Source organism: Typha angustifolia, chromosome 12 (assembly GCF_048772165.1).
Source record: "Typha angustifolia cultivar Huaian chromosome 12, ASM4877216v1, whole genome shotgun sequence".
Taxonomy (NCBI): domain Eukaryota; kingdom Viridiplantae; phylum Streptophyta; class Magnoliopsida; order Poales; family Typhaceae; genus Typha; species Typha angustifolia.
Window position 1 is genome coordinate 7,430,302 of NC_133250.1, and position 70,589 is coordinate 7,500,890.

At 35.4% G+C, this 70,589-nt stretch overlaps 7 protein-coding genes across 12 annotated transcripts in view; 4 read left to right on the top strand and 3 right to left on the bottom strand.

Annotated features, from left to right (window-relative positions):
- Positions 1-1,158: 1,158 nt before the first annotated feature.
- Positions 1,159-2,567, bottom strand: LOC140772435 (galactolipase DONGLE, chloroplastic-like). The gene is made up of 2 exons (XM_073114505.1): positions 2,470-2,567; positions 1,159-2,403 (listed from the first exon to the last, which is right to left on the bottom strand). The coding sequence occupies exons 1-2, from the start codon at positions 2,493-2,495 to the stop codon at positions 1,254-1,256; spliced, it is 1,176 nt and encodes a 391-aa protein (XP_072970606.1). The 5' UTR covers positions 2,496-2,567; the 3' UTR covers positions 1,159-1,253.
- A 6,035-nt stretch (positions 2,568-8,602) lies between these two features.
- LOC140772601 (DNA repair protein recA homolog 3, mitochondrial) lies at positions 8,603-18,092 on the bottom strand. Its single transcript, XM_073114748.1, has 8 exons — positions 17,835-18,092; positions 15,792-15,849; positions 13,704-13,921; positions 13,175-13,262; positions 11,962-12,134; positions 11,276-11,422; positions 10,063-10,197; positions 8,603-9,481 (listed from the first exon to the last, which is right to left on the bottom strand). The coding sequence occupies exons 1-8, from the start codon at positions 17,886-17,888 to the stop codon at positions 9,092-9,094; spliced, it is 1,263 nt and encodes a 420-aa protein (XP_072970849.1). The 5' UTR covers positions 17,889-18,092; the 3' UTR covers positions 8,603-9,091.
- A 3,485-nt stretch (positions 18,093-21,577) lies between these two features.
- LOC140772700 (probable adenylate kinase 7, mitochondrial) lies at positions 21,578-25,674 on the top strand. Its single transcript, XM_073114896.1, has 4 exons — positions 21,578-22,048; positions 22,871-23,011; positions 23,250-23,501; positions 25,234-25,674. Exons 1-4 carry the CDS (start codon positions 21,698-21,700, stop codon positions 25,384-25,386), a joined length of 897 nt encoding a protein of 298 aa, XP_072970997.1. The 5' UTR covers positions 21,578-21,697; the 3' UTR covers positions 25,387-25,674.
- Positions 25,675-27,661: 1,987 nt separating this feature from the next.
- On the top strand, positions 27,662-31,810 carry LOC140772728 (uncharacterized). Of its 2 annotated transcripts, none has more exons than XM_073114935.1 (4): positions 27,662-28,225; positions 28,984-29,421; positions 29,506-29,806; positions 31,105-31,810. In XM_073114935.1, exons 1-4 carry the CDS (start codon positions 27,782-27,784, stop codon positions 31,242-31,244), a joined length of 1,323 nt encoding a protein of 440 aa, XP_072971036.1. In that variant the 5' UTR covers positions 27,662-27,781; the 3' UTR covers positions 31,245-31,810. The 2 variants fall into 2 exon arrangements, with proteins under 2 accessions (XP_072971036.1, XP_072971037.1); XM_073114936.1 differs by having other exon boundaries at positions 28,984-29,412.
- Positions 31,811-33,606: 1,796 nt separating this feature from the next.
- On the top strand, positions 33,607-43,488 carry LOC140771834 (uncharacterized). The gene is made up of 11 exons (XM_073113593.1): positions 33,607-33,985; positions 36,966-37,048; positions 37,174-37,309; positions 37,421-37,914; positions 38,083-38,130; positions 38,661-38,835; positions 41,616-41,728; positions 41,825-41,921; positions 42,008-42,227; positions 42,463-42,625; positions 42,732-43,488. Exons 1-11 carry the CDS (start codon positions 33,784-33,786, stop codon positions 43,137-43,139), a joined length of 2,139 nt encoding a protein of 712 aa, XP_072969694.1. The 5' UTR covers positions 33,607-33,783; the 3' UTR covers positions 43,140-43,488.
- A 584-nt stretch (positions 43,489-44,072) lies between these two features.
- Positions 44,073-55,968, bottom strand: LOC140771887 (uncharacterized). Of its 3 annotated transcripts, none has more exons than XM_073113681.1 (8): positions 55,869-55,968; positions 55,533-55,801; positions 53,933-54,286; positions 53,700-53,805; positions 53,337-53,460; positions 52,477-53,220; positions 48,584-50,465; positions 44,073-44,830 (listed from the first exon to the last, which is right to left on the bottom strand). In XM_073113681.1, the coding sequence occupies exons 3-8, from the start codon at positions 54,129-54,131 to the stop codon at positions 44,361-44,363; spliced, it is 3,525 nt and encodes a 1,174-aa protein (XP_072969782.1). In that variant the 5' UTR covers positions 54,132-54,286; positions 55,533-55,801; positions 55,869-55,968; the 3' UTR covers positions 44,073-44,360. The 3 variants fall into 3 exon arrangements, with proteins under 3 accessions (XP_072969782.1, XP_072969783.1, XP_072969784.1); XM_073113682.1 differs by having other exon boundaries at positions 55,533-55,770; positions 55,869-55,946; XM_073113683.1 differs by having other exon boundaries at positions 44,073-44,827; positions 55,533-55,940.
- A 10,373-nt stretch (positions 55,969-66,341) lies between these two features.
- Positions 66,342-70,589, top strand: part of LOC140771698 (serine/threonine protein phosphatase 2A 57 kDa regulatory subunit B' theta isoform-like) — an 8,519-nt gene continuing 4,271 nt past the window's right edge. For 2 of the 3 annotated variants that reach the window (XM_073113308.1, XM_073113309.1), the window contains exons 1-2: positions 66,342-66,475; positions 66,688-68,339. In XM_073113308.1, the coding sequence (XP_072969409.1) occupies positions 67,137-68,339 (1,203 nt within the window). In that variant the 5' untranslated portion in view covers positions 66,342-66,475; positions 66,688-67,136. Of the gene's footprint in view, positions 66,590-66,687; positions 68,340-70,589 lie in introns of all 3 variants that reach the window. The other variant, XM_073113310.1, reaches the window with a different exon arrangement.

Sequence of the window (70,589 nt, forward strand, 5' to 3'; positions counted from 1 at the left end):
CTACATGCCCACTAGCTTACAAACTTTGTGATCATATTCTACATATTTTTCTACTACCTCACGTTCCAGTTAAGCCATATCAAGCATCGTATCTTCAAGGGCGGGGGCCACGTATTCAGACCTAATCTCCAGAAGACACGTGTCGCGACGAGCGCCAGTGCCGACCACCGTCACACGAATCGTACGGATGGCATTTAATCCCGCTCGCATCGACGGCCGACGCGAGCCCTTTAGCCCGCGTATGAAAACGATATTAACTGACTCAATTTCCGAGGAACAGAGGAAGTATGGCGCGAAAGGATGAGGAATTTTTGCAAATATACCCATTCAAAATCCCTTATTTGTTTTCACCTGTCGGTGTGTGTTTATATATATATATATTTATATTCCTCTAGCAACTATAAATTAAAATCTGAACCATATAACAGTTAAAAAATCAATATGCAAATAAGGGATTTTAGAAGAATATACAATCAACCCAAAAAGAAGAAGAAGAAGAAGAAGTTGTAGAGATTAGTTTAATTTCTATTGCTTTCTGGTTGATTTTATTTATTCTTCACACTTTTATGGTCCTTGAAACTTAGCAGCAAAATAAATTGCAAGCAGCCAAAAAAGTGGGATGGAACCCAACCAACCCATTAATTTATAGCCCAAAAGCTATAATCTTTGGTCAATCTTTGGCCAACCGTTGCCATCTTATAAGCCACATAAAAATGTTGCAATATTAGTCTCCATCAAACGTATGTCTTTGTGTTGACTTCAAATTAATGTCTCCCACCAACCTTTCCACCCTACTTACATGTCCATATTTTTCCATACACACTTCCTTTCTCTATCCACTCCACCTCCCTTTTTGCCTCTTAATTCCTCCTACCATCTCATTCTTAAATCACCCCTGTATTTTCTTGCTACAGATAACATATATAATTCATTTAAAATCAATGATAATTAGACAAAGATCACTGTTTTCTGTTGCTATATATTTGTTTTCTTTGTCTTTTCTTTTCTTTTCGGAGAACTATATTTTACACTACTCTCTTCTTTTGTTTTTGTTGTTATTTACACCTTTTCCATTCAGACAATAGAGTTCTCCAAATAAGAATAAGAATAAGAATTGTTCTTCTACATATATATATATATATCAGTGAAGAAAGAAAGAATAATTCAATTAATCTCGTGTATCTGTCTACAATTACAAAACCGTTAAGCCTCAAGAAATATACAATGATTGATGGTTCATCTTCTATGTATCATCAAAATCCAAGAGACTGCACCATGCTACCAACTTGCATTGCAGCATCCTGCCATGGCCATGCATCAAACTTATTCTTGCCAAGAAACCCTCTTCTATCCTTTTGATGAGGGCATTTAAGTAGTCTTATATAAGTCTCCAAGTCATGAACACAAGCAGGATCTTTCATGTTGAAGAAGTCCAGAGGCAGCTCCACCCCAACATGAGCATACCCGTACCTCCCTCCCAGAACCCTAAAGCTCTCGTTCAGCAAAACCCCGGGGAGCTTCGTCACCGGATCCCGGGCGTTGGCGACTCGCAGGACCTTCACGCCGAGCTCCTCGCACCGCGCCTTGAACCCAGCGTTCCCGACCCTCGGGCCACCGAACGAGTACACCGTCACCGGGGTCTTCCCGGAATTCCGGCGCCGGGAGACGTTGAGCCCGAGTTCGGCGACGTCGTATGCAAGTAAGAGGGCAAGAGCACTCCCCATGCTGTGTCCGGCCAAGGTGATGCTCATCTCTTCGTTCGTGTACTTCTTTATAATCCTCGACAGCTCCTTGAGCAGTTGATCTCGGCAACTCCTTTGGCTAAATTTAGAGGTGGTATCGTAGGAGGTGTAGAGGTTTAGGAATCCGGACTCGACCTTCACGTCGGGGCGGGGATCGCTCGGGTCGAGCCTCGCCGGGGTTAGCGAGCTCATGAGGTTTGCGATCCACTCGGCGGCCGTCGCCGTCCCACGGAACGTGACGACGACGTCCCGCCGCCCGAGACGCCGGGCCTCCTCGTCGGACGCCACCGCCACATAGCCGATCCACCGTGGCCCTGCAATGCCCGCCGGGAAGGGGACGTCCGGCGTCGCGTAGATGTACTTGGTCACGTCGTAGCCGCAGCTGCCGATGCCGGCCGCCGTTAGGATCGTCGCCTTGCCATACTTGCAGCTCAGGTGGCGCTTCGAGGTCACGTCGAGGTCGAAAGCGTCGTAGCAGGCGGCGACGAACTCGCCGTATCGGACGAGCTCCGACCGGAGGAGAGGGTTTAACGGGTCGATCAGGCCGCGCCAGTCATCCGAGCCTTGGATTTCCCGCCACGTGGAAGGTAGAGAAGAAGAAGAAGTAGTAGTAGCTGCCACCGCCGCCCGACGAGCAAATGGCAGCGGACGGCGAAGCCGCCTTTTCGTTAAGAGAGGTTGGTTTAGTAGTGAAATGGAAGAAGCCATTAAATCTCAAAAATCTTACCAAGTTGATAGAGAGGGAGAGTGCATGCATGAAGAATATATAGAGAGAGGCAGTGAGTAAGTTTGGCGAGGGATTGACCAAAGACCCTTACTCTTTTGGAAGATTGATTAATGCGTAATTCTGGTTGGTTTCATCCCACTTCCAAGGCTGCTACTTAGTTAATTGCAATTATAAGATTATCCAATCCATAAGGAGAAAAGACCAAGAGGAAAGAGATGTAATTAGGAGAAGGAGATCGTTACGAACGCCGACATTTCCCTCTTTCCTCGTGATGGAGTTCGGAGTTCGTAGTTCGTTAGATTTGTTATCTGACGTCAACGCGCCTGACGATGGCTTCGTATAGGCCGTCGATTGTACCGGTATTCAATAACGACCGTCCGATTTAGGTGACGGTGGCGTCGAACCCCAAAAGGCGCGCGTTGCTATCGATCCAACTGGATTTTGGTACGGATGTCAAATCTCCGACAGGGGGGAGCGGGACAAGTGCGGCTCCCGGAGGTCGACACGTGTGCCTTTTGGTGCGTGTATATGTGGCTCGGTGATGCACCACATAGATATTAGGTGTAACATAGAAAGGATTAGTATCAGCAGGCCAGTGATATGTGTTAGTTCTCCGTTGGCTGAGTTCACACAAGTGTTAAATTATTTTATAAAAAGAATTTGTATCCATAGGTGTTCAAATCTACCTATGACCTCCTCTTGTACTACTATAATGTACTGTAGTGGTGGTCATAGCTAGCTTGATAGTACTGTTTGAGTTTGCTTTTTGGCCGAGTGCTCCGTCTTTCAAAACTCATGATGTTTTTTTACGTAGAGCTTGTCCCGTTTACTCGATCTCCTCTGTATTATTATACTTGAGTGTTTGTTTCGATATACAATTTAACTATTATTCGGTCTGTAATACAGTTAAGTTTAAGGCTTCTTCCGAGGGCTCTTGTTATATTCTTTTTATCTTTTCTTATCTTACTTTATAATTAATTATTTAAAATGAATAATATGTCCGTTCTCAAACCTTTTTTGTTTCTTACAACGCCATCCTAATAGGTTTAATAGGTTTCAAGTGAAAGTTATAACAACATTGAAGAAAAAGTCATAGTTACTACTATTTGCCACCTCATTATGTTCTAGAATGAGTTGATGGAAAATATAAAACTGGCACGGAGGAAGACATATAAAAGAAGTTAACGTGGGAATGTGAGATTTGAGTAAGGGCATAATCCATTTATTGATATGACATAATTTTTATAGGTTGTAGGAATATTTTACAAGCTGGAATGTATAGAATCCTGTAGTTTTTTGACCTTGGAAGGGAGATGCATGGGCTCCAGTGGTATTTGAGACAGGAAGCAATCATGTCCCCCAGATTGGCCCACTGTTTCCTCTATATAATATGTATTAATCCTAAAGCTTCTCTCCCTCCTGTACTACTTTGAAGGTTCTAAGCTTATAAAGTATGTTAAATATATATACGATTACAAAAAGGAAGAGCATTAACTGGCTTCCATATTATTCAAGATTCAGATTGTTTTCCAGTGTATTTTATTCAGAAAATAGATAAAGAGTAGATCAAGTTCTTCATGAGGTACCACTGAATTGAATGAACAGATTAACATCTAACACCGTTTAGCAGATTACAATGACTGAAATGCTCTTATCTTCCTCTTCCGACTTATTGAAAGCAATCTTGTTGGCAAGAACGGCAATTACTAATTTAATTTTGATTGCTTTGCCGTGAAAGATGGCAAGGTTTTCCCATAGGTCTCTTATTCCTATTCTACTCAATTGTGTTGTCATGTATTGCCACTGGAGATCTAATTCAATGTTATCTATCAATCTATCTACTTGTGGATATATGGCTGCAGTTATCCATCATACAAGTAAGGATGTCAATGCTTACTCTTCTTAGGTACATAAAATTATCCAATTTCGGCTACTTTACCAATTAAATAATATGCTTCCATGCTACTGATGAGTAATATTGATAACAACCAAGCTCGATCAGGCTCTCTATTTCTCAGCACCCATAAAAATAATCAATCACTTCCTGCAGTGAAAGACAAGGAAAGACAGCTTGAAGTTGCTATGTAACATTATTTTAATCGCTGTTTGTTACTGCTATCATGAATAGAGAGCCGATATTTTGGGCTTTTTTTATCTCTCTCTCTTTCTCTTATGCTCTCTTGTTTTGAGGCTGAGTTTGTGCATGAGCAACGTGTGAAGAGATATCTTATTGCATGATATTTAGTGTTGGTTTATTGTTTAAAAGCTTAAGCAGTTGGTGAGTCGATATATTTTGATCTATGTTAATATTATTTATAAATGTAGACTTATATCCCTAGATCTGATACAATTTAGTCTTTCTAAGCAATGATCTGATACATACTAGAATTGCTAAAATAAAACGTATATCCCTACATCTATTAGGAGATAAAACTGTCATTCAATTTTGTATATATATCACTTGTAATTTAGTCCCAAAACTTGAGCGACCATCATTTCATTGGATATCTTGAAGATAAAGAAGTTTGCTTAATTCTGGAGTGAAAAGGTTGTTTTAATCTATGAACCAGGTAAGAGATAAGAAAAGAGAATAAAGAGACTAATTCACTCTTAAAAAGTGGAAGCCATTCTTCCAGTCAATTTTCTAGAATATCATATAATATCAACCATTAGATGAACACAGAGAAATTAGAAGTCAAATCAGACCCTTTTTTTTTTTAAATATAATAATAATAATAAATTATAGTTTTACTAGTGGGTCTAAATAATTAGTATATTTTGGTTTCTTTCTACCCAGGTCTGAGAGACAACAAAGCATCGTGGCAATTCTGATTATAAAAGCTGAAACTTTTAGCATCTTTATAGATGTTGAATGTTGAAACTTTTTATAGTTTCTTTAAGTATCTATACCATATAAAAATGCTCCAACTTTATAAGTACTTCGAAAACAAACGCACTAAAAGAAACATTAACATTAAACTCACTTTTAGAAATATATTCTTCTATGAAAATAATATTAAATCCAAAAACAAAAACAAAAAAAACATCAAAGCGTTTGTCTTTCTACAAATGCAAGCAAACAAATAGGGCTGTAATACTCGTAAATAGAAAAAGAAAAAGAGAAAGAAAAATGAATGCCTGAAACCCACCAAAAAGCTGCTAATAAAACTACAAATGCTGTCTTCCATGATCTCTCTCTCTCTCTCTCTCTTATTCCAAGCAGCCCCTTGTCTAACTTCTACCTTTAATTTACTCTAATATTTTGCCGTCCTCTTTCTCCATTAAGAGCAGTCAAGCAGCCATGAATTAGGCCAGTTTGAGTCTTCCACTGCATCTAGTCTAGGATTCAACTGCTCTGGTCTTCAACTAGACTGCTTTAATTACTGACCTATGAATGACTCATTATCCAAGCGTGCAATATAAATTCTTTTGAACCCCACTAACTAAACCCTTTTTAATTAAGTCATGGCCCCACATTAGGTCATCCAACCAAATTAGAAACATCTTTCTAGATATAATCACTTTACAATACCCCCATTAAAGGGTAATTATATTTAGTATTCTAACTAAATACTCCTTGTTTGATACTCTTTCATTCGAAAATGATTGAATTAATTAAGTCAGGGTGTCATATGAAAATTAAAGAGCAAAAAGAGAGGTCGGATTATACTCCTCAAACAATAGTGTTAATAAAAGAATATATAGAATGTTGTTTAAGAATTTCTTTATATTTATTTATTTATTTATTTCAGTGAATGCAATAATGGATTAGATTAGAAGGGCAGTCGAGAGTGTTATTTAACTCATCTTTTGTCTATTGACTGCTTTTCTCTTGTTGTTGTAACTGGTTATTCCTTATTACTACGAAATAATTGTTCAGATATATTTGATGAATCCCTATTTATTGACTTTTTTTGGTAGAAACTTTTAAAGTTACACGAGGATGACTTTGTTGTACCAAAGAGGTCGTGACTCATGAGTCATCAACTCTTGTCGTGGAAATGAGATCTTTTATAAGGCTCTTCTATAGATGAGTTTTGACCAATCTACCAGTCTTTTATATTTTATTTATTCAAATAAATTATACATCAAATTTAATATTAAAATAAGCCTATTTTTACTATACTTTTAAATAAGATGCTGATAAATTTAATATTTTACTTTAGATAAAAATACTAAAAAATTTATTTTTATAAAGCACTCAACTTTTACGTTTTGGAAACACTATAAAATTAGGCATTTTATCATTTTCTAAAATAAAAATATTTTTTATAATTCTGACAAAATAATTATATTATTTTTTTTAATATCTTCACATCGATATATTTTATGACTAAAATAGATAGCTGATACAAAATTATGACGCTATAAACTTTTTTTCTATATTTTTATTTATATAATTCTCATTTGAGGTCTAATAAGCTTCGATCAATGATATTATATTTATTTATTTATTTCATCTTCATAATGATATATCATATGCGCAAATGAGTAGTTCAGCTTCTTAGTTTAGTATTTTTAACAATAAAACGTTTAACTATTTAATATGTTATGTGTATCATCTTACATTAGTAAAGTGCTAAATTTTTTAATGTTTTTTTTTCTTTTAATGAAAATGCTGATTATATCACTGTTTTATTTTTAATCAAGTAAAATGCTTAACAGTTTAGCGTTTTACTTAAAGTAACAATAAAATAGACACATTTTGGTATTTAAGTGTTGTGTGTAACCTATTTCAACAAATGAAGTTTAAAAAAGGGCTAGTTTGGTCAAAAACTCCTCTATTGATTGCCCTTTCTTTTCATAACCCTAATTGTTTCCCTATAGTCTAGAAGATGAGGCTGATACTTAGGTTTGATAACTAAGCAAAACATCCTGTAACTCCAATCACAACTGAATCAAAGCAAGAAAAAAAAAATTTCATGTCATTTCAGATATTTGAAATTCTTTCTAGCAAGAAAATTCTTCTCACGATCATTTTCGATATTTAAAATTCTATCTCTTATGATAGTGGTTGAGCCTAAACTCTGCATTGGTATAAACAAATGCAAACATATTTTGGCTAATTAGGTCCATTTTCCAAATCCATTGGCAAAATTTTGATGGTAAATATGATATTTTAAAGAATACAACATTTGAGCTAAGCTCAAGCTTAAGCTCAAGCTTCAATTCGAGCTAGAAAGGTTAAGCTCAGCTTGGCTCGGCTCCGATTCGATAAGGCTCGAGTTCTATGGCTCGTGGGCTTAATACGCTCACATGGGCTGGCCTATAAATCGATCAAAAAATCAGTCTTATATGGGAAAAATAGCAACTAAATAGTGAAGGATAAGATTCAAACCTAGGTTGTTTAGATTAATAGAAGCTGTTTTAACTAACTATACTATATAACATCTATATATTTATTTTGTATGTCTATATATATAATATCATCTGACATATTATATATTGAGCCTATTCAAACTGAGCTAATTAACATTTCGAGCTTAAAAATTCAATTCAGCTCTGCTCGTTTAGAGCTCGGGCCAAGCTCGAATCAAGCTCACAGGCCAGCTTTTGATAAATTTTAGATTTCTTCGGCCGATTTCGTAAAAGTTTGTTCATCTCATCTCTAGTCCAGCTAGCGTAGAACTCCTTTGAGTTCGTATACCCAGTTGGATATTCTTAATTTTCAGTGCCAATTATATAAAAAAAAAATCAAAACTTCAAATAATGTTGAATGTCTGATAGGCAAATATGATTGACAATCTAATTCTTCAATTGGTGTGCAGTTTTTCTATCTATCACAAGGCCAGACAAAGTGCTAGACAAAGTGATTAACTATATAGATTGGACAATTGAATCAACCCTCCAAATCCCAACCATGTATAGACACTCTAATAAAAAAAATCTATCAAAATTTCAACCTCTATATCCACAGAGGGAATCCAACTCATAATCTCAATAAGGTTGATAATACCTAATCACTAAGATACAGTGATAACTTAAATTAGTGTACATTACCGGCTTATCACAAAGAAGCTATAAAAGTAGTCCAGTACAATAACTACAGAAGCACTGGCTTTGCATATAAGCCAATAAGGATCACCTGCATAACTGCTTGGTATTTGGTCAAAGTGAAGGAAAACTGCAGATAGAAAGCTTCTTTAAAGACTTTCTTGTATTTGTCATCAAGTAGCAGATTTCAGTGGAAACACAAAGTATAGATCATAAGCAGACTGATGTTGAGGTTTATCAGTTTATGCAATAAATATATAACTATTGAGAATTATAACTTGAATAGTGCTGCATTATATTGTCAGAATTTAAAACAGCTGACTGACCTATTAAGGATTCTCATTTCCCAAATCACTCAGGTAAAAGCCGATCAAAGTCATCACTGATCATATGTCGTCGACTATAGACACAATGTACATGCACCAAAAAGGATTGCTGAAAAGTAAATAATCCAAGATCAGCCAGCCACCACTGGTATTGCCACCAGGTTGAATACTGTTGTTGCAATCCTCTACCCAAAATCTTCGAACTGGAAGGCCACATTTTGGAATTGAATTTCCTGAAGCCCTAATTAGTGTGACCTGTAACTTCTTCAAAGAGTTATATCACAGAAGCACTTGATGATGCATCATGCCTCAACTGCAGCAACCATCTCCTCATCCGTTGCATCAGATGTGATGATCTCTTCAGGATCATCCGGTGTTTCTCTTTCTTGTTGATGTTTTTTATCCATATCATTGTGCATCAATTTTTCCTTCAGCTTCATCATCAGTTCTTCCCTGATACCTTCATTCTCAGCAAAATAGCGTTTAATGGCATCTTTGCCACGAAAGCTCTGACCATTCAAACTGTAAAAAGCACCTCCCCCTTTTGTAATGAACTTGTGTTTACATCCTAGGTCTATTATCTCTGAATCACGGCATATTCCCTTGCCAAACTCAAGCTCAAATTGTGCAGTCTTGAATGGTGGGGCATGCTTATTCTTTACTATCTTCACTAGAACTTGGCTACCTACAGTCTGCAACCAAAAATAAATAAAAAATGTTATGGTTACCGTTATGGTTATCAAGAACAAGTAAAGAATTAGCTGAGCGTGGATCAACTGACACTCCCATCAGGTGATTCACTGAGATAGCAGATTGTTCCTAGCATGCAAAGGAAAAGAGCTATACAAACATTTAATTTCTGGCACATGACTAGAAAATTACTGATATAAGCATAAGTGAGCATTCATTATTAATCTCATGATGCCTCATAGAAAATTTAAATAGTATGGGGATTAACTTTAGCAGCGTCTAGTCATAGTTCACGTATATGGATTACTTTTCTATGGTCTTCAAACAGGAACATGCAAAATGATACATAAACAAGTGTTTTTCTTTAGGGGAACACAAAAAATAAGTGGTTTCTTTAGGGGGACACACCAATAAGTAAACATGCTCTAAATGTTACTAGATGCTTATGTTTCTATACTTTTCAGCACATTGCACTTGGCATATACTTCATTCTACGAGGTTCATCGGTAATTTTCATGCACCACTTACATCTCAAAGAGGCTTCGTTAAAGAAACAATAAACACATAGATAATTTTTATTTACCTCTTCACCCTTTTTTACCAATCCAATTCGTTTGATATTCAAGCGGACAGAGGAATAAAACTTCAAGGCATTACCCCCAGAGGTAACTTCAGTTGGTCCCCCAAATCCTCCAAATGTGCTTAGCTTTGATCTCACCTACAAACACGTGCATACCAGATGCTTCATTAGGATTTAGGACAAATTAATTTGATGAATTCTATTGCCAACTATTAAAAAATTGCCATAGGAATGGTCTGGCAAGATATCAGGTAGATGCAGCATAAAAATGGATTTCCGCATATACAAGAAATTTTAGATGTTCATGTCCCCAAAACCAATTGTTAGTATTCCTTTATCTTACTAGCATTAATTAATATGTAGAAATCTGAAAGCAGCATTCTCATTCAAGCACAAACAAGTGTGTGTATGTATAACAAATATGCATGACAGCATGACATAATGCATCATTCCGTAGAAATAGTATTAATATTCAGAAAGGAAAATGCTAGAAGAACTGAGGAAAAGATCAAGAGGCTCATCAATAGGCTCTAATAAGTGTAAAATATATAAGTTAGGGATTTTACATAATTGCCACAAAAAAAAACTTCTAAATTATCATATTTACCACATTCTTCAAAATATCATAATTGCCACTGAAATCATTGCGCTCTTTCAAAAATGCTATTCTGTTAGCTAAATCCAACTAATCACCATTAGAACCAAGCTTAGATTCAAAAAGACCATTTTGCCCTTGTATAAATTGTTTAAGATGGTTCAAAAACTATCCAATGTTAACCAAATATCATAGTACAAGAAAAAAGAAATTTCATGGTCCTGTAACAGCAGCAAAACTAAAATATATAAGAAATATCCATCTGGATTAGTACAGTACAGTGGACTGTGGGGAAGGATAAGGTGTGAAAATATAAAGAAATGAAACAATGACACAATGTGAGATATTTGTATCTAAAAGAGTGCAGCATTCTAGACAAGAAATCCTTCATGAGATCTCAAAGAAACAAAATTATTTCTTTACAGAAGACCAAGAAAATAGTTGGGAAAAATCATTTGTGCAGATGTTGATATGTTTGTCTAATTTCAATATTTCAGATACATCAACATGATAAGATGAGATGATCTAATGGAATTCATAAAGCACCATAAACTAGGTTAAGGTTTATATAATCCAGAACTCTGTAAATTGTATCTCAAAAAGATGCTAAATCTTCAATACCTGATTAATGAATAGCAAAATAGTCTGGGAAAGAGAGAGAGAATGGCTCAGCTTGCGAAGAGCCTGGCTCATCAACCTTGCCTGGAGGGCCATATGTGCATCTCCCATTTCACCATCCAGTTCACTTTTAGGGACAAGTGCTGCAACCTGCATTTCAGAATTCACAATAAAGAAGCATTTTGAATTGTGCATAAAAGTGAGATGCAGACACATATTACAAAGCAGAAAAAATAAATAGTAGGAAGCAAAGTTATTCATCATGGAAGAGAACATTCCCAACTTTACTACAAAGCACATACTAGAAAAAGGAAAGTAAGAAGAGTAACAGAAGGATGATATGTCAAATTCTTCTCAGATCTGTTTAATCCACTATAGTTGAGATTTGATGATTTTGCAATTATGTGGTTGCTATTTAATATGTACAAATTGCCAATATGATCAGTTCTACTTCTATCATAAAATAATTGAACATAAATGAGGCCAGGTACTTGTATGCTTGCCGCAATTGTTTGACAGAGCAGTTTATAATAACCTAAATGGTACATTACATATAATCTAAAGTGAATACAGAAACATTGAAAAGGATAACACATATACACACACACACATACATATATATATATAATATGCAGCATGTGTGTGTGTCAGGTGCACAGGGAAAAAGAGATAAGGTATAAGGGATTTACGCTGTCTACAACCACAACATCAATAGAACCACTTCGAATCAGGGTGTCAACAAGGCTAAGTGCCTGCTCACCACAATCTGGCTGAGAAAGAAGCAAATTATCAGTTTTTACACCAATAGACTCCGCCAGTGCTGGATCCAGAGCATGCTCAGCATCTACAAAGGCACAGTAACCTAGGAAAATAAGAGGAAAAAAATGTTAACAAGTTAAGAATGAAATTATGAAAATTTTGTGAAAATATAGAAGAAAAAAGTCTCCCAAAGGACAATTAGAAAGTAAAATGAGGTATACTTTCTGTTTCTCAAGAAAAGTTTAAAGGATTACTACTACTGACCAACATTTTAAGGGTTGTGGGCAATAGACGGGCAGCCAAGAGGCCCACCTAATACCTAGGTGTTAAGCAGGTACATACCCAGACTCCTAAAATCCAAGGCGGTTTATAAATAAACATATGATGAACTAATAGTAGAACAAAAGATTAACTCATAAAATTAAGAAAATAAATTATTGCCCTTCTATTGAGATCCATAATGAGCCATTCGAATCAACAAACCTAATGATATCTACTATGTTTTTGAATTTCAAGGTCAACCTACATACTAAGACACTGTAAAAAAAAACTAACACGGCACCTAGACAGACCTAAGGTAGAGCCTAGGCATACTCCATCTGTGGCAGGTGCCTAAGTAATTTTTAAATAGTGCTAGTGACATGAGCTGAAATTGCACTAACAAGATATACTACCCTAACTGCCAACAAGTTTCATGTGAAGTTCTGTCTTGCTAAACTTTTCCCTATCAAAGACTTACCTAAGTTGACGTTAAATAGAAACATTGTAATAACTAGTTAGAGTTTTGTCTTCTTCTGTGGAGCATTCTCAGCTACGAGTGTAATCTAGTTGACCAAGTATGAAAACCATGGGAGGACTACAAGCATCACAAATTTAGAAGAGAACACTAAATAATTTTACGAAAAAAAGGTCACCTGGTTCCTGTATCACATTGGAAAGCTGTTACAGAGTACATAACATCATCATTCATATGCATCTCATTTCTTTTTTATCATGTCATCAATTTCTCTGCTCTTAGTTTCTAAAATGAATTATTCTCCAAATATGTAACTTTCATCTGGATCATCTTGTTCCTACTTATTAATTTAGAGGATGGAATGGATGTAGGGAAATGGAAATGAACAAAAAAATCCTCAATATTACCTCCACTTTTTTGTGCTTCAGCAATAACATGAAGAGCAAGTGTAGTTTTTCCTGAAGCCTCTGGTCCATATATCTCCACAACACGTCCCTGGCAAAGTCATAACCTCATTTATATAACAATTCCAAATTAAGTAGATAAAGTCTCAAAATATAGAGTAATTATCTATGAAAATCACCAAAATAGGTAATTGAGGACAAGGAGATGCAATAGTACATGAGTTCCTAACTCAGAGGTGAACTAAACTAGGGTGGAGGATACAAAGAATTTAAGGACATAATTTGCAATAAGAAGCATTTGGTTCCAGTTCATTAAATCTCGTTCAAAAGAAACACAGTTTACAAATGCAGCATGTAGTAAGATGGTAATAGAGAATTCACGCATCTCTGATGGCTTAAAGTTTCAAGATGTCACAATTCATTACTCTAGAACACAATGTATTACGTAAAAGAATGTCTTAGCATCAAGGGGAATTCAAGGGAGAAGAATGCCATGTCCAAAACGCAATTAAAGATCAACATAATCAGTTACCTTTGGTAGTCCACCAATTCCAAGTGCCAAGTCTAAAGAGAACGAACCCGTTGACACAACAGGAACTTCTCTAGGCCCATTAGAGCGACCAAGCCACATTATTGCCCCCTTTCCAAATGACGCTGTAATTTGTTCCAGGGCTTGGTGTAGAGCCAAGTCTTTCTTAGAGAGGTTCTCCTCACTAGAGTCGGTTTCATCTGACCTTGACTTTCTTCTTCCTAACATGACCAGATTCGCAAGTTAGTTCACTCAGCCATATGTAATATTTTTGTACTTATGCATAAAAAGAAATCATGCATCCAGAGAGGTCTTGCTGATTATTATTCATCTAACTTGTAAAAAAGATGGGTACCCCTTGTCACATAAAGAGGAAGAACAAAACCTCAAAATAAGCTCCGCCTATATCTGAGGTGGTGCATCTAAATAGAAGCTAATGAAGTCAATAAAGATCACCTCTTAAATTTCTGTCTCATAAGGAATTATGAAAACCCTGCTATCAAAAGGAAGGCTCGTTGTACATAATATAAGTTAGAATGTTGCAGATAACTTTTACAACTGAAAGAAAATAATATGTGATGAGTGGTTTAAATTAAGGAAGCTCAAAATTACCAAAAGCAAAAGATATCCAGCAGTTTTTTTGAGTAAACTGATTAAAAGGTTTCCTCACATAAGATGAAACCTTGGATTTCAGAAACACAGAAAAGAGTAAGATCAAAGTAAAAAAGGGAATTGAAGAAAAATTACGATGAAGGATGTGGGACTTGCAACAACCAGTGTGATCACTTCTATACCCAGATCATGATGAAGGATCTGGGTCTTCCCCAGTTTTCTTGGTTTGGCTATAAATCTGATCCAACTAATGGCTCATATCTCATCCCATTAGTAGTTAGATACTGGGATCATATTTCAGAGAGAGAGAGATCCACCTACTATGGGTGGTAGAGAGAGAGAGAGGTTAAATGAAAGATTGACGGAGAGAAGAAAGGAATATGATTCAGGATTTAGAATTTTTTTTCCTTAGTGGATATGGGTACCTAACTTAAGGAATCATAAAGGGATGCATGATTTGATCAAATCTAATATGCAATAAATCCTGGATAAATGCATAAATGAACATGTAGCAAACTGCAAATTGCCAAAACCAAGCCATGAATGGAGAGTAGCTAAGATGTATCTCTTTTGGTAATCTAAAGACTGTATATTGACATGCAATCTGTCTAAGTAGCATCAGCACCTATGCAACCATATACTCCACTTTTTCAGAACACTGATCATGATGCATTTGTCGGCACACATAACATGAGTATGATATATACTAGATCAAGAGTCATATTTATAGTATGATATACTAGTTAAGAACCTTCTTTAGAAGGGAAGAAGGGTGCCTTGCCCCTTACCCTACCTTGTAGGAGTCTTATTTCATTCTCCAGTTCGTTTTTATCATGCTCCAGTTCATTTTTATCATGAGCAAAGAGCCATAAGTAAGATCATGCCTACATCCTCCACTAGTTTAAGATTATATTAAGTGAGGACAACTCTTATCCTCAAGTAGCATGCCCTCTTGGTGTTTTCTGCAACTGAAAATCAACTATGTCTACTTATATTTGATTACATGTATAAGACTTTATGGCATATATAAGTAAGAATTTGTATATCAGCATCCGCATCATAGCATAAAGTCAAGCTTAGGTAAATCAACATTGTGAGACAAATAGATGCACAACAATCCTCAACTCAACAAACAGGTGTGCCTATGAGTCTATAGATATAGATGTATAGGATCCTTGATCTGTAGAACTACCAGACAACTAGCCATGAACGGAAAAGGATAACAAAAACGCAAAGTAACTCAACCACTTATCTTCGGAGAAATTATTGAAATCCGTTAGGGTCACTCCAACTGCTGATGTTTCAAAATGCAAATTGTGTTCCATGACATTCTAGCATGACATAGATTGCAAAATCTTGCTAAAGTCTAAAAACGTATAGTTCAAACTTATTAATGACTGGAGAAATTAGTTTACTTAACCAACTTCTAATATTTTCAAGTTAAAAGATCAGGAGTATTGGAGAAAGAAATTTAATCACCTTTAGCTGAGAAGGTACGAAAATGAAAAGCAGAACCACCAATCCCATGCCTACAACCCTGCAAATAAAAGCATTTGTATGGACATGTCATTCAGATAAAGACAAATGTTCTATCTTTCAGAAGTTGTTATTTATCAGTGTGATAGTGTAAAGGGATTATATGTAAAAGGTGCTTCTATAAGAGTATGAAATGTATTAGGATTCAGGATTTTTGCATAAAAGTCTATCAGTGCAATCTTTCTTAATAATATTGATCATGACTTTTTTTGCAATATTATATTAGAGAATCCAAATTCACACCTAATCCCCTAAAGATTACAAAAACATGCCAAACCAAGAAAATTATTTTGCTAAAAAAAATTCGGCTTCTCTCCAAATAAGAGAGCTCCAATCAAGTCAATAAGATTTTCCTATTGACATTAATAACATCAGGCACCTAAGATTTGCACCACATGATAAGAGTTAGTTATCAAATAGAAATGAGGGATATGGAGATTGGTTCTCTATCAAGTATCCTCATGCAGTGGCGAGGTCCTTATTGTCGATGATTGACACAAGCGACACTAATCCAATAATGTTGAGGATGTCCATTAACCTCCCCTATGCTCCTCTGGATCAACTACCTCCTTATTCTCCTGACAAAAAGCATTGGAAACAACACTAAGCTTGATGCAAGGCATAACCAACCTTAAGTACCGTTTTTCTTGCTTCAAGGCCTTGCCTAGGAAACAATTAGTAAGAGCAAATGAGTCCCTTTGCAGTTTCAACAACTCCACACTCTGTCAAGCAAGTTTTCTACTGACCTTGGTGTCATTGCGGCCTCCCTCTAGAACAATTCCTCAACCTTCTTTAGTGCTCTCTAATCTCGAGAAGTTACCACCTAGAGTCCCTCCAGTCCAAGTTTGCTAGCACATCATATATGCCCAACTCTATAACCTAGCTACCCTTGATGAAAGGCAGCAAGTACAAACCCAAATCCCAAAAGATAAATGGTACCTTCACATAATCATGTCGCTATCTCAGGTATATTCTAAAACTAGGATGACTATGCTGCCTTGCAGCTCAATTAAAATTAGGTAATGGGGAGGATAAGGTACACATTGTCAGAAGGTCAACAGAGAATCGGCTAGTTCAAGGAGTTAGGCTATCTCATACTCTTGATTCCTTACCTTATCTCATGATCTCATAACATGAACAAATTCCAACAGCATGATCTAATTAACAATACTCGGAAGCATCCTATTATAGTTGATTGGAGACTCTGAAGCTTCTTATTAGCCTTTCACTAGACTAATCTACTGACAAGTCAAAGTGGTACTTTGCCCCACAGATAGCCATATTTTACTAAATGTAAAACATGTTCAAATTTTTTTTTAATTGCAGCTTTCTCAATCATCATATCCAGCTAGCGTTATTTTCCTATGAAAACATGATATAAGGAAAGGTGGTAGATTAATTACATCATTAGCACTAATTCATGGAATATTTCTCCATTAGCACGGTATATTTAAATCTAGTGTTGAACTTGCATAAACACATCAATATCAAGTTTGGCATGCAATTATATAGAAGAAAAGCAACCAAATAATGGAAAAGTTTAAGAGTCTACGCAAATTCCGATCGCAAGATTACCAAGATTAAGATTACTATAATAAACGAGGACGTAAATCTGATATACCCATAAGGAAGCATAAAGAAACAGTAAACAAATCACCAAGCGGACGGTCTAACTTAAGACCATGTCTAGCTAAACCTTTTAAACCATCTATACCATATCGCGTAAAGCTTGTTTTAACAAAATCAAAACATTTACAACACAAACGAATGGTTAATTCAGAAAGTGATTTTGGTCTCATCAGCATCTATTTATTCCTTGGTATTAATCACTCGTACGCTATAAAAACCCTCAACTTGGTCAATCAACAAAGCAGCCTTTTTAACCAAGACACCATTTTTACAATCCTACTGCAGAAATCGGGTCTTCCGAGCTAAGATATAGACATGGAGAAGGTCAAGAAGTATAAAGAGAGCTCGGTCAAGGACCTCGTGCAAGAAAAGAGCTCGCTTCAGAGACGCGCTCCGGAGGAGCCTCGCCATGGCTTCCGAGGTCGAAGCAGCCTCCTCCTCTGGGAAGCCTCGTCGCTGATGGAGAAGAGAAGAGAAGATAAAAGGGAGGAAGAGAAGGCGGGCTCAAAGGAGGAGCTTCAGATCACCGCATGTCTCTGGTTCTAGGGTTTAGGGATTTGGGAGGTTTGTCCCGCCTTTTCCTCGGGCTTCCTCCTCGCGTCGGAAAGGGGGTGGCAATCGGTCGGATTAGCCGGATCGGGTCGGGTCGGGCAAGGTAATAGAACACCGATCCGATCCTTTTATTAAATCGGTCGAAATTAAATATGAATTATTAAACGGCTGACACAAATTATTTAAATCTTTAGATATAAATTAATTCATTTAGGTTATAAATATATTTTTTGTATTATAATAAGATTATTTTAGAGATAAAAAATAAATATCACATTATAAACAAATTAGCATGGTCGAGTAAAAGATTATAGCAATAAATATGAACACAATCCATTTGATAATTAAATTAGATGGGTCAATCTATTTAGATAAATACAAATATTATTTAATCCTACCATTAAATTAACCTAATTAGAATCAAATTATTTACCTAAGAGATCTTAGAGAAAACCCAAAATAGGATCAATAAAGCATCCAAAGCACTATAAAATCACATCTAAAATTGAATTCTCTAGAATTAGTGGATTCAAAGCTAATATTTTTTTATTTCAAATATCATATTAGATAATTAATATTAATAGTTTTTTTATGAAAAGTGATATATTTTACAGCTATTTTATTATTTAATTGCATATTAATCTAAATTTAACTCTAAGAGTTCACGGGGACATTTGCATAAAAAGTCGTTTACTTTTTAAACTAGTAAAATTAGGCTCTATATTTATGTGTATTATTTTGTGTAAATTATACGCATTTTATTATAAAATACATTTAGTATAAGAAAATAAATACGTTCAGTTTCAAGAGCCTATTCTTATTATTACTAAAACTTATAAACTATTCTAGTATTTATGTTGTTCGATATTCTTTAGGTTTATTTATAAAGAATAAAATATAGAATTTTATTTATAATGTAGTCAAAATATACAATATTATTTATATTTTATTTTACAAATTTCACCTGCAATATAATTGGACTCTGTATTCACATTATAGAACATATAATTATAGATTAAAAGTATAAGAATAATTATACTAAGACTTCGTGAAATCTCTTGATAGTGTTAACAAAAAGTTTCAAATTATTATTTTATCCTCAACTTCTTTTTCCTTTTTTTTTAATCTAAAATAAGGGTAAAATAATTCCGAGATAACCTAACATTAATTGATCACATAATGCATGTTTTTTAACAGAAATAAAGGAGAAAAATATACTTATAAAAGAACAAAAATTCATAAGGGTGTAGATATAATTATTTTTAAAATAAATAGTATTATATAAAATCTAAGGCTAATTTGGCTTCACACACCACACTTGTTTTTTTTTACTAGCTTGTTTGTGTAAATAATACATTTTATTTTTTATGATTTAGTGCAAGCCTAAGTGTGTGTTTACTTTAATTGTCTTTAAAAAAGGACATATGGTCTATAAAATTTGAACAAGTGCAATTTGAGTCATCAGATACATATTATCAATACGTCGACATATATTTGAGGGTGTACTTCGATCAACCCGTATAGGGTCAGCATTATTGAATCCAACCCAATTTTTTATGCATAGTATACATTTTTTATGCATAGTATACTAATGTGTCAATCATTATACCGAGTGCACACTTTTTATTTATATATTTACATATTTTTTTAAAATGATATTTTAGTGGCGTCCTAATTTAATCGATATTATTAGAATTTGAACCCTAAAAACATTCATTACAATTTGAATCATTTTAAACAAACTAAGCCTTGGAATAGAAGTAACATGAGTTCATAACTTCCTATACATATTTATTCATATAATTATAAAATAGAATTAATCTAAAATCTATCTACAACCCAATATATAATCTTTCTAAAACAGTAATTCTCTTTTGAAATGTATAAAAGATAATTTAAGTTCTATTACATAACTGAAATTATTATAATGTGAATGGTAAATACTATTGATTTGTAACTATCTCTATTCTTAACGGTGAATTATATATATTTCTATCGGTAACATTAAATTATGTGTATTTTATTATAACAAAATATGTAGCGACTACAATTGAATCATTGAATCACAAAACTCTTTCTCTTGTAAATTAAAAGTCTAGATCTCTTCCTTCACCAGGCTTTCAAAAGAAAGGAAAAAAAAACTTAATATTATGTGATTACCCTATGTGTGACCAAAAGCATATAAACCTTTCCATCCACACCACTCAAACCAACAGCCTAGCAATTGATATGCCAACCTACCATGCAAGATGCAACCCACCATGCAAGATGCAACCCATCCATACTCCATCCATATCTCAATCTATAACCACAAGTTCTTCCCCTCTCATCTAATTTCTTTTCTGAAGGAAAACAAAAATTTTGGATTAGTTAATTCCCATGAACATTAAAAAATCAAAGAAAAAAAAACCTCTTCATTAGGAGCTCAAAAACTGTATATATATATATATATATATATATATATATATATATATATATATATATATATTCCAATAGAAGGCAATTTTAGGTATAAACCAAAACTCAAAGTAACTTTTGAATTAGCAAGTCAATCTACAACTCAATTAGCTTTCTTAAATACATGAAAATCAAAGAGACCCAAGGTAATAATATGCATCTTATTCGCTTGTCATATATTTTATATTTGCCATCTTTTTGTTTCTTATTCAGCATGTAATGCATAACAAATGTTTAAGAAGATTATATACCTCCAAACTATTTGTTACACAATAATATTATTTACGCATAAGAAAAAAAAAGAAAAAAAACTCATACATATACATACATATATATAAAAAATAAAACTCATAAATTGTCAATCACTCCTAATCATCCATCTACTGCACCACTGTAGAATATCTAATCCTTTACATCAAAAGAATCATCCACTATTTATTATTCCAACTAGCATTTGAAATAAATTTACAAAAGCCTAGGGAGGTTCAAGTACTACTTTCAGAGCTCAAACCTTAGTTGATTTCTTCTATTTCTACTTAAAATCCATCATTCTTTGATATCCATTTCCACCCACAACTATAACCAAGTTTTTTTGTTTTTGTTTTTCTCATTACATTCCATTTTTATAGAATTGGTAGAGAATCAGATGTTTCAACTAATAAATTAATTTTTATAGCATAGATACATTGGACATGATATGAATGATTTATATTATAGTTAATAAGAATAATTTTAGTTTGATCGGTAACTATTCGATTCAATCATATGACGTATCATCTAATGTGCATTAACGCATAGATCGTAGCCCACAAGATTTAAAATTAATAAGTTTTACCATCCAATACCTGCACGTGTCACCAATTTCGCACGTGCGGTGAATAACGATGTAGGATTAAAATGGAGATTTCCGAATAGTGACCGTTATAACGGTAGTTTTAACGGTCAGTCAGACTCTCGAGCCCTTCTTTTAACGGTCCCAACCGTAAAACCCTATAAAAACCACTGCATCTCACCCAGTCCTATCCTCGTAATTACTTCAAAGACTAGGGGTATTTGCAGAATTTTCCAACCCAACCCCAGAACCCTTCTTCCCCTTTTTGGCAGCTGCCTCCCTTCGAATAGTGGAAGAGCAGAGAAACCAAAACCAAACCCCCTTCTCGATCGCCGCAATATTCGAATCCGAAACTCGAAACCCTGCCTTTCTCGGCGCCATGGCAGGACTTTTCCGGAGCTCCGTCGCCCGATCCCTAGCTCGCCGGATCTCCGGCGCGCCGCGGAGCCGGCACTTCGCCGCCGCCGCGGCTGCCGTTGAGGAGGAGGTGGAGTACTGGACCGAGTGGGAGGAGGATGAGGCGGCGGGGCGCCGCCAAGTAGGATCGGCGGCGGAGGATACGTGGGAGAAGAGGGAGGGGAGGGGTCCGCAGTGGGTGTTCATGGGGAGCCCCGGGGCGCAGAAGCACGTGTATGCCACGCGCGTCGCGGAGCTACTCGAGGTCCCTTACATCTCCATGGGGACGCTAGTTCGTCAGGAGCTTAATCCTAGATCATCTCTCTACAAGAAGGTTACTCTCTCTTTCTCTCTCCCCTCTTCTTCTTCTCTCTTTGTTGCTCTGATCTTGAGCCGTTTTCCTTTTGTTTGAATTCTCGGGAGGTTTAATCGATTACAATGGCACTAAAATGGACGAATTCTTATTAATTTTAAGCGGATCGAGCTTTTTCTGTATTTCGGTGTATTTTTCGCCAAAATTTGTTTCTAGGATGCCTTTTTCTGGTTAAAAGTTTCCTTTTTTCTTTCCTAATCGTTTTTCTAGCTTCATTGGAGTATAAAAGTTTTGATAAGTTTTGATTTTTAGCAGTTCCACTCGTTAATTTATGGCATCTCCCGAATATTGAACGGTGGCTATGGCTGTGGCTGTGGCTGTGGCTGGGTTGGTTGTTCTTAGAAATGGGGCACATTTGAATGTGGCTATCACGAGTCCTGGGGTATTTCAGGAAATTCCCTGATGCTAGGGTTTGTGATTGTGGAACTTTCCATCACAAGCATCCTACTCTGGAATCACGTGGGGTCCGTGGCGGCTTTGTCTCGTTGTTTCCGTTTTTGCCCCTGAAGTTTCCTGCAATATCGGATTTATTCTTTTTGTATTCGAGAGCTGACTCCAGAGAATATGACCAGCCAGTCACTGGTTAATTCATAAGTATAGAAAAATGAGAGATTTTATTTTGTTATTGCCAAACACACCATGTAATTTTGCAGAAATGGTCATTGTGCAGTCTGTAGAATATGTTTTATTCTCAGACTTGAGAGCCTAGCTCCACTTGTGGAGATGCATCGTGTAGATTTGTTTGTTCTACTAAATTTTTTCTTGGTTTTGATGTTATAAAAGATTTCGAATGCTGTGAATGATGGGAAGCTTGTTCCGGAAGATATCATATTTGGTCTGTTGTCAAAACGGTTGGAGGAGGGATATCATAGGGGTGAAACTGGCTTTATTCTCGATGGAATCCCACGAACTCGGATTCAAGCTGTAAGTCTAAGCTGTAACTTCATTCTCTGAGATATGGTTGTTTCTAATGCACTTCATATTGTAATGCTAGGAAGTTAGGAAAGTGATACTTTAAACTGGTTTGCTCTAGTAATGTACCCAATTTTCTAGTAGAACTACCATAGCAGCTGGGATTGTATCTGATTATTCATTGAGAAGTATGCCATTGGGATTGCATTGGTGCTGCGGTCTGTCTAATTTCTTCTTTGGTTTATTTCAGGAAATTCTTGATCAGATAGCGGAGATTGACTTGGTAGTGAATTTCAAGTGCATGGATGATTGTTTGGTGAACCCAAGGTTTAAAACTGATATATGTTCCCACTGCGGAAGGACCTTCAATGCAACCAGTTCAGAGTCTACTAGCCTCAATCCATGTTTAGCTACACGAACTCGGCATGCTTTGCTAAAACCTTCTGCTGCAGTGGATTTGGATGATGGTCATGTTGAGAAATTACGAGCTTATTCTGAGCAGGTACATTTTAGAAAATATTATCGATAAAGTTCTAGAAGATCCTTGAGCTTTTTATGCACTGATGTTAGCATGGTTTAGCAGTCTGATAGGTTTGTATTCCTTTATCAACCAAATGACAATGAAGATAAAGAAAGATAACCAATAGAGGGATATTAAGATAGAGGAGAGGGAGAGCGTTTTTAACAGAGGAAGACCCTCTGGCTCTAAGGAGGTGTGTAGGTATGTGCTTTGGCTACCTCTAGTGGTTTCCAAGGTCATAGGGTGTATCCTGGGCCAGAATCAGCTTTAGTTCTTACTGCATTAGACTTTGACAGGTTGCTGTCATATGCTTTTGTGGGTCTTTTTTTCATAGGTTGGTGTTTCTTCTCTCGTGCTATCTAGATAATGTTATTTTTAATACATGAAATTTACTTTATGATTATACTTTGTCGGCTGAGGGATTAACGATTATACTTTCACAATATATGATGTTTAGTAATTTAAGTTAAAATAGATTTTAAAAACTTGATTTAGTCTCATGGCACCAGCTCCCACAGAGAACTATAACTGTCATACACCTGCCAAACACATTTTGTAATATTGGTGCTTGCTAAATGATAGATGGGAAAGTGTAGAGAAAAGAAAAGATTAACATACGATACTTACTGACTTAAAAAAATCACACGGCAGTTATTTTTGAATGAATTTGTTGGATTTAGAGAAGATTGGGGAGCCATTAAAACATTGATATCATTAGCATGGGGTAATGGATGGAGAGAGTGCTCTACAAGAAGTATCTAAGAGGGTTATTTTAGTATCTTGAGTTTATAGTTCAATAAGAAAAGATTGATGAGGGTATTGCACATAGAGTTAGGGAGGAATGCATCTAATGTGTTGTGATATCAGCATATACACCTCAATCTAAATGGAACTTTTTACAACAAGTCTCAGATTAAAATTGAATTATGAATCAGAATGATCTGTAATAGGAAATACTATATGCATAAGTTGAGTATTGCCAAGATGAGTAACTCCTTTCACCCATAGAGGATAAATTATGTGAGTTCACACTTCACTCATGTTCAAGTATGGAGGAGTGAATTTATTAATGTTGAAGGTTTATTTCTTTAAGAGAGAGGGACCCAAAGTGGCATGAGAGGGAATAGTAAGAAAGGGCAAGTAGGATTTGATTTGACGGCCTCTTTGCATGGAGACATGAGTTCATTCAACTAGAAGGTTTTCAGAGAGAGAGAGAGATACCAAAACTGTCGTAGGAGAGCATAGTAAGGAAGACTTAATGGGACTTGATTTGAATGAATCTTTCACTAAATGGAGATGAATTGAGAAAGGTGATTCTCTAGACATTATTAATTTTCTTGCTTGGGCTAATATGACCTAGAAAAGTTAATCATAAAAATTCTAACTACAGACTTCCCCACTTTCCCAGAAAACATAAAATGAAAAATCATTCATATAGCCAACCCAAGTTGTATGGGCTAAAGGCTTGATTCTGGTTGTCCTCTCACACTGAACATTTTATAACAATTGTGAATTGTAATTACTACAACCTATCTACTTTGCGACAAAGTTATTACAAAGTCTTGTCTTGAAGAAATAGAATTAAATGGCTTGATTGTCAAAGGATCTTCCTATCATTGGTGATTTTCATCAGAGATAGTATTAAAGGACTTGATCATGAAAGGATTTTGCAAATCCTCTCTAACACTTGAGTTTTCTTTTTCTCTTTTTGCAGAGCAAGCTGCTGGAAGAATACTACAGGAAGCAACAGAAGCTTTTGGACTTTCAAGTATCTGGTGGACCAGGTGAAATCTGGCGAGGCCTCTTAGCTGCATTACACCTCCAGCATATGGATGCCCCGAATTCACCGCAGAAACTCACTGCATGATCCAGTGTCCTTGCTACTGGCATTCCGTATCTCTATGCAATTGTTCTAAAATTTGGTCGGAGAACCACATGGTTCCATGAGTTCTTTCTGGCCTGCGGCATATAAAGCATCAACGTTTGTGGGTTTCTAAGAGTTCCATTTTCTGAGTTTTTTGTTAGATAAATGTAACCGGTTTTGCAGACGGCGTTTAGTCTGTAACATAGAACTTGAATGAGGGAGAATGTGAGAAGGATCTTTCTTTTTGGTTTATTTCTTCTTCTATACCAGAGTTGCTGGTTCTTGTTTCTGAATTTTGCTGTGCTTTTTAGGTTCTATGCATAAAAATTCAGCTGGTAAACATATACCAGCATGATTTCTTGAAAAGAAAAAGTGAGAGAAAAAAAACATGCCAGCCAGCATCCCAGCTTACACAGCTGAGCAAATTGTTATTTTTTTTAATAGGATTTCTTTTGCATCTTGTACTGCCTGTTTTAGCTTTATTATAGAAAACTCTCCTTTTGCTACATTGCATAATCTTTTGTAGTATATTTGCAATAAATCACCTCCTGCCCATTCATAAAGTAATAATATCTTCAATGGTTTGCACATTTTTTTAAACTAAAATCCCTTTCAGGTAGGGAGAGGGAATAAGATAATTTTAGTCAAAGAAGAAAAGAATATAAGCATATCATACTTTATTAATGATCAGATGTAAGTTTCTTCTTTATGCAAATATACTTGGAGAAATGGAGTAAACTTGATATCATAGATGCCAGCCTAGAGGCTAGAGAATGACTTTTTTTTTTTTTTTTTTCATGTGTTTACCCCTAAAATCTCTTATTTATGAATATACTCATAGTGACCTACTAAATTTCCATACTGCTGAGATTTAAAAATTTGAACTTGGAAACTCTAATACAGATGAGCATTTTAACCACATGAGCACTATCCCCTATAGTCCTATACTCATCTAAAGTTGATATTTAATATATATATCTCAAAATACTTGTGGGGCTTCTTCTTTTTTTTTTTTTAATGGGTGCTAAGTAAAACTCTCTCTTTTTTTTTTTTTGTATAGATCTCTCCAAGCTAACCAACAGCTAATTTTGATCTATTTCATAATAAAAATAAGTTAAAAATACTCTTGTTCTTTTTTTGAATACATTGCTGTCAAATAAGGGCATATTTATTATTAACAGAAAGTGACTAGAAGGGCAGCCATGCAAAAATAATAGGTTTTGAAGGGTATTCACGTAAATACAAAATTAGAGGATATTACAGCAAATATGAGCTAGGCATGACTCAAATATTTAAGGCAAATACTTCAGTACCCCTCTAAAATTTATAATCTTAATCTAATGACTATAATAGCTAGTTTTCATATCCGGTAACAGTTCCAAAAATACATTATGAAAAAAAATAATATTAATTAAGAAGATTTAATTATGTGTGTCTAACTTCTGGATTACATGTTCTTTTCTTTTGTTAAGATTTCTCTCTCTTAGATATGATGCTGATTGATATGATTGTCTCTTAATTATAGGAGATATTATTAAATATTAAGCCATTTAAATTTAATTTTTTGGAGATAAACTTTAATTTAAATATGATTCTCTATCTATATATGTTATTAAATTTAATTTAAATTAATCTTAAACTAATAAACTAATAAGAGATATATATATAAATAATAAAAAATAATTAAATAGATAAAATTTAATTAAACTTTCATTAAGTTAATTATAAGAAGACATCAATACCATTATTATGATATAATATACTCCCAATTAAAAAAAAAAAATATATATATATATATATATATATATATATATATCTTTTATTTGATAAATTATTAAAATAATATAATTATCAAAAAGTAATTTGCAAGGTTATATATTTAAATAATAATAATTACCTATTAAATTAGTAATATCTTTTAAATTTATTGCATTCCTATCGTACATTTAAATATGTTAATTATTAGATCTTCATCAAACTGATTGATAAATAATTACGGTTACTGTACGAAAGAAGTGCTCAATATTTAAAGTTTTTTATTGACTATTAAAATATGCTAAAATTCCTACAACTTTAATATGTGATCGACCACGTGGCAGGTTTCAGTTTGGTTTACCCAGTACGAGTTCGGCTGGAGAGGGTATCAGATCCCGTCGCTTTACACCTAACAGTCTCTTCAACCAGTCAAATCCCTCCACGCGTTAGTCGTTACCATCCAAAACATAAATATAGGAAAAGAAATCCACCGTCCGTTCTCCTTTTCTAGTTCACACGTCGAGACAAATCCCTGAAACTAAAGAGAACCCGAATCCCATTTTGACTCCCTTCCTCCTCCATCTCCCGCCTCTTCTTCTCCCATCCTCCCTCCTCCACTTCAAGTTCAATTCTCCTCTCCTCGATGGAATCCGACGACCTCGCCGGACCCCTAATCCCAACGCCGGACCGCCTTCCTCCTCCTCCTCCTCATCCCTCTCGATCTTCTCTCCTTCTCCCTCGCGATCTCCCCGTCGACCGCTCCATCCGCCGCCTCCAGTCCGTCCTCGGCCTCCTCGGCTTCCCTCTCTCCTCCGCCCCACTCGATATCTTCCTATCCGTGGGCGAGTTTCTCGTCCTCGGAGTCGCCTTCCCCTCGGCCGCCGTCTTTCTCCTGTCCAGGTGCGAGGGATCTCGGATCGAGCGGTTCGACATCGTCATCCTGGTCTCCCAGGGCGTTGCGGCCGCGATCTCGCTCGTCTGTGTTTCTCGGAATCTCCTCAAGTACGGGATCCGACGGTTGCTATTCGTCAGCGAGCGCTACGGGCGGGTGGATAGGTTCCAGAAGGAGTATGTTCGCAAGATCCAGGTCAGGGTAACATCTTTTTACTAAGTACCTGTGTGTTGTGCTCGATTTTAATCATCAATTGCGTTTTTCTTTGCAAGAGTATATCATTGGAAAGGTGGTTGAGAAGTTGTTTTACCTGCTCAAAAATTATATCTTGGTTGAGTGTAACGAGGAACATGCTTAGATTCTGTCACATAGATTCTGTTGCGGGCTTCCGCAAACTAGTTAGAAATTCATCGAGACCGTATACCTAGTATAAAAAATTTATGATTACTGTTCTCTATATCTTGTTCTAAAGCAAATTCAGGATACACTTACATTTTTGGATTCTTTAACTGTTTTTAATTAAAGTCATCATCGAGGGCTATGATCCCTTTCCTCTACTATGAAACTCACAAAGTAGTTTGTAGATTGATTGAACCATGCAAAAGGATTTATACTTGAAATTTATTTCGTGACCTGTTGAAGGGAGGTGTAAATGAAATGGCCTTAACAAATCTGATGAGGAAAAGCACATTATGATGAAGGTTTCTAGCCTTTGTGGTTTTACCGTGATATGTGATATTTTCCTAATAATCAAACTTTCTTTCTGCATTGAATGTTCTTATTTCCTCTTTTTTGTCCTTAAAAGTTAAACAAATATAAATGAGTTGCAATGTATTTCCTTTATTTGTCAGTCTCACATCTTGAATTACTGAAGCTCTGTGAAGTTTATAACTTTATATCTTCTAAATTATTATCCTTCATATGTAAACTGAAAGTATTCACCATATTCCCAGGACTTCTTCTTACTCTCTTGGTGGATATTGCCATGTTTTCTGGTGAAGACTGCTTGCGAAATTTATCGCTTTATATACATCTCCCATGTGTCAGTATGGAGATCTGTTGCTGCTTCAGTGGCGTCCATTACTTCATGGACTTACTTGACCACAATATATTTATCATCTTGCACTTTTTTCAACTTGGTTTGCAATGTACAAATTGTTCACCTTGAGGATTATGGTAAAACATTGGAACAAGATGCAGATACTTTAATGTATGTGGAAGAACATTTACAATTACGCTACAATCTCTCAAAAATCAGTCATAGGTTTCGCATTTTTCTTCTACTATTGTTCGTGTCTGTTACAGCAAGTCAATTTGTCATTCTTTTTGAGACTACAGGATATGGTGGGACAATCAATTTCACTATTGCTGGAGATATAGCTGTAAGTAGGGTATGCATTTTTCTTTCTTGAAGAGAATTCTCATTTATTTTATTCTTTCAGTGACCTTGATAGAATCCTTCTTGACATTGGTAGGCAACTTCTTTTATCCAAGTTGCTGGTGTTGTCCTTTATCTGCATGCAGCTGCTAAAATATCTCACAGAGCACAGGGCATTGCATCGTTAGCTAGTAGATGGCATGCATTAGTAACCTGCAGTTCTAGTGATCCTCCTCTTACAAGATGCACAAATAGCTCTGAAAATTTGGAGGCCTTTCCAGCAAATCTATTGTGGACGGATTATTCGGAAAGTGATGTGGAATCATTTGATAATTTAATGGTGCATAAGAATTCTCAGTTAGCTTCTTTTTTGCCATATCACAAGAGAAATGCACTTGGTATGTAATTCTAACCAAATCCTACATATGTTATGACCAGATTCATTTTACTTTCTTCCATTCTTCTGATGTTTTAACAATTGAAATGTTTGTTAGACTGGTTCACTTGACAATGTTCTTTCTTTGATAGTATTAGGAACTAGGAAGACATGATACCATGAAACTAGATGGAGTTTATCCAGTTACTAAGAAGTACCACTAGGTTTTCGTAGGGTTGATGAAGTGTTCATTCCCATGTTCTAGCTTCTCCTTCACTTAGCCAATTAATGAATCAAAAGGTGTAACATTTACTTGAGGCATAGGAAAATCTAGAACAACCATGAAAGTAACCTTACATAACTTCCATCATTGTTAACTAATTTGTAAAATTTATTGTGTGTTGCTTCATGGATTTCCTGCTTAACTCTCAAGGGTTGTGCATATGCAACTTTAATCCTATATTCCTATCCATCATAATGTTACCTCTAGTCGAGCTTCATATCTTCTCCCCTTTTAAAAATGTAAGCATAACAAAACTTGAACACGAGAGATATATAAAGGTTAATGAAGTTTATGAAAGATTTACCGTGAACTTTGTTCAGCAAAACAGAGCCCAAAGCATATGAAATTCAAAGTACCAAAATGTACCTCAAATTGAACAATTAATTTAATTGCACGCAGATGTCCATGTTCAAAATGCATGTTGTGCTAGATAAGCTATTTAAGATTATGTAACCCATTGAGGATGTTTTTCATGATAGAATCACACAATACATCATTTGACACTTCGACAATAACCTAGCTAGTTAATGGAACTTGTGATAAGGAATGTTAACATTAAGCTGTTTTAGATTAGATGTTTTTTTCACGATGGAATCACATAATAGATCATTTGACACTTTGGCATTAATTTAGCTGGTTGAGTAAATGTAACTTGTGATAAGGACTGCCAACTTTAATCTGCATAAGATAACAACTTATATCTACACATAGAAATATATACGCAGATAAGATGAAGACTAAGAGCTAATTGTAATATTCAGTGGTCTATATAATATTCTCTTTTCAAGTTCCTCTTTTTGTAGCTTTTTCTAATTCTTTTGATTTTCTATATATATATAGTACAAATACATATAGAGCAGAATTGTGCAAGGCTATATTGCTTTCTATGATCATCTAGTTCTGCATGACCACTCCCACCATACCACATTAATCCTGTAATGCACTCTGCTTTATGTATATTGTTAAAGAGTTCTTTGTGCTACATCTTAACTCATGAATATCTCATCTTTCTTCCATTTATGTTTCTGGCTTTGCAGTTATGTACTTGATGTCTAACCCTGGTGGAATAACTATTTTCGGGTTGACAGTTGGCCGTGCATTAGTTAGCACAATATTCTCCCTTGAGCTCACTCTCGTGCTTTTTGTTCTTGGTGAAACCATGAGTGTTTCCTCCTAAATGAGCAGTATTTTCATCAGATTTTGTTGATAGAAAGCGGTCAATCCACTAATGCAAAAGTCAAGAAGCTCACATGATCTTGTATCTGACTATTCCAGTCCTCATGTTTGACATCACGGTGGACATCGAGCATTTCAGTGAGAAATGCTAATTGCAGAAGACCACCAGAGATCGCTCCTAAAATGAAACTTGTGGAGATAAGCAACCACGCTACTTCAAGAAGGTGAACTTTCTAAGCTTGACGCCATTTATCAGAATTAATACCACGCCAACTTCATGCATGGAAAGTTCTTTTGTCCCGTGTGTGTATATGATCAATATCAGGTTGTCATCATTTAAATTTGTTCTTGTATCTTCAATCAGAGCTAATGTTTTTTTTTTTTGTTGTTGTACCTTGATAGTTTCTAACTACTGAGGGCCGGCAGGTAACATCAAAGATCTCGCTGTTGCCTTCTCATACTGTATTCTTGATTTCTTGTGCATTTTTTTTTCTTTTGTAGTTTAATGTCGTGCATCTTTAAATACTGCCCCTTTATGAGCAGTTTTATCCATTTCTTTTTGTCAAATTTCTGAATATATATACATGATATGATATGCGAAACTTATCGTCCAAAAAAGATGAACTGCATATATGCACAACTTTGCTATTTGTACGCTTGCTGCTGTATCCCTAAACAGGCAGCCTCATACTCAGATAAAAGAAGTATTTTACATTGCCTAGCAACAGTCATCAGTCGTAAAACCTTTGTCAAACTCAATACACGTAGGGAAAAGGTGATGGCCAACACCGTAATAATGGATTTCGAACTATCGCCGTCACTTGTATAATTGAAAGAAAGAAAGAAAGAAAAAGCACAAGTTGACGGGGCTTTCTAATCCATATTGATTCAAAAGCAACCAAAAGACAAAACTTTCCCCATCTTAGTTCGGGCTTGCTAATCCATATTGATTCAAAAGCATGTGTTTACTGTATTTCAACTTTCACATGGTTGCAATAATTTACAAGTTCACTGACTCTTTGAACAAATAAATATTGAAAACTTACATTCAAATGTAGTCTTTTCTTTCCTTGCAATAAATATTGAAAACTTAACATTCACTGACCAATAACCTTTATTACGAAGAGGATGAAAGCTAAGCCCCCATGTACTTAAGTATGTGTACACAATGTACATTATTCATCCCGCTAATCTAAGTTCTAAGTTTTGCATGCAACAATTATATATGTGTATAGGCTTTGTATTATTGCATTTTGTCGCACATGCAACTCCAGCTATTTAATTCAAAGAATTGATATTATTCATGTCCCAAGGTGCTCAAATTAAAGCATGCAGTAGTATTCTAGGTCTTGTTTGCTTTGAGTTTAGGAACTCTTTTTAAACTGATTCAAGAACTATTAAATTGGTTTAGTAACTAAATATCTTTTTTATATCTAATCAAGTTTATTTTTAAAAACAATTAAGACTAAAAAATAAGACTAACTAATCGAATTCAGAGCTTAGTCTCGAACTAAATAAGGCTCCAAAAACACTACACAACGATGCTTAGATTAATAGATTATATGTAATCTAGAATTCTCGTTGAAACTAGCCATAATAGCAATAATAGGAGTATATTTTTGATACTTGGGTATTGTTTCATCTGCCAATTTTTATGTAGTATATGAAAGCCCACATCTAGATAAAAGGATCTTTCTACCAAAAACTTTATTGGCAAGCCATGAGCACCTTGCATTATTTTGTTAATATTTTTAAAAGATTAATAGTAGTGATCCCGATGACTCTGGTAATGAGCTAGAGATCATTTTTCCAGCAAAATATTATCAAACCTTTGTTATTATTATTATTATTTTTTTGCATTTATATTACACCGAGCTATTCAGCTAACATGGAAGTTAAACTTTACAATATAATTTTGCAAACTAGTCATGTTAAATATAGTTATTTAAGCTTTCATCCTAGAATATCTTAATGAAGTTGCTAACTATATGTTAAACACAAAAATGGTGGTAGGCTAATGGCTTATTCCATCAGTTTCTTTTAGTATTGATTGCTGTTATAAGTCTAGCATAACAATCCGAAGTCAAACATATGCCTTCTTTCTAAAGTATAACCCTAAAACAAGCAAATGAGTAGTAGGAGAGGTTGTTTTTAGAATAAATTTAATCAAAGTAAGAGTAAAATTATACTTGGGCTCATAGGTGAAATAATTTAATAGCAAGAAGTGGACTTTTGAAACTATGCTTATTTTTAATACTATATGCATATATATATATATATATACATTTTTATATATAATAGAGTGCTCATAATTAACGTGAGATGCGTATAAGATTTTTTTTAACTCCCACTATCTTTTTCGCTACTCACGTGCAAGACCGGAAAAGCCACCTGCGTCTCGGATCCCAAAACGAATTCAAAACTCAACCCGACCCAATAGCCTTCGCTTACCAGTTACCTCCTCTCCTCCTCCCCCTCTCCCATACGTGGAACCGCCGATTCCGAGTGCAGTCGGCTCGATCGACTTCTCCGTGGAGGCCATGAGGACGGCGGCGGCGGCAGCGGCCGGATTCAATCGGCTGACAGCGGGTCTCCTTCGCCGTCCCTGTGCGAGAGGTGACGTCACCGTCTTCCCCTTCTCATCGTGTGCCGCCTCCGGCGGCGGAGTGCCGCACGTGCCGGTCTTGATCGTTGGGGCCGGGCCCGTGGGCCTCGTCCTCTCCTTTCTCCTCACCAAAATGGGTAGTTCCTCTTTGCTCTTCTTTGTTTCTTGATGCTTAAATTTCCGATTACTCTTTTTGCTCCGGAATGCTTCGTAATACTTAATTCGTCGATTTGCTTGTAAGAAATCTAGAGTTTAATACTTTGAATTCTGATGTGAGTAGATGTTCAGTTCTTAGTTCTGCTTTTTGGTGTCGACAAAGTGGTGTGGATATTGAATTTCGTAGTTTTTGATGAGTCCATGTTCGGAATGGAAAAAAAAAAAAAAAAAACTACTGTTTGTAATATTTGGAAGCCGGGGAAGAACCAAAGAAGCATTTTTCTCGGGTTCAGTTAGAGCTCTATTTGGATAGATTTGTAAGAATCTAAGTGGCATCTGTTGTCAGTGTCGAGCTACCTTTCATGATTAATTCTTTGTCTGATTGGAGTACGAAGCATGATTTTGTTACAGCCACATTGTTCTTCTGTGTACTACTTGTGCTCAAGAGCAGTCAGTTGATTTTCTGATGAAGGTAATTTGAGTGAATCCTGTATAGTTTAGGAGACCTTTGTTTGTTATTTACTTATTGTGTATGAAATAAGTTCCATCATTCATAATCTTCCTAAGAAACATTTAAAACATTCTTTGCACGTTTTCCTGTGTGATCGGTTGTCTCAAGGTTTCCAATTTTTTTTTTTTTTTGACTAAAAGGCTGCAGCCCTATTTCATTGAAACTTAAAACATAGTACCTGGGATTACCCATAACACCAGACAGCAAATCGACTCAACATAACAAGATATTATCCTCCACCTCCCAAAATTACATAGGGCCAAAAACAAGAAAAACCATTTAAAATTTTAGGGCAGACCTACCCGTACAAAATAACAATTCTACCAAATATACCAATTACATCATAACTACCAGGTCCATAGTCAAGAACAACAAAATTAAAAGAATTCCAGACACATCTCAGCAGTCATCCATTATCTTTGCTTTCTTAGCTGCATTTTCTCCTTGAATTCTTGCCCAACAAAAGAAAAAGAAAAATAATTCTATAAGAAAGTTCCTTCCATGATCCGTGTTTCTGCTGAAATATTCTATTATTTTTTTAAGCTAGATACTCCAAATCATAGCTGATAACCAGATTTTTCCCAATTACTGTTCTCCTTATCACCTTTCTTCCAAGTCTTAAAAAATTAGTCTCTTGCGTACTTTGGTTTCATCTGAAACCCAGTAAACCTGGTCTTCTCTTTCAAAATTTTCTTGGCATAAGCACATCTAAGGAAAATACGATCAACCGACTCCTCTTTATTACACAACACACATTGAGCATTCTCAGACCAACCTCTCTTCAATAAATTGTCTCTTAGTTAGAATGCAATTGTAATAGACAAGACATAAAATAGGTCTCACCTTTAGAGGAATTTTCATCTTCTGCAACTTAGGTAAAGTTCTAGAGATCACAACTCCATTATTCAAGAATCGATAAAGGGATCTCACCGGAAAAATCCCATCAGAAGTAAATCTTCACTTGGCACGGTCTGAAACAATACCATATTTAAAACCATTACTTGTTATATAATTCCTAGCTATTATTCTTCAAGTTTTAGACTTTAGTGTGTCAGACAACCTCCTCCCATATTGGAAGTTCCACTCCTGCCGATTCCACACCTCAGACAATAACACAGATTTATCTTAAACAATGTCAAACAAAGCAGGGAATCTAGTTACCAAAATACAGTCCCTAACCAAATGCCAGTCCAAATACTCGATCTAAGTGTTTGTTTAGTTTCAAGTACTTGATCTAACCAAAATATGTGGATGCTGGGTGTGTTTGAAGATCTTAGCCCTAGTATATGTTATCTTTATAAAACCCTGTCGTTACTCTGGCAGATTAGGGAAGAAAAGCAGATACCGTCGCGATTGAGTTTCTTGTTGGTAAATCGCATCTCGTGTTGAGTTTACCATGAGTTTCTTTACATACTAGTTAAACCTTATGACTCTGTTATTTTTTTTTTTATATTAATAGCTATTCACAAGTATTAGGTGATTGAGGCTTTTGTCTTTCATGGGCTAAGATATATTGGTTCTTAGCCTATGCCTCTAAATTGAGGTTCAATAATACATTAATGTGGAATACAAGCAAGTGTAACTACTAGGCCTATGATTATTCATTTCCTTTTTAAAGTTCCATTGTGCTGACTGTACATAGAGCAATTGAGTGACACTAGTACTTAGGAAGTCCAAGAGCGGACAGTTTAGATTTTCAAGTTCTATAGTGTGATACACTTCAGTTGAATATATGATGTCTACTTTTCATAATCTCATTGTAATTTAACGAAGGGGTTTATACAAATCACATCTTACATTTTACCTATTTTGTGATTCAAATCTCGTCTTTGAGAATTTTATAACTCGCTCCCTTATTTTTCCCTATAATTCTTGTTTAACACCCTGACGTTATATTGACTAACTAATATTGACCAAATTACTAAAATACCCCCATCATTCCCTCTCATTTTCTATATCTCTCCACTAGCTTCTCCACTTATCTCCTCCATCGTCGTTGCCACCATCACCTTTTCTTATCTTCTCCTCTCCCCCTCCACCTCCTTCTCATTTTCTTCTTCTTCTTCTTCTTTGGGAAGAGAAAAATAAGATAAAGAAGACATGAATAATTTAGGTATTTATAAACTATTTTATATATTATAACAAAATATTTCTTTTATAGTATTGTCTAAATTAACTCAGAGTGTTACATGAGAATTATAAGAAAAAATGAGGCGTCGCGTTACAAAATCCTCAAAGACGGGAATGTGAATCACAATATTGGTAAAATATAGGGTGTGATTTATAAAAATTCCTTTAATGAATCATAATAAGAATGTGGATTTATAATTTTGAGACAACGTTATTGATTTTGAAAGTGGTTTGGTCTAGGAGGATCTAGGTTAGCTTTTACTGTTGGTCCATGGTATATGGAAAAAATTTAAAGATATTTCTGTCCCGTAATCTTGCAGGGATCACTTGTGTAGTTCTAGAAAAGAGCACGACCTTTTCTCAGCATCCGCAAGCTCACTTCATTAACAATCGAACGATGGAGGTTATTTACTTTCTTTCTCCCTCGACTTTTAATATTGACTCAAATCTTAGCAACAAAACTTCCAAAAAGAATTAGTTTGAGATTTAAGTTTTGAGACTTTGTTTTGATTAGAGAATCTTTAACAGCTATTCCGCAAATTGGATGGTTTAGCACGGGACATAGAGAGTTTGCAACCCCCTATGGACCTTTGGAGGAAGTTCATATATTGCACTTCCCTATCAGGTTCCATTCTTGGTTCAGTAGATCACATGCAATCCCAAGGTTTGTTCTTTGTATGCAATATTCTTCCTCTTTACACAAATGTCCATCTTTTCTAGCTGCTTGCCAACTGATATTTTCCAATCATGAGACCTTTAAACATTGTGAGTACAGATTTTGACAAGATCATAAGCCCTGTATCTGTTGCTCACTTCTCACAGTATAAGTTGGTCAACTTGCTACTTGAGAAGCTGGAAAATATTGGTGTTCATGTATATTCTCCTGATGGGATTGAAGGCTTGACCCAAGGTGAGCTATTGGGAAAGAAAATCCTAATGGGCCATGAATGTACTTCCATCCATTCAACTGATGAAGGTGTGATGGTGGGAGCTTCCTTTTCCAATCAAGGGAAAATGGAAGAGAGGAAATACCATTGCAACATTCTTGTTGGCTCAGATGGTGCAAAAAGTACTGTACGGAAACTGGTTGGGATATCTATGAAAGGAGAAAGTGACCTGCAGAAACTTATCAGTGTGCATTTCTTCAGCAGAGATCTTGCACAATACTTATTAGATCAAAGACCTGGAATGCTCTTCTTTATTTTCAATCCAGAGGCTATAGGTGTCCTTGTCGCACATGACCTTAATCAAGGGGAATTTGTGCTGCAGGTAGTACAATTAAGCAAATCATAGATAGTCAGTTTGATTTGATGATGTTGTAACTAAGGAAATTGTGTCGGTGATTTAATGCATCATTTAATTTTAGTTTCCAAGTTAAGATTTCATATATTCTATGATCAAAACACTGGCTTACCTTTTCTCCTTTTTCCTTTTTAGATTCCATATTATCCACCTCAGCAGAACTTTGAGGATTTCACGTCCAAGGTAACTCAGGATTGAACTCTTTTGTAATAATTATTATGTCAGTTTCATATCTTCTGATACCCGACACCCACAATAGATTTTCTTCAATCAGATGATGTCTCTACTGGCTAATAGGGTCTTGTGTTGACCATTTGTTAACCTAATTTCATAATTCTGCAGACAGTTCTCCAGATATGTGCATTCTTGTGATTAAGCTTGTGTATGCTATGTGATTGAATACTCTTTCAAACAGTATTCCTGAGAAAATAATAATATTTCTTTATGGATTTCCTAGACTATGCAAATTGAAACTTTGGTAATTTATATTTGTACTTTGTGCTTTTGTCAGCTTGACATGCTTTTAGTGACTATCAGTAATGCATTGGTTCTCTTTGATGAAAGAATATTTGGTATTTAGACTTTGCTGCAACATCTTTCAAATTTATTTCAAATTTACATGCAAATGTCCTCGAAGTCGCAGCAACAATTTGATGTTTCTTATATCAGTAAAATCTTAGCAGGTTCTATTAAAGATATTGAACTTATTGTAGGTATGTGAACACATTATTTTCAAGTTGGCCAGTTGGGATCTTACGGACGTTCAAATTGTGGACATAAAGCCATGGGTAATGCATGCAGAAGTTGCTGAGAAGTATGTTTCATTCAATAACCGTGTTATACTTGTTGGTGATGCTGCGCATCGCTTTCCTCCTGCTGGTGGTTTTGGTATGTGGCTTTTTGACCAATCCTTTCCTTGGTGCATCTGGTTTCTTTCAATATGATGTTTGGAGACCTACACAAAATCACTAGTGGGTAAGACCACGAGGTGGTCTTTCAGAAATGTGGTAGTCTGGTGGACTAGACCTTTTAACCACATCAAATAATTAACCCAATGTTGTGGAGAGCGAATGGAAATGTTTAAGCAACTGCAAAGTGCATATGGGGCATGTCAGCAGGCAGGTGCCTATGTGGTCTAGCAAAAATTTTTTTAAAATATTATTTGTACAGTGTTTAGGCTAAGTACATAAGATTTTATGTCAGTAACTAATAAATAGTTAAAAATAGCTATAGATAATATGGAGAGTTATCTCCACCGAATCTTATCCACCAAGATGATAATATGATAATCATATAATTACTTTAGTAAGCCAGTCAGTAAATACATGATTAGTTCAAGACTACCAACAGTAATCAACAAAAAACTTAATAAATATGGATATATAAAGTTATACAACTTATAGCTATGATATGCATATGGGAGCACATGCTTTTGTGACACATTGGCTGTTCATATACAGGTGCACATGTATATCCAGTCCACATATGGTTCTATATTTGGTCCAACTACATATGAAGGTGACATAATACGTATAGACGGCGTTTTACCCACCACAAAGCCTATGCAGTCCGCGAAAAAATAATTAGCCTAATATGGATATAGATTTTTATAAGGAGAAGAAAGGGTAGAAAGGTTCATTCACGAGTTTGGTGGTTGCCCTTTCTTTCTTTCTTTATTGATGCATTTGTTGTAGAAAGGCTAGAGGGAAGACATAGGTTCCCTTCAGAAAAAGTCGTGGTAGGGAAATCATTAAGGTTTACAAAAGTGCACAAAGATGTCAGATTATGCAACTATGGTTTTAGTTGCCAGAGTACGATTAACCTCTGGATGATGATCCCTACCTTATTGACCGCAACTTCTGTATTTATTATCGCCTTCATTGCTGCTCCTCCAGTAGATATTGATGGTATTCGCGAACCTGTTTCTGGTTCTTTATTTTATGGAAACAATATTATCTCTGGTGCCATTATTCCAACTTCTGCAGCTATTGGGGGTTGAAGAAGCATCTTGAACATAGTGGGTTATATTGCCAGGTATGATCCTAATTAGGTAGTACTAGAGGACCTGGATCTTTGAAAAGTTGGGATCTTCGAAGGCAACTTGGATCATTCATTCTAAGTTGCTTTTTCTGGGGACCTCTCCTAATTGAAAGCTATTTTTGGTTTCTTGGATCTGTCGACCTATTGGTGGCCATACCTTACCCAATAACTTCAGCTACAGTAAAAGTAATTTGAGTGAATCTTTAAAAAGTTGAGTATGTTATCGATTATTGTCAGTATTACATGGAGTTAAATAATTTTGAAGGATTGGGGATTATTAACTATATACATATTTTCACGATAAAGGAAGAAGAAGACCCAAATGTTGGTTGGTCGACTCAAAAGGACAGAGCAAGTGGGTAAAGAGAAGAGAGGTTGAGGAGACTCGAGAGTGATGGATGCTGTATTCTGGTGTCCGTCAAAGGATTCGGAGGACAATTTCATTTTCAAACTCAGGATTTCCCAATTGGACACTATGAGTAAGTGGTGAATATTGTGATGATGAACTGGCACTTGTAAGAGAGCACTAGAGACTTCGTGAGCTGGCGTGGAGTTGTTAAGGAGTAAGTCTTGAAGAACGAGTATCAATGACCAAGTGTATGAAGAGAGGGACCAGGTCAGAGGCACATGAAAATGGATCATCACCAAGTTCTATATGTGGGACTGCAACTAGGGCCATGTTATTACTAAGTAGGCTTGATGAGATTCTCTAGTGGTGTCTGTCAGATAGTGATGTTTATGTGGATCTAGTTTGTTTAAGCTAGTTTTGTTAGTGGAAGAGAGTCAACCTAAAATGCAGTTCTGTAGGAGTTGATTTTGTGGAGCCAACTATGACCTAACATAGGAGAAAATTTTCATAATCATTCTTTATCAGAAAAATTCAGAAGCTTCACTTGGAGAATGGGACATTTGTGCAAAGGAGCAGAGGAGACCTATAGGCTGATGCTCTCAAATCCTTCTCTCCTTGTTGGTCTCTATATTTGGTATTCTTGTCATGATCAGTTGATTAGTACTGATAATGTATAGGGTGGAAATTTCAGGTTGGGATCAGGGAGTCAGGGAAAAGATTGAAAGATCTAGGGTGCTAGTAGACCAGCATCTTCACCTCAGTTTTTTGACCTTGAGGTGGTTCTAGTACCGTATTACCTCTTTGTTGTCATGTCTTTTTGGGTGAAATGGAACAAAAGGAAGTAGGGTTCTGGGGTTAGTAAATTTTTCGGTTATAGCACTTATCATATTATCTATTTTCTCTAAAAAGATCATTTCTTGGAAGTCCTGGAAACTGGGAACAGCACATAAAGAGTTGAACCCAACTTTCTGTAGTCTTGGCCTACGTGAGTTGATTATGGGTAGTTTCTCATTATCAGTCATTTGGTTTTTATGCTTTGTACTAGAGTTGCACCCAGAGATAGATGGTCTATCTGGACTTCAATGTTGAAATTTAGAAAGCTGCATGTGCAGATATATAACTGCATTGACTTAATTAAGATTTTTATTTCTTTTGATTTCTACTGTCAAAGGTTGGTTTAGATAGTTTTTTGCATGTTCCTTTTTGAACTGAAACCTGAAGGTGAAGTCCTTCCTTCTTATATCTAATTGCTATGGTTATTCATGAGCATTTTTCACAGGAATGAATACTGGCATTCAGGATGCACATAATTTGGCCTGGAAGATATGCTTTTTACTGAATGATATTGCTTCACCATCTATAATTCAAACTTATGATTTGGAGCGTCGGCCTGTATGACTCCTTTCACATGCTTTCTGTTGCTTCCTCTAGTCATCCCTTTTGTATTCTGAGACAAAGAAACATGACATGTACTTTTGCTGATCTCAGATTGCATTCTCTAATACAGCATTAAGTGTGGAAAACTTTAAAGCAGCAATGTCTGTTCCTGCAGCTCTTGGCCTTGACCCTACTGTTGCAAACTCTGGTAAATAGCATGCCCACACAAATAGCAATCGCCTCTTTGACTATTACTTGTAACATTATGTCTTCATTTTGCACCTACTATGGCAGTGCATCAAGTAATAAATGGCAGCTTGGGATCCATTATGCCAAGAAGCCTGCAGAAGGTTGTGTTGGAAGGCATCTTGTCTGTTGGTCGGGCCCAACTCTCAGATTACGTTTTGAATGAGAAGAACCCGCTAGGATCTTTGAGGCTAGCAAGACTCAAAAGTATTTTTGATGAGGGGAAGAGCCTTCAGCTTCAGTTTCCTGCTGAGGATCTTGGTTTCTGGTTAGCTTATCTATATATAGCATCAATTAATTGGAGATTGCTTTCAAATTTTAAGGCCATCCATTGTTCGTACTAATTATCCTTGATGGATTTGTTCTTGGATGACAATTGTGGAAATATGTTAAATAGGATGATGATGGTTTAAACCACTACTGTAGCCTAATCACATTGTTGACGCTAGTTTCTTCAATTTATGCAGCGTTTATTCTGTTAAGCTAACTTCAGTACTTCTCAGCTATCAAGAAGGGGCTCTAGTTGCCGACTTTGGCAATGACATTCGAGAAACAGAAGCAACTGACAGCTATAGAAGGGCTTCAAAGGAGTACGTACCCTCTGCTAAACCAGGATCACGGCTGCCCCATATGCAAGTGAGAGCACTGGGAGCATCATCTATTGAGGTTTGCCCATTTCTGCAACCTTGTTTGCATGTCACAAAACTTTTTTGTTTTTTGTTTATTTTCTCTCTGGTAACTGGAGGTTTGAAATTTGAACAACTTTAAGCAGGATACCTTCTCTACTTTGGATCTGGTACCTGGAGATAAGCTCGAATTCCTTCTCATTATAGCACCACTGAAGGAGTCTTACGACATTGCATGTGCTATGCTTAAGATGGCAGAAATATTTAAAATATCCCTTAAAGTATGTATTATATGGCCTCATGGTACATTCAATAAGGAGACAACTTCCAGTGGAATCGAGTTTGCTTCGTGGACAAACTTTATAGACGTCGAGGAAGTTAGGAGGCCATCAATGAACTCATGGTGGGAGATGTGTCATATGACAAGCAGGGGCATCCTTCTGGTTAGACCTGATGAGCACATAGCATGGAGAGCAGAATCCAATACTGTGAAGGATGCTGCTGCCGAAGCTAGAAGAGTCTTCTCTCTTATATTGGGCGTGAAAAAAATTTGAGACATATGCATGTCAAATTTGCTCATGGGCAAGATGGAATCTGGGCAACTTCTCTACCTGCTATTTCCTAGTCTTGCCATCGGAAACAAGTTCCCCTCTGCAGCTAGCACTTTCAAATGGTAGCAAGGTACCAGACTCTGTTGGTTTCTCTTCTCCATTGTACAGCATGGATGAGAGAAAATAGTGTATTCTTGTGTTGTATTGACAACTAGAAAAGCTAAGCTCATGTAGGTCATCAATTACGTACGTTCTTTTCTCTTCTACTTGTATAAATAAGCAATTGATTGTGACAGTGTTCTAAACCACGATGAATGGGAAAATAAATCTGTTCATTCTTTCTTGCAGTTAAGATTACACTTCTTTTACTTCCCTCAACCCTCCAAAAGATTATTGCCGTAGTAAAGATATATGCACCTTGATCACTCTCTCTTTATTGATTTATTTACATTGACAACTAAATATTTTTAGAAGTTTGTCATCCAATTTTGTTTTTTAATTTATGCACATCCTTAACTTTCTTCAATCTTCTTGTTGCAAAAAGTGTGGAAAAGTAGGAAATAAGACCTCTTATAAGATTGAAATGTAAAGAAGATCGTCGTGACAACCTTTCTTCTGTGTCATACTTAGTAACACCTACATTGATGTCTGCTTCGGAATTAATGTGGCTATTACATCAGTATGATGAAAATAAGTAATCAAAAAGTAATCTCCAACTACATGCGAATAATATTAACTCAAAGATGAAGCGAACTGAAGAGGACACTTGCACCTGGAAATAGTGTAGTACTGAAAATGAGAATGCACCTTGGCATGTCACATGATCATCATATTCATCACAGGGGAGAAGTGTTTGATGATAAGAATCATCCATCTTGATGGCTGACTTGCATGCACACTCGACTTTTTTGTTTAATCAAATCAAATAACATCATATCGCTTGAAAAGAATGTAAATATGCCAAAGTGGTACACAAATTACAGTCATACCTGCGATGTTCCGATGCTAAATACAAGACTTCAAAGATAAAAACATGAAATACCTAAAAATCTGTTTCTAAGGAAACCTAAAACCAAAATGTGGTAATTACATAACTATATCACCAGTTTCCATACAAATAAATCGAAACGGAGCACAGTACTAATACCGCCCGCAGAAAAAAAAAGAAATTACATATCTCTACAACTCATGTCATAGTCGTGCTGTAAATAAAAAATGAAACTCCTACATTATAGTACAGTTGCACTTTGACTCCAACTTCGGTGGTTTTGGAGTATCAACTTTGTTTGGGATCTCAGAGTCTAGTTGGGTTGCTTCTTGGGGTTTTATATTGTTTTCCAAACCCATGGATGAGACCACCACATTATCTTCTGACCTTTTCCATTTAGCCTTCATGGATTTTGGAGTGCGTTTGATGTGCAACATTTGTGATCCCTTCGCTGCAGAAACAGATGCTCCTGCCACCGTAACTACTGGGAGAGGAACATCAGTGAGCATCAACTCCTTTTGCATCCCTATAGTCGCAGCTTTAAAGACTAGATCATGAACGATAGAGCTACAGAAGAGTATTGTATCGGTTGCTTCTTCCAATGTTAAGCTTCTTGACATATTGCTTCTTGAGTTCTGAATTGTAACCACAGTTGAGTCTTCTGTATGGCCTCTTTGTTCATCCACTTTGAGTGAAGTCGATTCTTCTGTCAGATAAAGGAGTCGTCACAACTTAGATTTAAACAACACTAAAGTAGTAGTTAAACAATCTGTTAAAATATGGATATTCAAGCATGTTACAGATTATTTGCAACTTTGAAATTTCTTATTATCTGGTAGAGACTATACATCAAGAAATAACTGTGAACTCTGATTAAATGTATTACTTGCAACTGCTGCATTGACTGAAATCTCCGGAAGTGAGTCAGACATAGTCCAAATAAAAATATCGACAAGATGATTTTTTGTATTCATGCATAAAAAACATGAGATTATTTATCTAATTGAAAGGTGATAACAAAGAGTATTTTCCATTTTCAAGTACAAAGTTCACAACAAGATGAGATTATCTGCGGGGCTATTGCTTCTTGTTGGATCACTATCGGAGAGCAACAGTATATCTATGATTGAAACTGTCAAAGGATTGCTTAATTACCAGAGAAGCTTATCATCCTTTGAAACATTTCCAGGCTCATAAACTACCAAAATCAAGTGCAGGGGAGGACTAGAAGGTTACTTGGTTTCTCGATGAAAAGATGTTTAACGTGAAAATTGATCCACCTAAAACTTACATTCCAACAAATCTCAGACTTCATCTTATTGGCTGGAGATGGGTAGAAACCAATAAATTTGCACTATAAGATACATATGGACAAACGTTAATGAACATTAAACTAATATATGGGGTACAGTTGGGTAAAATGAATTTCTGTAATTCCTTATTAGTAGTTTCAGAAACACAATAAGGCTTAAATAAATGAAACAACCAATGAAAGAGAGTTCATGTGTATTTTAATGAGCAATACCATATGAATTCCTATGAATTTTTAGGGTGAATATATCTCAAATTAAGGAAAAAGATTCACCTCTAGTTAACTTCAAGATAGAGAAATTCAAATGTTAATAATTGGGATCTGCCCTTTAATATGCATCCCATACAACTTTGATAATAAATTTCAGGTAAACTTCAATTGCCACTGTACCAGCTGAACAAGTGCATGTGAATGGAAAAATAAGCAATGATACCATAGACCATGTACTCTAATGTACAATGCTTCAATCAAAAAGAAAAAGAAAAATACCATCAGATATAAATCTAAAGTGCATTCCAAATCAAAGAATGACGTACAGAAGGCACTTGTTGTGCCGATACCCAACTGGCACACTGTTGAGTGCTAGTACCACGCACTGGCATAGAACATCTCTAATAAATTTTTTAGGGTCTTTATATATATATATATACTATAGTTTGAATATACGTATTAAAAACTACACTAGTCTTTTATTCTTAGATAATGTTACACATGATCTATCTTACAAGGATACAACACCAGTCGAATAGAAACATGATTCAACATATAATATGATTGAATGCATTCATTAATCAACAATAATTAAATAATTAAAACCAAAACCTGGTTAAAGTAGAATGACATGAGGATCAAAACCTTCAACTGTTAGTACAAAAGTAATATGAGAATGTTGGTCAAATACTACCAACGATTGAACTAGATTTATCATTTATATACCTCAAACTAGCTTTTAAGGTGTAAAAAAAAATAATAGATAAATAAAATTTTCCTTTCGATGAGATTTGAAAAAGAAATCTTGAATTTGCCCCTAATCTTCTCTATTTCCCCACTCTTCTTCTTGCTTCAACCTTTTTTTGGTCAAGTGTCGAAGAGAGACCTTAATGACTAGCCTTTCATGGATTATTGGGTTTCGAGCGACTATCGAATTGTGCTGAGCGGCACAAGTCGATCGGCACAAGTGTCGGTTCACCATGCACCTATGCCAGGTGCTAACTTTTATCGACACAGTAAATGCAGGTTGGCACAGGGCATGGATCGGCACGGCCATCCTTGTTCCAAATCCTATTCTAAGGTATGCGGCATTGTGATAAGATGCCAAAGGTAGAACAACTATAATGTATTGGCATGCATATCTATGGGCAACATAACGTTGGAAAGTTGATAACAAATTAATGAATAAAAAATCCAAATAGAATTTGATATTCACAAGTTAAAATAAACTCTAATCAACACATAATAAATCTAAACCCTTTAAACCATGGATCGCAGTATTGGTCGATCCCGATCCCAACCTGAGACATAGCATGAGAGAGAGAGAGAGATTCTCTCTCTTTCATTTCTTTCTCTCAAGCAATCCGACACAGATCCATCCTCGATTAACATGCGGTGAGCTCTTCTAACAAAGATCCGGCTCCCTCAACCTTCAGCGAGCTCGAGTATATTTTTCTTTCTATTTTTTCTTTTTATCCTTTTTCTCTCTTTTTATTTGACTCCTCCCCTCCCTTTCTCTCTCTCTCTAGCCTCTCCTCTCTTTCTTATGTTCTCTTCCTCCCTCCCCCATCTCTCTTTCTCTGAGTCTTACTGCAGCAATCTTTATGCTACAAAAACATTGAGCAAAAAAAGGGAAGGAAGAGAGAGGGACTGTTTTGAAAAAAAGAGGGAGGAAGATAGAGAGAAGAGGAAAGGCAAGGGAGTGAACAGAGAGTGAGTGAGTACGAGAAAAAAAAAGAGATGGGAGAGAGGCGTGACAATAGGGAGAGAGAGAGGGTGTAATTAAGAGAGGAAAAAGAAAGAGATGGAAGAGAGACGTGACAAAGAGGAGTGGAAGAGAGAATTATTTTATTTGTGTGAGAGAGAGAGAGAGAGTGAATAGAAAAGGAGAGATTAGTACTTTTTAAAATTTTAGATTTTCTATGAAAGATAGTTATATTTGTCTATTATTAATTTCTAAATTTAGAATTTTCTGTATTTTATAATTTTTTTAGAATTTTATGTAATTAAAAAATAGTCCAATACTAAAATCTAATACTGGCAGCTAAAATAACCAATACGACTTATACAGTCAATACATGTCATTTTTTCAGGCAACCGATTTCTATTTTGAATCCCAATCCCAATATTAATCTTGTTTTAACATAAATTTTTTCAGAAAAAAATAATGAACGGCCATGTCAAACATACCTTGTGAATGCTTTTAGATAATATATGAGTATCCGGATCCTACTTTATATCGAGTACCCAGCAAAGCCAATTAGGGTGATTCATCACAAGTATCGTTCGAAGCAGGTATAGACACCCTCTACTTCAGATCCAGAAGAAAAAAATTTAAAGATATCAAGAAGCAAAAACTCGATTAATATTGGCAGAATCACTAAATTTTAGAAAATACAAAGGTCCTCATGATGAAAAGACTTTATATGAAGCATACATTATGGTCTAGACCTATGTTGTTCTGAATTATCCAGCAAGATCAGAACTGTTCAAGGAAAGAAATTTACCTGTCAAGGAATTATGACCACTGGGTGAAAAATGTGAAATAACCTAGTAATAAATTTATAGGAAATAAGGAAGAATTTTGACCAAGTAAGAGAATATCAGACAATAATTACAGAGTCTGGATTTCATCATATGAATTCTGCAAAAGGGAAATGGTAATAATAGCTACACTGCAAGATAGTTAATAATACTAGATGTGTGCAATGAGCAAATGATATCTGAAGAATCTTGGGTGTTTGGCAGAGAATCAGTTCTTGCAGGGTTTTAATCTTCACATAGAAAGATAATCCGAGATTATACTGTAAATTTGTAATAAAGTGCAAAAGTTGCAGTATGATAACCAATCATAAAAACAAATACAAGGAAAAAGAGATTAATTAAAAAGTTGTTAGCAGATTACTAAGAAGCTAAGAATATCAAGGAGATACATACCATAGCTACTGCAAGCATGATCCATAATAATAGATTCAATCACACAAGCCAAGCCATCCTTCGTTGATTCAATGGAAATAGAGTTTTCATTACTTGCCCCCAAGTAACTCACATTTTGTGAAGCTGCAGACTCAGTTTGTGAGCATTGTAAGCTATCACAATCATTTTGTAGGTCCATTATTATGTCTGAAGAGCTATCTGTGGAAACATCAGAATTTTCCATTTCACAGACACCACATGTAGATAAATAATCTTCTTGAATTAGAGAGAAGTCAGGGATATTCGAATCTGCAATGTTGCAGTCTTTGTCTTGGAAAGTTTCAGGACTCAGACATGAAGAATGGTCTGCTTCATTCGAACAATCTGCCAGTGGGTTATCAAAGGAGCAATTAGCTTGTGGAGTTTCAGCATCCAATTCCCTGCAGACATCAGCATGAAGAGATGCATCTCTGTCAGGGAAAACTTGCCCACTAGATGAGGACAGTCCTGCAATATTTCCTGTACTTTCCATAGCCTTGTTGTTATCTTCATTTACTAGTATTGTTTCTCTTGAGGCCTCATAGTCCAGATTTTGAGAACTATCAAAACTTCCTTCAGATTCTATCTTGATATGTGACAAATCCTCAGTGGGTTTAACCAATATACAGGAGACTGACAATGCAGTATCTTCAACCTTCACACCATAATTGCTTATCAAGCTATCCATCTCACCTTTATCAATGCTTTGTTGCCGTTGATGATGACTTTCTATCCGTCTATATGGACCCAGATCGATTGAAGATGTTGAAGCACTATCCTTTCCAATGCTGCATCTCAAGGAACTAGTTTTATCTCTGACATAAGAAGGGTCTGAGCAAAGTATACTAGCAGCTGATAAAGCCCTGCCTTGCACAACAGGCCACTTACTGCTGCTTGATCTTTGCAGTAGAACTACTGATATTCCTGTGCCTTCAGGACTGTCAATCCTGAGGCTCTGATGAGAACTTTGCTCTTCTTGTTTATTGTCACTGTCAGATTGGAGAGCATCTACCTCTTGCTTGCCATCTAACTTTTGGCTGGAAAGACGTCTCTTTAACTCATCCATAACTCCCTGAAGAGGATGACATTCTGAACTACAATATGGACCCTGTTCAGAGTTCACCAGAGACTGATATTCTGAACTGCAATATGAACCCTCTTCCAAGTTCCTTATAATCTGATTGGTCATTTCATTCTTTTCAGATAATTCACCTACATGTGTCTCAAGCTGCAGTTCACTATGCTGATAAGCTGCAGAAGGAAGCTCTGAGTGGGTTGTTTCCTTCAGAGTCATAGGTGGATCAGTCACTGATGCTTCACTAGCAATATAATGTTCCTTAGCACATTCTTTACAAATATCAGTGTTCTGACCAGCCTCTATGGTACGGAAGACTTTTCCACATTTCAAACAAGTTACTTCTGTCCTACAGTTATAATCCTCAGAATCATCTCCCACTAATAAGTGTGAAGATTCAGGAGCTACAACTGTCATTGGGTCAGTGTCATTCTTTGTGGACACAACTCCATCAGATAAGCTGTAGTTATATTCAAGTTTACCAGGAGAGGTTCCACTTACTTCATCCTTCTCATCCACCTTATCAAAGAGAAATACCTCATCTTGGTTGCCTGGATCTTCCATATTTCTTAGACCAGTCATCAGATCATTTTGGTCATGGTCATTATCATTAAAATCAGGAGCAACGGTTGTACCATGCTCAGAGCTAGCATTACTACTAGTTGTGAGTGAAGAGTTCCTTGAGAAAATAGGACGACGCATATAGCTTGCTTTCGCCGTGGAGAAAGTTGTTGCAGGGACACTTGATAAAAGTGGCCTAAACATATTTTGTGGAGTTTTGCCATAATCCTGCAAGCATTAATTTACAATTGCTAAAATAAGAGATTGTGGTAACATTTCAACGTTGATTAGAAGATCAGAGTATCCTTCTAACTTACCTATACCAGAACCAAATGAACAGATTAGAAAAGAAAAAAAGAAATATAATCAACCTGGTATCTGGTGGACATCAGTCAGAGAACTAATATGATAGGCTATAACATGAACTTACTCATACCTACAGAGTTGATGTTAGTTCTTCCCTACAAACAAACCATGATACTTTTGTCCTTACAACTAATACTAGAATATGAAAAACAAAAGTAAGTGGCAGATAATTCTAATATCAACTTGGTAATAAAATGAAATTATATTGAAGTATTCATGGCTTATGCAATGGTGATTGCCATGGCAATTTATACCCATCCCACTGCATCCAAACTTAGGGCAGGAATCATCCTGACCCAGAGTGAGCTACTCTGTGTTATCTCAGAATAAGCAAATTGCCATACTTCCTAGGTAAGAAATTAGAAGAAGTGCATAGCAAAAGCTGAAGCGAGTACTTTGTATGATTGATAATAACACCGTAGCACCAAAAGTATACAGAGGTAAGAATTAATAAGGAGTTACATTGACAAGGCTAACTAGCTCCTTCATAAGATTTTGGAAGTAACAGATCATTGAAAACAGAGCCCAGCTGTGGTAGAAGAACGATTAACTCAAAACTGAAATAAGATCCCCCTTTTGAGTCTTTTACCAAACTGAGCCTCCTCAGAAAATAATTTACCCAAATAGTTCACCTCCTAAACTTAATACAAAAAAGGGTCTGTTTTGAACAAGTCAACTGTCACCCCATTGTCCCGCTAGAAAAATACTAAATTTATTAACATTTTACATAAGTAGCAATGATATTGAGGTATTCATGGCTTTTGCAAAGTTTTATTCTAAACATAAAACATTGATTTCATCGGCATTTTACTCCTATAAAGGATATGTATAGAGAATGAGAAGATTATTCTTTGATTTATATTTATCCATTAATTGGATAGACTAGAGAGATTATTACATTACAATTGTATACACTAGAGAAAAATATTAGATTCACAACTGGATAAGATGAATACAAATTAAATCTTCCCACTCCCCTCATTTCCCCACAAATCTTCATATTTATACGTAATTCTCATATGATGAAAACAGCATTTTATATTTGGGATAAAACATTGAAAAGATCAGGTTTCTACATCTTACATAGAATGCTGATAAATTATTTTCTGCTATGCCCATGTGGTGGCAGCTGATATGTCTAAAACTCTTTTAAGTAATAAGTTTGGAAGGTGGATCTTTAAGTAAATAAATTTGTGATGAGGCCTGGTTTGGTCAAATACTCCCCAATTTTGATGGACAAAAGAACAAAGGGTCATGCCAGCAATGAGAATTGCAGAAATGACCTATAAGAGCATTGCAGAAAATATGTAGAAAATCCTATGGTCCAATTATAAGATAGAAAATGGAAGTTGCCTCCTAAGGATGAATACAAGACGAGAGCAAGAAAAAGAACCTATTGCATGGATTTGAGCTAACCTAATAACTAAAGAAGGCCATTTCACCAGGAATAGTAAAAGAAAATTGTACCAAATAGAGGAATAACATATCTAAAATAACAAGCAAGATGCCACTTTTACTTAACCATCAAGGAGGACCAAACCAATTAAAGCCATATTTAAATACATATACATGTTGAGAGACATCTTTATTCCTTAGTTTATTTCTCAAATCTCTTGATACGATCAGAGAGATATCTGGACTCTAATAGAAAAAACTAGCTAATTCCTTAATTTATTTCTAATGGTCAGAGAGATTATGATCTGGACTCTAATAGAACAAAAATAGCTAAAACTGGGTTTTGCACAATAAGAAGCAAAGTAAGCCTGAGATAAAAATAGCCCAAGAAAAACAGTAAAGAATAACTCTTTCTACATTTAAAAGTGATTGCTGTTCATTGTGCAGTAAAATTATCATATTATCCATGGAATCGTACCGTAGTTCGAAGGCCAGAATCAAAGGATCTTTTTGGGGCAGAACTTGCAGACAGTGTCCTGGATGGTCTCTTAGAGCATGACATATCTCTGCTCTTACCTGTCACTTTGTAATTTCTTCCACCTGGGCTGACAGAGATACGAGCCGTGGAATGTATGGAGTCCACATCATCATCACCTGATGATACTAAAGAACCCTTGCTACAGGAACTAAATCGCTCTTGCTCATTACTATGTGTTAAAGTTCTACTTCTGCATGGATTGGGTGATATTGACTGCCTTCCAGTTTTTGATGATGAGATGTCTCTTCCATTTCTGGATGCTGGCGAAAAGCCCCTTACATGTGTTGTTGGACGATCTGATAGAGAAGTTCGAAGGTTTGGAGGTGCATCAGATAAGAAACCAGGGAGATTTGCCTGCCATGCTTGTAGTTTTGGGGAGGCTGAATTTCCACGAGTTGTCTTTGAATTTGCAGGTGATACACCCTTCCTTCCAGAAGAGGATATCTGCCCACTTGAACCAGAGCTTGTCCTCCGCAGCACTGGAGTTGAAGATCTTGGAGTAGGCGAGATGGGTCTATTTGGAGTAGAAGATCTTTGTGAAGGTGTTGTTGGCCGAATAATAGGGGATGGGCTTGAAGAAGATGGCCTTCCTCTGCCTTGACTGGCACTACAACTTGATCGAGGTGATGGGCTTAACCTATGAGGACTTGCACTGCTTCTGCTGCTTCTGCGCATAGTCTCAGTCTGCAATCATAATTCATAAGTCAATCATGAAGAAATTTCTACAAAGAAGAGCTGCAGAAGAGATGATATTCTTGTTTTTTGTAAAATAACTTAGTAATAGAAAGTTGATCACCTACCATTGATGCTCTTATAATTGGAATTGGTTGACTTCGCAGCCTGCCTCTAGAGGGCAACTCGACTGATTGAGGCTCGTCGTCATCCAAGGTACGGAAAAGAGGAGTATCAGGTGGAGTTAATAGCCTGTTAGAAAATTACAATAGCAGTAGATTGAAGACTAGTTATTATAGATATTAGGCAAATGCACAGTGTACAAATCATTAATGAACCATTATTGAGCTGCTTTCATTTCTTTCAATATTTAGCATTTAGTAGCAAAATGATGCATGGGCTAAGAGATGATCGTGCAAGTACATTCTCTTCAGTTAATTATATTGGGTTGAGATGAGGGCATAAATACTTGGTCTCCATAAGTAACTTACCAATCATAGTCATTTTTATCTGCATCTGCACCTAGAAGATCACCTCCTTCCCCTTGAGGTTTAATGTTGCCGCCAAGCTTGAAGTCCGGGTAGCATCTTAATTTTGCTAAAGATAGAAGGCAATTTACAATAAAAAGAGACTTCTAATTTAAAAATATTTATTGCAATACTATTTGTAGAATGTGACTAAAAAAGAAGAAAGAAGAAATATCAGTGAAAAGACAGAGAATTACTAATAGAGTCTTCAAAATCATCAGAAGTGTGTAGCAAAAAGTTATCCCTCTCCCTGTTTTGCATGTCAGTAAATAGGACAAGGTCATCATCTGTAGCTTGAAAAGGCGACCTGCTTTCGATACTGCGACCCCTTTTATGATTATTCACCATTCTATGGTCCCTCCCAGGAGAGCGTCTCAAGACTGGTGATGGTGGCATCTTTCACCACTCTAACAAAACCTCTCAAAGAGAAAAGATTGTTTCATTCCCACATGGATCACACTCATGTTGCCCATAAACCCAAAAGGCATTCTGTGTACTCATCATGAAGAAAGAAGCAGTGTTTCCAACTCAGTTGTACGGTCTTACTCAATCTGTAATTCATAAAAAAACATATTTTAGTTAATAAGCTCGGAAAGAGAATGAATGAAAACCAGGGGAAAGGAAAAAACACCAAAGCATGGAAGGTAACTTGAGACATAAAACATTCGTTTTTCCTATAACCCAACAATATATTACGCTGCTTTACAGTCAAACAGAATAGATATACATCTTTGCAATTTAAAAACTCTACAAGGTAGTGCACATTAAGTATAAGACCAAAGTCCTGCACACCAACTGAAACAATGCAAAAGCTAGCAAGATTAACCGAGAGGTTCTAAATTTCAAGAAAATTACAGACCAAATCAAGAAGATCCAAGTTCATCAATAAAAATGAGCTAGAAAATGATTGCAGATGACTTTCTAAAAAGAACTTACTTTTAACACTAGAGTTTCTGAAGAAAAACAATTCGAATAAATAAAATTAAATTATCGCTCATTTTTGAATTAGTCCAACAAAAAAATGAAATGCAATTTGTGAAAAAGATTAAATGATTTAGCAGAACTGCATAAAAGAATGGTAGATTTTTACATTTCAAAAGAATTATGCAACAGAACAAGTTAATCAAATCCTAAGAACAGCGGAGTTGTGAAACACAAAAAGATTTAAAAAAAAAAACTAAAATTCAATTGATATTTCAAATCAACCAATCTTAGCTAGCAATGACACTAAGAATATTAAAATTTCACAAGAAAATTATGCAATGTGAATGACAATTGATCATCAGGTTGAGCCCTTAACAATGAGCTCAATGATAAATAAAATAATCAATAATCATAGAAAATAGAGGATGTCTTAAAATTATATATTAGAAATAAAAATTATATCAACTTACCCAGAGAGAATGTTAACCTCACAACTTATGAAAGAAAAATCCAGCAAGATCAACAAAAGCTAACAGATAAAAACAAGTTCAAAATAAACAGCAATTGATTTAGAATGTCATAATAGAATCAAGTCCCAACATTTCATTGATCTTGGTAATCCCAAAGCAGTACAAAGACAAGGCATAACCGTAAGATCCCACGGATAAAAAAACCGGGCACTATCAGCTAAAAATATAAAAAGGATATAGGCAAAAAGAACTGGAATTTACAAAAAATTAACGCAATGTTGCAGGCTTGAGTCATCATCAGTGACCAAAAATATACTCAAATTACCAAAAAGAGAAACGAAGGGAAGAAAAAAAGGTAACAATATAAACAAAGGAAAACAAAAACAAAACAAAAATTACTCACTGAGAGCGCTTCAAAGCATCCAATTTCTTCCAAAAATTCCACCAAGACACCAGCTTTCACGCATTCCCTCCATACGACTTCAAACCCCTTCAACCCAATTCCTCTCCTGCTAAGTTCGCAGAGCTTCCGTCCGAACTACCATGGAATACCGTCGCGTTACTCGGATCCCATGTGAAGGATCGGGCTACAGATCGAGATGCATTGAGAGGGAGAGACCAACAGATCGAGTTGGGGAACCCTAATTGCGTAAGAATTCGGTGGATCGAGGGCTTCAAGATGAAGGAAGAGATTAAAGAATGGTGCTAGAAAAGATTGGAGTAGAAGGAGCCAACCTACCTTTTCCGAGGGTTATTTATTCCGCACTCTACTCTCCACTGTGGCGAAAAAAAAAGCTCTCGCTCTCACTGTCACAAGCTACTCTGGATTCTTTTCTTTTTTTTTCCTATTCTCCATTTCTTTTCTCCAGGAGGAAATTAAAAAGAAAATGAACTTTTCTCATTTCGCACCCTGATGTTTTCTTATTGCGTTTTTACGTACAACCTCTTGGTTATTTGTAATTTAACCCCTACGTTTTTCATTAATCAATGGAACTGCGGATTTAAGGAAGGAATTTTTCAAATAACGCCTTATCTTTAAGTGATTTTATGATTACCACCCGGTCTTTTGAGTTATTTGCAATCTGATCCCCTCTTTTACGAGTCTTTTTTTCCACTATTCTAGCTATGTTCATCATACATTGTACTCGTAAATGAGTTCCAATCTTATTCACAGGACTAGATGACTTCTAATTCACGTGGATTTTATGTAAGCATGCAAAGAAAATCACTTTCTCATATTATCTTCAAACTTTAAATGAATGTGACGTATAATGTTTTGGATCCATCTGTACCACTGTACCCAAATCCGATTTAATACTTCTAATCCAAAATTCATACCCGATTAGCTATCGAATTTGATCGGATTCGGACGGGACATATTTAGAGCTGTATGGATTTGACTCGAGCCATTTCTTGTGGGTTTGACGCGTGCCAGTATATCAATCATACTCATTCGACTATTTTAATCGTACTTGAAATTGAATACAAGAAGTTCGTGTTCTTAAAATTCAAGCCGTTAGATATACAGGATCGATACGTCAACATGTATTCATCCTAGGCCGACCTAGATGAGCTAACCGGCACTAATTCTCGATTCTTTTTTTTATTGATTGTGAATAAAAAAGAAATCAAACCAAACAAACCGTACTCTAATTATAGGGTTTGATGCTGTCATCTTAGTTTGATGATGATATCTATTACTGGAGTCTATTCTATTTCTTTTGGGAAAAATACATGACTCCCTCTAGTTTGATCTTATTAATTGGGATACATGTCTAATACTCTTATGAAGGGACAAAGGGAGGGTTGGGGATTAAAGCCATGGACTTGCTTAATGAGTTTGATAAATTATGTGTCAATCTCATGAAAAATATAGTAAATAGAATCTATAGTGGCCTATTTGGGCTAAGTCTAACAACCATGTTAGTTTTTGACACTTGGTTAACTCTATAATTGTTATTACAACTCGCATCTATTCTACTAATGTGATACATGCGGTGTAATTGAGCTTAACTTGATTGAGTCGGATTTTGATCAGGATTGAATTATTAAGATTTATTTCAAGAATATATTTCTGATCAAGCTTGAATTGGAATCAATTCAATTTAACTCCATGATTTAGTTTAATTCAAGCATATATATATATATAATTATTTCAAGCCTTATCAAACTTATTTGATTGAGCGGATTTATGATCAAGCTTGGCTTGAAATTATTTTCAAGCCTATTTTGAAGATCATGTTTGGTTCAACTCATTTTCAAACCAAGCTTAATTGAGTTTTATTAAGCTGAGCTCGAGCCAGCTTGACTATTTTGACAACCCTACTTGATTTTCTTTTACTCTGTTTGTTTGTATGATTTTCTTTATCAAACGGACTTCTTATATGCACTATAAAAAAAGGTCTCTTGGTTCATTCAAATCATATTTGGAACAACCAAAAGAGGTATGTTCTATTTTGATCAAATTCTAAGTAGCATTATACGTCATTCTTATTCCTACTTTCTCTATTGAGACTTAATAACTCTTAAATTTGGAACCTCATTCCTGTGAATAAACCCACAATGTCTTCAATTAGTCACTTTCTAGTGAATTCTATGACTTATAATAGAATTGCCCAAGATGGATGACCAATACTTAAAGAGGTTGCCCGTTGTTCCTAAAATTAAAATATTAAGTTAACCCCCTTGTATTTATGCTAAAACATTACTTTACCTTATTTTCAAAATTAGTTTTTTCTTTAATTTTTTATATTTTATGGACCAAAATATCTTCGTCTTCTTCCTTACCTCCAAATAATGATAATAAAGAAGAAAAATTCTTCTTCTTTCTCACCTCTCCCCACTCTCTCTTCTTCTCACCACCTTCCTCCTTTGTACTTCCTCCCTCCTTTGTACTTCCTCTTTCCTCCCTATAGAGGGAGAAAAGGAATATGATGGAGAGAGAATGGTGTAGAGAATAAGAGAAGTTGAAGTATGGTGAGTTAAAGGTATTTTGGTAATTTATATATTTTCAGTTAAGTTGGATGAGAAAGTTAATAATTTCATTTTAATCAGAGTATATGAACTAGTTTAAGATTTTTTTAATATAGAGGGTAAAATAAAATTTTGGCATAAGTACAAGGGTATAAAATATATTTAACCCTAAAACATTCCTTTGAAAAATTGTTTGAAATTGGCTCCCAACAAATGTTAGGTTGCGTAATATTAATTTGACTATCATCATACTTGCTTTGTGTGTAACATGAGAATAAGTTTCTTAGCCACCTTTATTTTTCTAATATAAGGCTAACGAGCTATGTATAATCATGGAACAACAATTAGACATTCATTTTTTACTTTCAAGAGACTTGGGGCAAAAAAGTCCCTAAATACCAATAAGGAGGTCACAATCTTAATAAGCTATATATTCAATCAAGAAATGTAGCAACTATGGAAGAACCAGAAAGAGCTCGTCTTCCAGCAAAAGAATGACTCTCAATCAAATCCTTGACAAAATGATGGCTCCAGCCTTTGAATTTTTTCAAGGTAATTGGAAGCCAAAGCTCCCTCCAAGCTTAGTCCTAATATCAAGTGGAAGGCTTCCATGGATGATATACTGAATACCTCTTTTTGGAGCATAGCTGGCCCAAGGTTAATCGTCAAAATCAACACTGATGGCTCCTTTTCTCAATAATATGCCAAGGCTAGGGTAGGGTATATAATTGAACTTATACTACATGCTCTCTATTTGCTAAGGTTACGCTCATTTTTGCCTTGACCGCTGATATTGCGGAAGCAAGCTCTTAAGTTAACTTTTTACAAAGCTCAAAATTCTCACTTGAATCAAATTATTTTAGAGTCTGAATCGAAAGGGCTCATCAACATTCTTTGCCATCGGTCTCCTATACCATGGCACCCCAAGCACATTTTTTTGAATATTTTTCATCTATTATCTTATTTTACTAAAGCCTTTGTTACGCATTGTTATAGGAACATTAATTATCCTATAAATTGATTAGCCAACCTAGATAGGGAATATAATTTTACTTCGATTTGGTTGAATATAGCTTTCCCTAATTTAGGCCTCTTACTGTATAGGGATATGTCGGATATCTGAGCAGATAACATTTCATTACTATCGTTTTAAGATAATATTATAAAAGAAACTACAGTCGCAAAGTATTACACATTAGTTTCTATGTCCAAAGATACTTGTGTATAAATATAGTATATATATTTGTGGCTGTTGTATTTTAGAATTTTAAACATAATAATATCTAGTTGGTTGTATATTGTTATTATTTTGTTAAAAAAAATTTATATATAATTGAGAGAGGGAGAGAGAAGCTATGGGTTTCTTTATAAATATGATTTATATTAGATTAAATTACTTATATTTAACACTATGAACACAGCATAAACCAAAAGGCCCTCAAATGTGTAGGTTTTGAGGAAGACAACTAATTAATTGGAGTGATTTAATTGGGTCAAGTTTGCATCTGCTAATTTTTGTTTTGTGGTCAATATGATCAAATTGGCAAACATCACATCAATTCATTTATTATCTCTTCCCCAATCAAATGAAACTACATCACCACAAATCTTCAACCTAATTAATAAGCTGTGGGGTGCTAATTTGACTATCCTAGTAGAGAGACTGAGAGAAGAATAGGATATGGATGTAAACAAACTATTAATTTTTTTTATTTATTTAAAATGCACTATGTTCTATTTATTATTATAATTATTCATGTTTTATATTTATCACTCGACCGCTGCATTCGGTTGTTAATGCCTCGGAATAAAAAAATTAAGATTATTTTACATCGATTAAGAATAAAATTTCCTATTCAACCTTACATTCTTCGAGAGCTACAATTAATTCTATTATAAATGAGGAAGATATATCAATCAGTAGGTAGGGTTCATGAGGTTTCACGAGGTATTGGAAGATAGTTTAATGATTAAGACAAGTAATTAAAGAGGCTTAAAAGCTTATTAATGACCACATCCTATCATCATTATTTGTCTTGAGTGACCCTAGTCAACCACTTTTGGATAAATTAAGTCCCTCCTATCAGGGATTAGCCTTACTGGAATGGTTTAATCTTAAATTGGATAAGAGAGAGATTCTTAACCCAGATTAAGAACAATATCATTAAAGACCACTGGATCCCAGGAGAGACAAACCATCTTTATTTACTATAAGATCAAAAGAAGTATTTATATATGCTATAAATTTATGTATTGTTTATCTATTACCAGACATTTTAGGGTTTTAGATAAACTAGTTATCTAATATAATGTTAGAGTTAGCAGAATATTAAAAGCTAATTTTAGTTTTCAAGTCAACCGGCTGTCTAACACATAAATCTTGAGTAGAAAATTCCTTTGTAAAATTGAGATTTAATGGCTTGAGAAAATGAAAGGGAAAAGAAAAAAGAACACAAATCCTTATGAACTAAATAGGGTTCCAATCACCAAGTCAACCCAAGCAAGAAAGTAGTGGTCCCAATTTTAATGGGCATTTGATATCTCTAGTAGCTATCACAATCTAAAAGAGCAGCTCATTCTTAACAAGGAACTGGCTGGTGATGGAGCCCACACCAAGTTACTTTTGGCAACTAGGTGTTTGAGGATTAGACTAAACGAAGAGACCCCTAATCATGGATGAATTATTATAGGTGATAGTTGAGGTAAATAAAAAGGCTAATGTTTGATCCAAATAATTAAATTTCAGTATTGTTCTGTCCTCATTTTTATATAGCAATGCATAACTCAGATGTTCTTATGTTTGATCCCGGAATTATTTTATGTAAATATTATTGAATGCTTGGTTTGTCCTTTTTTTTTAATTAAATCTAAATAATGATAAAAAGAAAGAAAGAAGAGCATAGGTCTATTTTTGGATTCAAAGATGTGATCCAAGACATCAAGTTGGTTTGACAATCACTTTTCTCTTTATGGTGGAGACAATGATCCACCCAAATCGACGGGTGGAAATCATTAGTCTCGACAATGATCCACCCATATCGACTGGTGGAAATCATTAGTCTCTCTCTCTCTCTCTCTCTCTCTCTCTCTCTCTCTCTCTCTCTCTCTCTCTCTCTCTCTCTCTCTCTCTCTCTCTCTCTCTCTCTCTCTCTCTCTCTCTCTCTCTCTCTCTATATATATATATATATCTACATACACATATACATACCTACTTACATATGTTCCATATGTATGTAGGCACGTACATATATACTATCTATAGCACATATGACAGCTATAGACTCATGAGTTAGGATTCTAATGGCTCTAGTTTCACCTAAATCGGAGGTTAAGATGAAAAGTTAAAAATAAAATAGTGGAGATAGGTCAGAACATGATAAAACGGTAAATATCCGACGTTGCGGCAGTCGTCAGAAGGTGGCGGACGGCCAAGGGTAGTGGTGGACGACTATAGGTTAGGGTGGCTGCTGAAGATGATGGTGGCTATGGGTTGCAGGTAGAATTAGAATTTTTACCCCTACAAAAATAAAGACGACATAACGGCTACGATTGGTAAATGCAATAATAAGAAAATAAATAAACTCAATTAATTCTCAATGCTTGGATTTACTTGGATTAATAATAAAGAAGCCCAGCCGGCCAGCCTCTATATATAGAGGTGGGGTACAATGAGTCATATTCGGACTAGCCCCAAAGGCTTATATGACTCAAACTAGGACTTACATTAGTCTAACCCTAAAGCTTATATGACTTGAACTAGGACTTACCCTAGAGGTTTACATGACTTAATTGAACTTATCTTAGTGGCATGCATAACTTAACTTAACTTTCTTTTCTTTAAGTGCTTACATAAGAGATAAACAACCTAGAGATAAATATGACTTAGCTAAATCAGCCTTCCTTATCCTTCTTGGATTGATTCTTCATTCTTCCATAGATAGAATCCGAATATGGAGAGGCCTTGAATACAGAAGTTGTAGATCAAGATGTCTTTGATCTTCTCTAAGTAGTTTCGTAATATTTGGTCATTTGTGGAATATCCTTTGAATATTTTCTTGAAACTACGCATAGTTGAATTAGTTAACTAACAAATTTTAACTTAATAAGACTCTAATAAAGCAAATAAGCAAATAAGATAACTAGACTCAACCATTGAGCCCAATCTCCCCTTGATGTGATCCGATCTGACTCGGTTCACATCAAAATTGCTACTTATTTGCATACGGATTTAATAGCTTAGCTTAGCTAAGTAGTTTAGTTTGGGCTCGGTAGCTCGGTAGTGTAGTGGCTTGGAAGATCAGTTCAGTAAAGTGGCAGCTTGAACCATTGGCTCAATGATATTTTATCTTAGAAGTCTGATTTAGTAACATAGCATAGCTTAGTGCTAGACATGATCATTAGGCCTAACTTGCTCAAATCCGATTCGAACCCACCCGGTTTTAACTAGGCTAAGCTTAGCCCAAACCCAATTTAGGCCCGGCCCGACTAAAGCTCGAGATGATAGTGGGTGGCATGGGCTAAGCCTTGCTCGCCTGGCTTGGCCCGAAAGCCCGATCTACTACTTTCATCTATAGCCCAACCCATAATGTATGCATATTTTTATAATTTTTTTAGCCCACATTGAGTATTTTGTAAACTATATATCAACATATAAGTATGTTCCCATGAAAGATAACTAAAATATCTTTATATAAACCCATTAAACTTAGCCCAATAAAATATAATATTTTTTATATTTAACCTATTGTGTTAGAGCTATTATATCCAACCCAAGCTCAATATCTAATGGGCTAGTGGGTAGTAACGGGCTAGAATATTATAGCCCAGACCGAGTAATTAGTGGGTTGGGCCGTGAAACAAATATTTAAGCCTGGTTAGCTCAAAAAGCCTGGGCGAAACCCGACCACATCTATTTAGTACAGTAGCTTGGTGAGATAGATGACCATTGTGTGGCTTGTTTTATAAAATGGTGGGCCTAGTTATCGAGCTCATTATTTTATATGCTCCGAGGTTTAAGTGTCTCTATAATCGAGGTGAGCTTTATCTAGCCTTAGGGCTCGTGAATTTTATATATATATATAATTATCAAAAGTGTCACAATAATATATCTATAACACAATGCACGCTCAAAATGCTTTAAAACGATACTACATTGTTAAGATGGAATATACCACATTATTATATAGTACGACATCATCTAAGGATATATAACGGGAAGAGTTCGTAGTACATTCATCAAGAAAGATTGATTTTTCTTTGGAAGGTAAGGATAAACGAAGATAGCAGTTCAAGATGTTTAGCATTAATTATAATTCAACAAGATAATAATTGCTGTAGAAATAAATAGATAAAGAAAATAATTTATTACAACCTTCTTGTATGCCGTTATTTTTTATAATTATTTTCTCTGAATCTATTATGAGAGAATCGATAGTTCTTTTATTTAGAAGGAGTGATATTAGAATGAGCCTCAAACACATATACCATATTAGATAACCGATTAATTCGAAAATTTAACTCGTCTAACACCAATAAATATATTATATCTTTTAACATATGATATCGCAAATTTTATACCCGAATTATTTTTATGCATCAAATATTTGAGATTATTTCTAGCATGGGGAGAAGTTTTAGTTGCCTTGCTGCTTTTATAAGCCCATGTAAGAAGAACAAGTATCAAGCCCAAGCCCAAGCCCAAGCCCAAGCCCATCTACATGCGCGCTGCGCCTAGGGGTGAAAACGGATCGGATACGGATCGGATAGTGTTCAACCATATCTGGATCCATATTTTTAGTCCGGATACGGATATTGGATGGATAGTAAAATTTAAAACCATATCCTAACTAAACGGATACGGATAATTTTCGGATAAAGGATCGGATCTTAAACGGATATTAATTAAATTTAAAATAATTATAATATTTTATTTAGATATAATTAACACAAAATTATTAAGAGTTTTACAACAAATAATTTTTTGTATGTCAAATATATAAAATTAGAGAAATTAATGTCTATAAATAATATATAAAGTATTATTAGTAACAATATTAATATTTACAATTTAAATAAGCAAACTAAAAACTGTAAATCATTTAAAAAAATATGCGGGTAAACGGATATCCGAATTCGAAAAATATATCCGACCCGTATCCGAATCGGATAGAAATTTTTTATCTGAATCCGATCCGAGTCGGGTCGGATAGCGGGTCGGGTCGGAGTTAATCCGACCCGTTTTCACCCCAAGCTGCGCCGCTACCCAATCTTGTTGCTTTTCTTTTACTTTTTCTTTTTTTAAAAAAAATCATATTATTATTTGATTCACACATCATATCTTAAAGTTTAATGATACCTTTATATAGGGGTGTAAACGAGGCCGAAATTAATTTCGAGCCGAGTCTTTGTGATCAAGCTTGAATTGAAATAATTTCAATCCAAGCCTATTTTGAACTTGAGCCAATTTCAAGTTTAAACGAGCTTAAACGAGCTGCTCAATTAGCAATTTCAAGCCTTATCAATTTCAAACTATTTTCGAGTCAGAGCAAGCTTGAATTAATTTAGGCTTGAATTAAGTTTGAAATAAAACTTAATTCAACTATAAAGATATAAATATTACCAAAATATAAATTAGAAGCAATAAAGATAAATGGGTCAGAAAACTATAAGCAACAAAAATATAAATTACAAGTAACAAAGATAATTGTGTCAAAAAACTACAAGCAACCAAAATATAAATTACAAACAATAAAAATAATTGTGTTAGAAAATATGGCTGAAATTCTGAATCGGTGAAAGGGTTTTGATCTAATGGTTCATATTAGTTTGATATTACTAATATTACATATATATATAAGCCTTATCGAGCCGGCTGGATCTAATGATCAAGCTCAGCTCAGCCGATTATTTTGACAGCCCTACCTTATGTCTAACTAATTGTTCCTGTAACTTGTTCTAATAATTTTCCTATTTGGTTACTGCTATTTTTGGTTATATTTTTACATGTTATCATCTTTACTATATTATATATATATATAACACAAACAATATTCAAGAAGTAAGTACTAACGAACTATTTTCGTTGTACAGAGTTTTCCATGGAGAGCTTGTGCTTCTGCTTCTGCTTCTAATCCTCCTCTTCCTTCAAATTTTACCTTGTTCTATACGAACTTCCTCATTTTCTCATTGCTGCAATGTCTTCTTTGGACGAGGAGCTCATCTAACGCTTCACTGATCTTCTCTGTTGGGGAAAAGATAGAGGAGGAAGTCCATGATTAACGATCATCGGAAATGATGTCCTTCTTATTTTCATTATTTGGTCATAGATTTCTTATTTAATTTTCCTCATTATTCAGTGGCCCTAAGTAGAGGGTGTAAACTAATTGAGCCGATCTCAAATCGACTCGGCTCAAGAGCTGGATTTGATGAGCTCGATGGGCTTAATGGGCTAAGCCATATATATATATATATATAAAATAAAACAAGTTCTATATAAAATTAGCACATATAGTAATACAAAAAATAGAAAATAATTAACATAAATTTTTTAATTACTCATGTGAATATTATAGTGCATTTAACTTAGATTAACATATAAATACATATTAAGCCTAATCGAGCAAGCCAATGTTAGCTCGGCTCAGCTCAATTATAGTTTCGAGCCCTAAAAAATTAGCTCGGCTCGACTTATTTAGAGAGACAAGCCCACAGATTGTTTTTCACTTCCATATCCCTGAGCCCACTGATTGGTTTACTTTCAATGAGTCAAAAGATCTCCACCCAGTCCATGTAACACTCAGTTTTTTGATTGATTGAAGCCTTATATTTGAATTAAAATAGTTGCATAATTAGTTTTCATGAAAAAAGATCAAGTGCTGTCTTTAAATATTATTATTATTATTATTTAAAAAAAAATACCTATCAAATGGGGTCGACCAAAATTTGGGCAAAAGGTTGTTGTTCTCTGACTACAGCCTACGAATAAAAATCAAACATTAATATTCGAATTATTGATATAAAAAAATGAAGTACCATTATTAATTAGACATAGTAAGTTTTGAAGGCTTTTGTAATTTAATTTAATTTAATTTAATTCAGCCTTTTAATTTATAAAATCGAAAGATTAAATTATAAAATCCAAAGATTTGAATGGAGAAAAGTTTGGGCATCGATGGGCACTTTTTATTTAACAATAGTATCCTCATGACTATTATATATACATATGACCGAGAGAGAGAGAGACTTTTTCCTTGGTTCGAGCACTCTCTCCTGCTAACTGCTGAAGGAGACATCTTCTACATCGCTCTCTTCCTTTACCCAATCGCCAAACTGCGACTCGCCATGGAGGAGGAAGGGGGAGAGCGCGATTCCAAGGTATCAAAATCCGAGCTTTTTCCTTTCTAATTAGCGATGTGGGTTTCTTCCCCGGTGGGAAAAGAAAGGCTCTTCTTTTGATCATTCTTTGGCTTTTGCGCGGCTTTGACTTTGGTGGGCTGCCTTCTTCTTTTTTTATCTTTTTATTTTATTTCTTTCTTGGCGTTTCTTTCCTAAAGATGTTATTGTTGCCTGTCCGGATCGTTTGCCAGGTTGTTTTGGTTTCTGGGTTCGGCTCGGCAGCTGTTGATTTGGGGGCGTAGAGGAGGAGTGGATTCTTCTGGTAGATTTTGTTTCTTGAGTAGCCTCGTTGGTTTCTAGAGGAGAGAGGGAAGAGCGTGCAGATCATTCCTTGTCCAATTTCTTTGATCCAGTCTCTCTAGGTATGAGTAGAACAAGTTGCCCTTGAATGGATAGGATCGTTTAGCATTTATGATCTGGGTGGAATCACTTAATTGGATGTAGATATTTCTCAGCAACATCGATCTGCAATAAAATGGAATAACATACGATACATCTGGAGCTCAAGTCTCCGCTTAGTAGTGGAGATACTTGTTCTTTAGTTGGAGCATGGAAGGGCATTGAAAGGCTTGATCTTCGTATAAATATTGGAGCATTTTAAGTGGTTGGTGACAGTAATTTAGGTAATCTACAGTGTAACATGATTAAGCAAATATTAGGACGGCTCCCACGGAAGCCGTCAAAATCGGCCGATAAGGATGTGTTACGGGGGTCGAGCCCTTCATTACCAAATTTTTCTTCCAATTCAAGAAATGGTGATTCTCAGAGTAGCAGGGTCATGAATCCGAATAGTCAGCCAACCATTCTCACAAGTGGGTTGGATTATGTCAGCGACTACACTGCAAATGCTAACTCAAAGTTGAACGGTAACTTGGTCTCTCCTGTTTATGAAGCACTGCCAAGCTTTAAGGATGTCCCAAACTCTGAAAAGCAGATGTTGCTCATCAGGAAGGTGAACTTGTGCTGCATTGTGTTTGACTTCACTGATCCCATGAAGAATTTAAAAGAAAAGGACATAAAGCGGCAGACGTTGCTAGAGCTTGTTGATTATGTGACTTCAGCCAGTGGAAAATTTCCTGAAAATGTTATGCAGGAGATCACCAAACTGGTGTCCATAAACTTATTTAGAAATCTTACCTCCCCACCTCGAGAGAATAAGCTTTTGGAAGGCATTGATCTCGAAGAGGAGGAGCCCGTGATGGACCCAGCATGGTCACATTTGCAGATTGTGTATGAGTTATTTTTAAGGTTTGTTTCTTCTCCTGAGACTGATGCCAAATTGGCTAAAAGATATATAGATCATTCCTTTGTCCTTAGGCTACTTGATCTCTTTGACTCTGAAGACCCAAGAGAAAGGGAATACTTGAAGAGTTTACTTCACCGTATCTATGGAAAGTTCATGGTGCACAGGCCATTTGTCAGGAAAGCTATTAACAACATTTTCTACCAGTTTATCTTTGAAACAGAAAAGCACAATGGAATTGCAGAGCTCTTAGAAATTCTGGGCAGTATAATCAATGGGTTTGCTTTACCACTTAAGGAAGAGCACAAGTTGTTCCTTGTGCGGGCCTTGATCCCACTTCACAAGCCAAAGTGTGCAGCTATGTATCATCAGCAGTTGTCTTATTGTATAACTCAATTTGTCGAGAAAGACTGCAAGCTTGCTGATACTGTTATAAGGGGTTTGTTGAAATACTGGCCCATCACAAATAGCTCGAAAGAAGTGATGTTCTTGGGTGAGCTAGAGGAGATCTTGGAGGCAACTCAGCCTGCTGAGTTCCAGAAATGTATGGATCCACTTTTCCGCCAGATTTCTCGTTGTTTGAACAGCTCTCACTTTCAGGTAAAATGAATTGCACAATTTTAGCTTGTATTGGAGCATTAGTTTAATTATTTCTCTCTTGAAAACACCATGATAATTATAGCTTTCTTGAAAACACATTGATGGCTTATATTGGAGCAATAGTATAATTAAGTGCCATAGCTGCATCATATCATGGATTTTTCTTTTTGAATCATTTTATTTTGTTGCTTATTAGTCATCATGTTATGCTATAAGAACATAGACATGTATCGCCTTGATTATAAAATGCATAGTCAAACCTGAGAATTCATATCTCTAGGAAGTTGGAAAATTTTAAAGCAATGCACTTGTTAGTTTTGTAGTTTTACAACTGACATATAGTTTTACTCTTCCAATATGCCAGTTTTACTATTAAAAACATTGTCTCATCATATAAAATGTGTCTTGTTTTCTTTTGCTTTTCTTGAAATATTGGATCCCTAGTGTCACATAGTAAAGGCATATTATTGTGCATTTTTTTGTATGGTTGAGTTCTTGTTCTTCAAAAGTTATTATGGTAATCTAGTTTATATTTTTATTTCTCTTAAGTTTAGGAGGGCCATAAAAGTTGCTTCTTTGTTGTGAAAGGTTGAAATCAAGGTTCGAAAGTCGGAATCGGGATCGGTCTTCCAGAAATACAATATGTACTGGCCATATCAGTTAGTTGGATTGGATTGGACTTTTTTAATTATGTAAATTCTAAATATTATTTAAAAATACAGATTTTTTTTTTTAAATACCTTAACGTTAATCTTTTTAACTGAATACACTTTACCCCCGCTATATTTTGACCTGATATCACTTTGCCTCCTTATAATTATACTTTGAAAAGTTTTTTTAATAGACTAAATTATTCTCATGTAAGGTAAAAAAAAACAATTTTGCTCTCATCTCCATTCTTATGTTGCTCTCTTCTTTTCCAAATCATTTTTTTGTTAAGTATTTTTCAGTTAGATCTGCACCTCTGAATTTCTCTCTTGTTATATAACTTTATAAAGGAAAGTATTTCATCAAATTAGGCTTCCTGCAACTAAAAAATAAAACAGAAATACACAAATATGACAACGATCTATAAATAATTCTTCAAGTTATTATTGGATGTTGTAGTAGCTAGGTAAGCAATGAAAAAGGAAGCTGTTATCTTAAGGCAAAAGAAAACCAAATCTTATTATCTTTATATGAGATAGGGATGTGCGATTATTAAAGTAAAAACAAAATCCATTTATTATGATTTTAGAAGAAAATTAAAATATCAACATTGTCACGACAAGTGTTTTTTCAAAGACATAAAAGGGAAGAAGATGGGATAAGAATGGAAGAAAAAAGGGAAGAAGGAAGAGAAAAGATGGGATGAGAAGGGAAGAAGAGGGGAATGAGTTTCTCCCAATTAGTAGTAGGTAAGGATGGATAGGTAATTTTATATTATTAGCTAGTAAACTCTAGTGTATTCCTCCATTAACATAGGGATAGAAAGATAATTTTAGGTCATTTAATAACGGTGTCTACGGATTGTAGCTTTTCAAAAGTCTAAAGGGTATTTATACACTTTTATAGTATATGAGGCAAAGTGATACCGAGTTAAAATACAAGAGGCAAAATATAATTAAACCTTAATTTACCTGCATTCTCTGCCAAGTCAAAAAAACACATGAAAGTGTTTTTGATGAAGGGTAATTTAGGTAGTTGAATTTTTTATTTTTGAAATGAATGAAATATTTTTTATTCTAATATATGGGTCGAATGGTAAATTACGATAAGGGAAGATGTAAATGATTATATATGTAAAAAGAAAAAATGATAAAAAATAATAATAAAAGAGAAAAATTATAATACAGTGAACTGAAAACAAGAAGAGATTAGAAAGAGAATGCGGGAAGAAAACCAAACAAAAGAAAGAAAAACTATAATGTAGTGAAGAAGAAGAAAAGATAGAGTGGAAGAAATAAAAAAATCTGAGAGAGAAATAAAAAAATAAAATTAAAAAATTACATACCAGAATTCACTGGAGTTTGTCGGAGTTAGATCTCTACGTAAGAAAAACAATGGCTATATGGTAAAGAGAGAAAAAAAGAAAGAAAGAGTGAGGGAGTGAGAGAGAGAGAAAGAGAGAGAGTTCAAATCGAGATCGACCGATCCAGCAAACCATGGTTGAAATTGCAAAGAAAAAAATGTGGATCCTCAAATTACTATTTTAATGTTCTAAAATTTCATTTTAGAACCTTTTCTAGCAAAGCCTTTGCTCACCAACTT

What these genes read in the sequence shown, in the direction of transcription:
- LOC140772435 (XM_073114505.1), bottom strand. Translation starts at nt 2,495, where the DNA reads ATGCACTCTCCCTCTCTATCAACTTG. An exon ending in TCTCCCTCTCTATCAACTTG is followed by an intron (nt 2,404 to 2,469) that starts GTAAGATTTTTG and finishes CTTAACGAAAAG; the next exon opens with GCGGCTTCGCCGTCCGCTGC.
- LOC140772601 (XM_073114748.1), bottom strand. Translation starts at nt 17,888, where the DNA reads ATGGCGAGGCTCCTCCGGAGCGCGTCTCTGAAGCGAGCTCTTTTCTTG. An exon ending in GAATTGGTGGACTACCAAAG is followed by an intron (nt 13,263 to 13,703) that starts GTAACTGATTAT and finishes TGACTTTGCCAG; the next exon opens with GGACGTGTTGTGGAGATATA. An exon ending in TTTTGCTATTCATTAATCAG is followed by an intron (nt 10,198 to 11,275) that starts GTATTGAAGATT and finishes ACGTGTTTGTAG; the next exon opens with GTGAGATCAAAGCTAAGCAC.
- LOC140772700 (XM_073114896.1), top strand. Translation starts at nt 21,698, where the DNA reads ATGGCAGGACTTTTCCGGAGCTCCGTCGCCCGATCCCTAGCTCGCCGG. An exon ending in GATCATCTCTCTACAAGAAG is followed by an intron (nt 22,049 to 22,870) that starts GTTACTCTCTCT and finishes ATGTTATAAAAG; the next exon opens with ATTTCGAATGCTGTGAATGA. An exon ending in CACGAACTCGGATTCAAGCT is followed by an intron (nt 23,012 to 23,249) that starts GTAAGTCTAAGC and finishes GGTTTATTTCAG; the next exon opens with GAAATTCTTGATCAGATAGC.
- LOC140772728 (XM_073114935.1), top strand. Translation starts at nt 27,782, where the DNA reads ATGGAATCCGACGACCTCGCCGGACCCCTAATCCCAACGCCGGACCGC. An exon ending in AGTATGTTCGCAAGATCCAG is followed by an intron (nt 28,226 to 28,983) that starts GTCAGGGTAACA and finishes CCATATTCCCAG; the next exon opens with GACTTCTTCTTACTCTCTTG. An exon ending in TCACAAGAGAAATGCACTTG is followed by an intron (nt 29,807 to 31,104) that starts GTATGTAATTCT and finishes CTGGCTTTGCAG; the next exon opens with TTATGTACTTGATGTCTAAC.
- LOC140771834 (XM_073113593.1), top strand. Translation starts at nt 33,784, where the DNA reads ATGAGGACGGCGGCGGCGGCAGCGGCCGGATTCAATCGGCTGACAGCG. An exon ending in AAGGGGAATTTGTGCTGCAG is followed by an intron (nt 37,915 to 38,082) that starts GTAGTACAATTA and finishes TTTCCTTTTTAG; the next exon opens with ATTCCATATTATCCACCTCA. An exon ending in ATGATTTGGAGCGTCGGCCT is followed by an intron (nt 41,729 to 41,824) that starts GTATGACTCCTT and finishes TGCTGATCTCAG; the next exon opens with ATTGCATTCTCTAATACAGC.
- LOC140771887 (XM_073113681.1), bottom strand. Translation starts at nt 54,131, where the DNA reads ATGCCACCATCACCAGTCTTGAGACGCTCTCCTGGGAGGGACCATAGA. An exon ending in CAATTATAAGAGCATCAATG is followed by an intron (nt 53,221 to 53,336) that starts GTAGGTGATCAA and finishes TTATGATTGCAG; the next exon opens with ACTGAGACTATGCGCAGAAG. An exon ending in TCATGCTTGCAGTAGCTATG is followed by an intron (nt 44,831 to 48,583) that starts GTATGTATCTCC and finishes TTTATCTGACAG; the next exon opens with AAGAATCGACTTCACTCAAA.